At 34.0% G+C, this 54749-nt stretch overlaps 6 protein-coding genes across 8 annotated transcripts; 2 read left to right on the plus strand and 4 right to left on the minus strand.

Moving 5' to 3' along the window:
* Positions 1-1006: 1006 nt before the first annotated feature.
* Positions 1007-3093, minus strand: LOC132706471 (gustatory receptor for sugar taste 43a-like). Of its 2 annotated transcripts, none has more exons than XM_060677821.1 (9): positions 3001-3093; positions 2495-2741; positions 2250-2440; positions 1818-2196; positions 1667-1755; positions 1441-1611; positions 1321-1389; positions 1179-1268; positions 1007-1120 (listed from the first exon to the last, which is right to left on the minus strand). In XM_060677821.1, exons 2-9 carry the CDS (start codon positions 2679-2681, stop codon positions 1064-1066), a joined length of 1233 nt encoding a protein of 410 aa, XP_060533804.1. In that variant the 5' UTR covers positions 2682-2741; positions 3001-3093; the 3' UTR covers positions 1007-1063. The 2 variants fall into 2 exon arrangements, with proteins under 2 accessions (XP_060533804.1, XP_060533803.1); XM_060677820.1 differs by having other exon boundaries at positions 2495-2708; positions 3001-3091.
* Positions 3094-3426: 333 nt separating this feature from the next.
* LOC132706142 (uncharacterized) lies at positions 3427-7057 on the plus strand. 2 transcript variants are annotated; one of them, XM_060677297.1, is made up of 7 exons: positions 3427-3554; positions 3604-3901; positions 3955-4202; positions 4262-4423; positions 4476-4531; positions 4592-4995; positions 5057-7057. In XM_060677297.1, exons 1-7 carry the CDS (start codon positions 3433-3435, stop codon positions 5234-5236), a joined length of 1470 nt encoding a protein of 489 aa, XP_060533280.1. In that variant the 5' UTR covers positions 3427-3432; the 3' UTR covers positions 5237-7057. The 2 variants fall into 2 exon arrangements, with proteins under 2 accessions (XP_060533280.1, XP_060533278.1); XM_060677295.1 differs by having other exon boundaries at positions 4592-5004; positions 5057-6383.
* A 938-nt stretch (positions 7058-7995) lies between these two features.
* Positions 7996-17835, minus strand: LOC132706259 (transmembrane protein 53). Its single transcript, XM_060677486.1, has 5 exons — positions 17537-17835; positions 12531-12738; positions 11555-11707; positions 11366-11494; positions 7996-8664 (listed from the first exon to the last, which is right to left on the minus strand). The coding sequence occupies exons 1-5, from the start codon at positions 17728-17730 to the stop codon at positions 8503-8505; spliced, it is 846 nt and encodes a 281-aa protein (XP_060533469.1). The 5' UTR covers positions 17731-17835; the 3' UTR covers positions 7996-8502.
* A 3279-nt stretch (positions 17836-21114) lies between these two features.
* Positions 21115-29523, minus strand: LOC132706569 (farnesol dehydrogenase-like). The gene is made up of 5 exons (XM_060677953.1): positions 29345-29523; positions 22976-23210; positions 22700-22923; positions 21354-21491; positions 21115-21264 (listed from the first exon to the last, which is right to left on the minus strand). The coding sequence occupies exons 1-5, from the start codon at positions 29450-29452 to the stop codon at positions 21223-21225; spliced, it is 747 nt and encodes a 248-aa protein (XP_060533936.1). The 5' UTR covers positions 29453-29523; the 3' UTR covers positions 21115-21222.
* A 304-nt stretch (positions 29524-29827) lies between these two features.
* Positions 29828-37241, minus strand: LOC132706568 (farnesol dehydrogenase-like). The gene is made up of 5 exons (XM_060677952.1): positions 37033-37241; positions 36731-36968; positions 34663-34886; positions 34473-34610; positions 29828-30193 (listed from the first exon to the last, which is right to left on the minus strand). Exons 1-5 carry the CDS (start codon positions 37138-37140, stop codon positions 30152-30154), a joined length of 750 nt encoding a protein of 249 aa, XP_060533935.1. The 5' UTR covers positions 37141-37241; the 3' UTR covers positions 29828-30151.
* Positions 37242-40333: 3092 nt separating this feature from the next.
* On the plus strand, positions 40334-52881 carry LOC132706570 (platelet-activating factor acetylhydrolase IB subunit beta homolog). The gene is made up of 4 exons (XM_060677954.1): positions 40334-40813; positions 49355-49503; positions 49575-49758; positions 52528-52881. Exons 1-4 carry the CDS (start codon positions 40745-40747, stop codon positions 52807-52809), a joined length of 684 nt encoding a protein of 227 aa, XP_060533937.1. The 5' UTR covers positions 40334-40744; the 3' UTR covers positions 52810-52881.
* The last annotated feature ends 1868 nt before the right edge of the window (positions 52882-54749 follow it).

Here is a 54749-nt window from a genome sequence, read left to right on the forward strand (position 1 = left end):
ATGTTTTGCCCATTCTTTTACTACAGAATACGAAGGAGAACTTTGGCCGTACACACAATCCAGCCTTTCTTTCATAATTTTAGGTGCTAACGCTTCTTTTGTCAAAACCTTTATGACTGCCCTATACTCAATTTGCGTTATGTGCGACATTTTTTCGGACACGTCTTTTTTAAAATGCTGTCAATAAAAAACTATTTGACGCAAGACTTCAATTTTTTTTGCAGCCTACTAAGATACATATTTAAAAAAAGACAAAGTTTTATCGTGATACTGGAGCTGCATCTATGTCAGGCCGGGAAATTTTGGCGGTAACCTCGTACATACAAGGAACAACAACAAAGTAAACAGGACAATATATAAGCTCATAATTAAAAGAATTTCATCGTTATTCTCTTGATGAAGCAAACAATTGTTTGCCACATCCACACATCTGCACCTGTTGTGACTGTAATTATAAGAGAGCTTACCCCGGATATCAAACACACATTTTTTTAATGTCCAATCTGAAAGATATAGAAATTGCTATGGAACGCTCTAAAAGCTAACGAAATCTTGCACTACATAACACTATCAATTTAACCACAACTCACTGACTTGGTTTAGAACCAGTGCAACTCAGAAGTGATATCTGTGTCGATTACAGCTAGAACACTGAGACTTGAGAGTTTAGGCTTCAGGGAAATCCGCTGGTAGTCGAGTCTCACACAAGGGTGTAAAAATTCTAATTCCAAAAAAAGTAATTATATGAACGTATTTTACAGTTAATCTTGTTCGAGGTGATCTTAAGGAACGACATTTAAAGGAAAATTAAGTCTTCTTTTTGCAGTTAAAAAATATTAATAATAATAATAATCGATATGATGAAATGCACCAAATCATTAATTCCAATGACAAATAAAAAGGGTCTGTGGCTTGCAATCTCTCTTCCTGATTTCCGCTTCACATTGCGGAAACTTGCAGCATATTCTCTAACGAAAAAAGATGCAGAAAAATTGCTGCATGATTTTGGACGTCATTTATTGCTGTTTGAAAATACATGCAAGTCTACGGCGCAGTGCCTTCTTCAAGTGTTATTAAACTGAAAGAGGATGACCAAGTAAGTAGTGACAGCCCCGGCGATCTGAAATTACAATATATACGGCAAAACTGCCTCCGTTGGTTAATTCTCAGCGTATTACCGTAGTCAAAAGATTTCGACTGATAACAAAGAACCCGCAGCCTTCAAAAGTAATTTCGCATAGAGACAAGTGCGCCAGGAAGTGCTTCAGCTGCGAAATAACCAATTAGAAATTAAATTCCGATAAACACGCTAAATCTTACAGTCTTGTTAACGTCCCGATCGACGTACAGCCTCATCAGTTCACAGATCAACGATTTGGTGATAGTAATCTGAAATTTTAAGGCACCAATACCGATTTTTGCTGTCGCGAAAAATCTCACCTCGCTGAGACACCTGTGGCATGGTTCGACAATCATAAGCAGTCTACCCGTATGGGCTATCACCCATAACAAGTACAGCGTCGTAAATAAGGTGCTGCCCCTTCTTATGATTTCCAGCAGGAGAAAGTAAGGGGATACGACCAAATGGATAAGGCAACTCAGTATCAACATCTGAAAAGAGTACTTTGTGCGTAATCGTCTTTTCCCCTGAGAGAAGCTTGCTCACCACAACACCAAATGACGGACTCGTGTTGAAAATGAAAACCGACTCTCTGATTCGATCGTAAACTTTTAGCAGCTCCGCGATACGCGCGGCTGTAAAGATTCGGACAACATCTTGAATGTAGCGACGTTATAGACAGACCACCAATACTAACCTACGTCAGGACTATCCGCCCTTGATTTCTGATCGTCATTTGCTCCATTCGTAATTTTATAGGGTATTACGAATATTTTCTTGGTGCCTTGCTTCAATCTCTTCTTTTCGATATCGAGACATCGGTTCAAAGAAACGATCCGGATGTTGATGAAATAAAGAAGGTGCCAGATGAAAACGCCTTGGAAGAATATCATGAAGTAGAGTAGATAGTACGCTGTGAAATTTGTGAGGAAGCAAGTCCTACAACTTGCTTCGACCGCGTACGAAAACATGTCGTAGCAAAACAGAAGTGTCGTAGCTGCCATTGCTACCATCAGGAAAATTATGGAGCACCTGCGCGAGGTGGAGTACCCGTTCAATGGTGCCAACGCGTCAATCTTAAAACAAAATCGATAAATATGGCAAACTGCTTATTTTTTTCAAACTCTACATCGCTCCAGATGCCCACCATATGCCAGAAGTTTTTCATTCTGTACGGAATCGATACCACGCTGAATAGATCTATAAATATTACCGTGCTAAAATCGCAGGCCGTGATGTAAGTTGTCTTCCTATCTTTCATACGTACGGCGTCTGCCTCTTGTCGGCTGTCCGAAATCAGTCCGACCATCGTAAGGGACGCTAAATACTCTATCTTAGCAATTATTATATACAGATAGAGCTCGTTGAACTTACCCAATGCTACCACACTGGCATAACTGTAAATTAGAAACGCCGCTGACCATTTCAGCTTGTAAATAGTGCCAATTTTTTTAAACGTCACCGGGCAGAGGCCTAAGAGCCGACTAGTGACCACCAAAGGCTCCAAGATTCTGTAACTCTCTTCGGAGAGAGTCAAATCTTCTAAATACTTGGGAAACATTATCGGCGATGATCTCTTCGAGAGTTTCTAACAATGCAATACAACTTGGTTCATGGAAAGCTGTTTACGGAAATAGAGGTTGCACGTGCAAGAATCAAAACATGTTTGTCGATCACTATCTGCGTAATTAACGTGACCGTTGAAATTGTTTTCCGAGGTTTCATTTCGCATACAAGGCGATGACGTGATATTCATCTTCCGCCATTTTGTAAACAAATATATTTTTAGAAACCTAAATGGTTAATAATGGGTCGTTTCATAGTAACAAGTTTTGGTTTTTCGTATACAAGGAGATTGTTAAAGTTGCTTTACTACTTACCATGCAGCTAGTTGTCATATACCCAACACCTAATACATATATAAACCAAATGATAAAGTCTTTTAATTATATCCTGTTCCGATGCGTAAGAATTGTTTATACTAGAATTCGAAAAAGGGGCTACCTATGAGCCATTAATATTTTAGTTCGAGGTTTTTTACGGGGTCGGCTAATGAAATTGTCCGGTTGCGAAAGCACAACCATCGTCCAACGTCAACGAACATTTTGTCTTAATTACCGCAATCATTTCCAGCCCTGTATACGAAAAGTAAATATTATTCATGACAATCCAGACACGCCGCTCAAATTAAAATATACCATTTTAATGTGTTTATTTACCCCCCATTGATGAACGATTGTAATCACATCTCTGATTCGCAATCGATACTGGGCGTCGCTATGGTAACGTCGACCCAAACAATTATTTCAAAGATGTCAACGGTGCCGGACGACGTGTATTGTACTGAACAAATATCCATACCACCAGCTTTCCCGTACTTGCTGAGGCAGTACGCGAAAGCTGCCATTAGGACCCAGCCAGTAGATTTGCTAAGGTACTACAAGTACATTAATAGTTACTCTTTCTGATAGCCTCCGTTACAGATGGTCGAGTGCTTACTTTCGTTGTCTATCGTTGAACATACCACCTCCAGTGAAACCACGACTAGAGTACCCGGTACCTCGGGACCACCACGGCGTCACACCAGGATGGCTTAAGACCCTGAACAGTCAGATGCAAAACAATCAGACGACGACCTTCAGATACCTCTGGGACAGATGGATCGGTGCTTGCTTCGAACATAGTACCCTAGTGCAAATTCTCTGTCTCGGCGGTTTCGACGATCCCAACGCCATACCATGTCGGAGGTTTATCGCTCTCTGTGCTGCTCATTTGACAGATGTGAGTGCCCAAATTGCGTAAATTCGTAATTCCAGAATCTCATTTATCTTAAGGACCTCTCGTGCACGATGATTTTGGTATGCGAAATCCTAACCGAAGAACCGGAAGGGGGCTCTGCCGCCATATCTTTGACAACGTTCATGGATCTGTACAAGTTTTTGGCGAAAATTGACGCGTCTACCGACCAAGTTCTCAAAAACTACCACTTCAGAGACAGTCTACTAGCTCTGTGGAGGGAAAAGGTTAAGAAGCAAGAAGTTGCGGAGGAGGAAGCCCAAGAGTCGATTGTAGAGGAACCGAGGTGCTGCACTATTGATTAGTTTTACCATCTGAAGCAATATTAATGGCTTTTTTTTTCAGTGAGGAGACCAAGACGAGTACGGAAAGCCTGGATGTGAGCGTGAAACGAGACGTCAGTCAAGAAATCGTGTCATGTCCGAGTCTTTTAGACGACGATCGTAATTCGTTGGACTACATCTTGGAACCTCAAGAGGAAGAGGGCAAGTCTGAAACCGTTGTGGAGTAAGTTTTTAGCATAAGCATGTGATTACTTTTGAACTGTGTTATTTTCCAGACACGATGTATCGATAAAAGAAGATGATCCGTCAGAAAAGCAAGGTGAAGAAGTTGGTATGCTCTAAGCGCTTCTGGGTGCAAGCCCGAATATAAATCAATCCGAATACGTTATAGATACTGGCGAGGAAACTAAGTCGGAGCATACTTTGGAAAGCGCATCTTTGCAAGACGAAGACGAGCTCAAACCTAAAGAAGGACATCAGCCTGCTGATGAAGCTAGCGAAAAATCTGAGGAAAGGTCTGAACTCAGCGAACCCAAGCCGTACGAGTCAGTCGACACGATCGTAGAGGAACCCAGAACCATTGAATTTCAGTTCGAAGATGAGAAAACGTTGGAAGAAGATCTGCAAAGGCTAAGGGCCCTTCAAGAGGAAACAGCCGGGGAATCTGACCGGGAAGTGGAAAAATTTAAATCTCAATTGATAGCGGAAGTTCCGGTAGAGGTATATCCTGAATACGTGAAAGAAGAAAGTGTTGAAGAACCGGTTAGGGTTGAAAGCATCAGTGTAGAGCTAGAGGCAGAAGAGGTAAATTGTAAGGTAGATGAGCAGGGATGTTAAATAGTTGGTCGCGTTTTAGAAAGAGTACGAAGATGTGTTTGTAGCAGCTGTTCCAGGAATTGGGGCGGTAGTGTCCGACGCTTTGGTAGATGCGGTGGCTGATTATATGAAGGGTGTGGCCAGATTTCAGCATGGAATGGTCATGCCTAGAAACATAAGGCACTACAGCTGTCCTCCGCTAGACGTTACGGAGTATTAAATTCTGTGGTGCTTGTGGAAGCGAAATAAATTTGAGGTGTAGTGTCTGAGATAATTAAGAAATAAACTAGACCTTACTCCAAGTACAAAAGAATAAAACAACAACTTGAATTAATTTTATAACCTCCAAATATCTAAAGAGAATGTAATAATAAAGGAAAGAAACAATGGGCAAATAAAAATTGAAAATTTGAGTTGCAGTGAAGCAATATTGTTATTGATTATTTTTTAAAAACTTTTAATTAAAAAATGTTGGGATTTTTTGTTAAAAATATAGAAAAGAACAAGAAATAATTAATTAAAAAATAATAATAATAAAAAGAAAAGAATCATAACTCTCTGGAGCTGTATTCTGGAACTTTTTTATTGAGGCTTAGTTTTTGGGATAATAGGCGAATTTTTGGTTTTTTCTTAAGGTAAGATGAATTCGAAAAACGTACAGAGGAAAAAAAGAATGAAGCAATAACTTGACTTAAATTTACCTTTTTTTTTATATGAAAACAAAAAACAAATATGGAATGGGATGCAATAATAAAAGAAAATATATTTGGGAAATTTGTGAAGCGGTGTTTGAAAAAAAAAATGAAAAAATAAGCAAGCAAAGCAGCAAATCTCAAGAAATGAATGATAAAAAAATATTTGCGGGAATAAATCACAAATATTTATTATTTTTTAAAAACTCGTAGATAAAAAATATTGTGATTATCTGTTAACAAAGGAAAATAAAATTGGAAAATTTGTGAAGCGGTATTTGAAATAAAAAAAATGTGAAGGAATGAGCTAGCAAATTACCAAATCTAAGTAAATAAATGACTAAAAAAATATTTGCAGGAATATATCAGAAATATTTATTATTTTTTAAAAAATATTGCCATTATTTGTTAAAAATATTAAAAGGAGATGCGATAAGCAATTAAAACAAAAACATAATAATAATTAGAAAAAAAATTATAAAACAGAATCAGTCCTAAAATTCAAATGAATTCAAACAATGCAGAAAGGAAAAAAGAATAAAACAATAACTTGACGTAAATTTAACCATTTCTAAAAGATAAAAAATATATATTTGCAGGAAGGAATCAGAAATATTTATTATATTTTAAAAACTTTTAAATATAAAATATAGAAAGGAGATGCGATAAGAAATTAATACAAAAATACCTATATTAATAATTATAAAAGAAATTGATAAAAAAGAATCATAAACCTCTATAGCTGTCTTCTGAAAGTTCTAAATTGAAGAGTAGTTTTTGGAATGGTATGAGAATTTTTCTTTTTTTTTTTAAGATAAAATGAGTTCAAACAATGTTGAAAACAATAACTTGACTTAAATTTGCCTATTTCTAAAGGGTGAGAACAAAATATTAGGATTCAAATATGGAAATAAGACGCAATAAAATCGAAAAATTTATAAAGCGGTGTTTCAAATTATAAAAAAATCTGAAGGACTAAGCTAACAAAGCAGCAAGTCTAAATAAATAAATGATAAAAAAATGTTTGCAGGAATGAATCAGAAAAATTTAGTAATTATTAAAAACTTTTAAATAAAAAATATTGAGGTTTTTTATTAGAAATATAGAAACTAGATGAGATACGAAATTAATACAAAAATATAATTTTTATTTTAAGGAAAAATGAATTCAAACTACATTGAAAGGAAAATAAATAAAATAATAACTTCACTTAAATTTACTTTTTATAAAAGGTTGAAACAAAATATTTTGGTCCAAATATGGAAATAGGCGGCAATAAAAAAGAAAAATTTGTAAAGGGGTGCTCAAATAATAAAAAAAATGTAAAGGAATAACCTAGCAGCAAGTATAAATAAATGATCAAAGTGAATCAGAATTATTTATTAATTTTTTGTTATAAACATAGAAAGGAGATGAGATAATAAATTAATATAAAAATGTAATAATAATTTGAAAAGACAGAATCATACCTCTGAGGCTGTCCTGTGGAAGTTCTAAATTATAAAAAAACTTTTATCTTAATTTAAGGTAAAATAAATTCAAAAAGATAAGAACTAAAAGTTCAGATTTTCACGGAATTATATATTTTGACATGACAATTGTTTCGACAACACCGTGTCTTTATCAAATGTAATATTTACAAAATACGTGCCACTATATATAAGAAAAATTACCAAAAAACCTTAATTAATGTTGAACTTACTTGATGAAAATCCATTTATCAAAATAATAAATAAGAAGAATAAGAACACATTTGATAAATACACGGTGTTGTCGAAACAATTGTCATGTCAAAATATATAATTTCGTGAAATTCTGAACTTTTAGTTCTTATTTATTTTGATAAATGGATTTTCATCAAGTAAAAGCCTCCTCAGTTCAATTTTTAAAATAAATTCAAACAACGTAGTAAGGAAAAATTAATAAAACAAGAACTTCACTTAAATTTACTTTTTATAAAAAGTAAGAACCGAATATTTTGTTTCAATAGTAGAAGCAGGAAGGAAAATAGGGGGAAATGGGAAATATGTGAAGCGGTGTTTGAAATAATAAAAAAACGTGTAGGAATAAGCTAGCAAGACAGCAAGCCACGGCAGGAGAATATATTTTTTTAAACTTTATATCAAATATGACCACATTGAAAGATAAAAATGAAGTGCTAAATTATAGCCTAACTGCTCGGGTTCTTTTGTTTTAAAAGTAAAGAGGATTATAATAAAGAAAATGGAAAATGTTAAAATAAAAACGATTTTAAGGCAAAGATAGAACAGAAAATAAAACACACGCGCAGCATTTGAAATCGTTTAATTGAACAATCGTTTAGTACCTTATGTTTACGAACAATTCCAACAGACTAGGTCTATAAAAAATATGAATTCGTGTTAAAAGAAACATACGAAAAAATGAACCAACGTATCAATAGAAACTTTACAAAATATATCGTTAACCCTATCACAGAATAAAACATCTCGTGTGCAGTTTTCATTCTTATTTTGCGGGATTTCGGGTGCACTTTTTGTACTGGAACTCCAAAGAGAGGTTTTCGAAATATCGAACTAAATAAACCGTTTTGTGCCAAGTACGCGTCTTAGCGTAGTTAAAGAATTCCTTAAAGGTTTCCACTCCACGTCCGCATATCGAATCTGAATAAGGGAACCCGGAAAAGTGAGGAACCAAATTTAAAGTCATTAAAAAAACATTCCTTGATTCCGAAGACTTTAGAGAAGGCGCGGCAACGTCGCGATGTTAATAATTTAAAGCGTACTAGATCGGTCCTCCGTAACTTGTCTAGATACTAATTATTGCCGTTCAGGCATTTGTTGATAAAGCTGCAAACGCTGTTTACGTAACTTTCCCTGTTCTCCGGCAAATGCTTAACGTGAAGGCTACGCTCGTAGCAGATTGTTTTGACGTCGACACCGTGCTTTCTTCTGTATTCGGCGAAATACTCGATATCCTAGAAAAAAATGGTTTAAATCGTCGAAAAATCACACGACAAGACGGGATATATAATAAGGATTGATAGAAACCTATCAAGAATTTCATTGTGGTAATTTAGTAAACAGGGTTATTCATGGTGAGTGTCCTATGAGACTTTTATGGAGAACGACTTACTGTAAAAACTTGAAGTATGAAGTTACTTATGTAAGGGAATATTTTTAGCCATGCAATGTTGCCAGATATTATCGTAACGTATATCAACTATCATGTTTTAAAGGGAACACCCTGTATATTATTACATTTTTTGATTCCGCGAAACATTCTGGAACTTTTTTATGTAACATATACCATATCCATGTTCAACATTTTCGGAGATAAAAAATACCCAATTGGCAAGGTATAAAAATCCATATTATGTAGGAATTTTAAATGGAACACCGTATATTTTATATTCGCACGTAAATGAGAAATTAATTTGCCATAGAATAGAATATAATAGAATTTATTGACCACGTTTTTGTTGATACAATAAGTAGAAAAATATGTATATAAAAAACAAGACAATGAATAAATTATATAAAGAGTGTCTAAATTATATAAAACAGTGTATAATACATAAGAACAGTTTGTATAACAAAGTACGTTTATATCGATAAATAAAAGGAAGCAACATTAACAAAATTATAGAAATTGCACAGTCACACCGTTCACAGACGCTTCTTTGACTCAATCACGGTGGGACTACCCATGTATTCCCCGACCGAAGCAGTGCCTTTTAAGAAAGGTTAAGATGTTGTTTTTTAATTTTCTATTACTTACAACTTTCACGTTAGCTGGTAGTTTATTGTACAAGTTTAAGTTTAGTGAATTTTTTTGGTATATTTGAATCTTGAAGCACGAAGTAGCTTGTTATTTCTAGTATGGTATGGTTCTAGTATGGTAAGAGGAGTTCTGACTGAAGCTGTCTATGTTTTTGTATATTTTTAATAATTGATAATAAACATACAGACAAGCAAGTGGCATAACTTCCAACTTCTTAAAAATTGGTCGACAGTGCTCCAGATAACCTGCACCGGCAATCAAACGAACAACTTTTGGAGTTTAAATGCCTGGTCTGCTGTCGCAAAATTACCCCAAAGAAGTATGAGATTAGATGAGAGTGAGAAGGCAAGTTTTTTACAGATGTTAATATGAGTGGCCCAATTTAAACTACCGTCAGGCGTTACTCCCAAGAGTCTTACATTCTTGCCCTCCAGTAGATTATTATTAGTTCAGAAAACAAGACAATGTGTCTTATCTGTGTTTAGTTTAAGGTTATTGTTGGTGAACCAAAGTTCCGCCCTCCGCTCAACATTATCAACATAAGTTCATTGGAGTCTTTGTCATATGTCACAAACGATGTATCGTCCGCTTAAAGTGTACATTTATTGGGGAACAGAAAATGATACAGGTCATTGATGTAAATAGTGAACAGTAGCGGACCCAAGACGGAGCGCTGAGGCACGCCACTGCTCACAACCCTCAACTCCGATATGTTATTGTAAAAGACAACACACTGTCTTCTGTCAGTTAAATATGACTGGATAAGATCCTGAGGATGTCCACGGACGGATAAAAGTATCAAACTGTGCTGTATCCATTTTCACTGGGTTTCGAGTTATAAAAATACAAATTTTTCTTTGACAAAAAAAAGCTTAACATTTCCTTATTAGGAAATACATATGCCAACAAAAACAAAATATTCATAAAAACTGTTATTCACAAAACTAATGTTAAAGACTAACAAACGGTTTTAAATTGTTTATAATTAATTATATTATGCTTGAAGTCGCCTCCATCCATAACATTGTAAACTGTTGTATATTGAATTTTGTTTGGATCAAGTTGTTGAAAAGCCTGTCTGACATGGCGTTGCAAATCTTCTACCATCCCGTGAAAAATTTAACTCGTCCGTTCAAATAATTCTTTTCAAAAAATCTCGATCTTCCTATATTCTAATCAATATCATCTCACAGAACTCTTCGCGTAATCGTACATCACGAGGGAGAAGAGATTGTTTTTTTTTTATAAGAGCTTGACTGAAACTGTTTGCAATAGTAATGAAGGTGATAATTTGTCGTAATATAAATGATATTTATTGATAATTTTTGAGGTAATTTATTATAGAAGTGACGTCGCCGTTGTTTTAAGTATACACAGTGAGTCAAAAAATAGTAAATAGTTAAAATAGCCAAATAACGACAACTTTTTTATACTTGATATTCCTATTAACTATTTTCCATATTTCTTGACTGAAGAGCCAATGTAATTTATTATTGCTAGAGTAGTTGAGCCTTTATTAATTTTGACTGTAATTTACCAATATCCTGTATATTAGCTTTCTGTATGTAATTAAATATTTTGATATGTAATTGGCTTCACTTCACTTCATCAGCTATTTACAAAAATCAAGTTATTTTGATATATTTGACTATGTTCATTGCACGGACAAACTAATCGTTAGAGCAAAAGTAAAAAAAGCTCGTGGCATAAGTTTCAGCAAATATTACTTCCCGTTCTCCCAAAACAATTGCAAGCTAACCATGTGACTGATAACTATACAATTTGATAATGCATGCCAGACTATATCTCATTCCACTTGCCTATAAAAGAGATTTGTTTTTGGTGCCTTGTATTTACCATGTATCTACAATGTATATGTTCAATTTTTTGCTTACCGTATGCGGAATGAGGTGGTCGTTTTTGGAGTAGATGAAAAGCTGAGGGCATCTGTTGACTTCGTCCTTTAGGAATTCGAACGGGTCTGTTTGAAATACCTTTTTCGTGGAAAATGCGCTGTTCACCATCTAAAAGTTGGCAAGCAAAATTTCAAGAATGACGAAATGTTTGTTGTTTGGTAATAGTACCTCGTACAACCAGATGACGGAGAGGAACATCGTCATTACGAACGACACGGACAGGTTGTAAATGATGTTGCCCTCCAAGATGGCGGACATGGCCCGAAACAGGCTCGAAATTCTCCGCCTCCCGGGAGCCGAGTCAAATATTATGCCTTTAATCTGAAAGGAATGCTGTTGCTTCAGCAAAGGTGATAAACGTTTTAAGGCGCAAACTGAAATACGCTATAGACCTTAATTTTTCAAAGATACTACCACAGATTACTGAACTACTATCCACAAAGCTTCTGGATTCCTCCTGCGAAGGTTGCTGATGAATCGAACTTGCTGAGTTCTCGCCAATTATCCTGTTGGCTTTTAAGGGGGTGCTTTCAGACTTCTTTGAAAGGTTGTGATGAAGTGTATTTTGTAATTGGACGTTTAATATCTCCATTGTCGAAATTATTTAAGAGAAGAGGAGATGTTAGGTGCTTCAAGCAGCATATAAGCATCAGAATCTTGACGAGATCGATTCATCAATAACTCACGCAGTTATATAATTATAAGTCCGCTTTCAATCAGTAGCGGCGCAATAGGAGCTCAAAATATATTGATTTTTTTATATTAATTAAGATATTTCACCCACTTTTAAAGATATCAATTTCAAATTTGGTGTAGTTAATATTCTCTTATTCTTTATTTCTTTATTTTCTTTGTCGTACGCCTCTGACGTATTTCAGTTACCAAATTGAGTGACGCCTTCAATTAAGAGTGTTTTTTTTTTAAAACGTAATAGGTGTTTAAAATAAGTATGCGGCTCGTTTCTCGAAATAAAAAGCAAAAAAATCCTCCAAATTGAACAACCCAATTTAGTACATGCAGGGAGGGTTGTCAAATTTCAAATTTATACGTTTAAAAGTCATCGAGATATTTTAATTAATAGAAAAAATTCAGTTTGTGCCTTAAAGTCTGAATCACCTCATATGCTGTATAATTTATCAGTTACCTGTAAGGGTTTAACGTGTTTGTCCACAGCCAATGAGAAATTCTGGTAGAGGAAAGCTCCACCGTTGGAAAAACAGTGCACTATAATCGGGTGGTTATCGAAATTCAAGTCGAGGAGGAGTTTAAGTAGTTTGTCCCCGATGCTAGGCATCTGATACCTCCGCAGGAAAAGGCATTTCACCGGTGCCGTGTATCGGAGCGTTATCAAACTACAAAACGTCACCAAATAGATTTCTGATGTCTCCACTTAATCTCCACAAAGTTTTAAACCGTATATGTGCATTTCGAACTGAGCTGAACCGAACTGAATCGACATATGCTGTTTAATCTGTCACTAAGGTCTGGTGTTTTGCTTGATGCAATTATTACTTATATGATTTCACCAACCATAAGAGGAGCGTTTGATAATTCGAAGGTATTGCTTTTACTAAGGAAGTTGCAAGAATTGGGACTGCCTGAAACTCTAATGCAGCGCCAGGGTGCAAATTGTCAAAGTAAATAATTTAATTTACGCAAATGTAAGTGTACTTTCGGAGTACAGTGTTTTCATCTTTCCCTTCTAACTGTTACATTTATTTATTTTATTTATTTATTTATTTATTTATTTATTTATTTATTACAAAGGTGCACTAACATGAAGAACTAACTTCACAATTTACAAGAACACACTAACAATTATACCATTATTTAATTAACAAAGTAAAACTTATAAGCAAGTACCTACCTATATCTACGATAAGCAGAAGATAAAAAACAAAAAAAAATAATAATAACAATCAAACTTACCAAACTGAACCAAAACTAACACTGTATATTAAGTGCGTGAATTACAAAAAACAAATGTGAAAAAATAAGGAAAACAAATCAAAAATTAAAATAAATTTATAGAAAAACCCTAATTGCTTGATTTCGAAACGAATTAAGTGATAACGCAAAGATGTCAATGTGCGAAAAATAATTATTGTAATGTCTATGTAAAAGAGATATTGGGGAATTGTTACCTAAGTTTGTATTGAATCTAGGCACGTAAAATAATGAAGGAGTTCTTGTTATAACGACTCTGGCATTGAAGGAGAGTTTTTCCAACAGTAAAGGACAGTCAATCCTACTATTAATAATATTATGCAAAAATATAGCACTGGAGATAATTCTTCTAACAGATAACTTCAGTATATGGTAGAAATTAAGACTAGCTTCATACGAATGAGTTAGTAAGTTACGGTTAAATCTAAAATTTAAATGGAAAACAAACTTTTTTGTATTCTCTCGATTCTGTCTATATATTTATGATACTGAGGACTCCATATCACACCGCCATAGTCAAGGTGAGATCGAACGTAGGAATTGTATAGAATAATAAGCGATTTGTGATCCTGAAATTCCTTGCTAACTCTTAATATAAAACCTAAATTTTTATAAGCTTTTTTTACTATATTCTCAATGTGGATATCAAAACTTAATTTTACATCTATAGTTATTCCAAGATCCCTAATCTGCTCTACTTTTTTTATTTTTACACCATTGAATGTGTAGTCAAAGTTTATATCATTTATCCGCCTGCTAAAAATAGACGATTTTTTACACAGTATTCATAAAAACGATCAAGATCTTCTTGAAACTTATGACAGTCGTTAAGGCTTTTCACGGGCGCGTATGATTTCTGAACATCTGCGTATGATGCTAATTTAGCAAAGAGAAAACATTTATTGACATCTGTGATAAACAGTGAAAATAACAATGGTCCCAAATGGGACCCTTGAGGAATTCCAGATGTGATGCGGGTCGTTTGGGATTTTGCAGAATTCAATTCTACAAACTGAGTCCGAGGACTGATGTAGGATTGAAGAATTTTATAAAGACAACATAAGTGATATTGGAGATTATCCACCAAATTGTAGAATTTTAATGTATACCATATAGCAAATGCGGATAGATTTACATGGTAGTGTGATTTAAATGTTGTTAGCAAATGTACGGCTATCAGGATCTGAAATAAAATAAAACAGTCCATTTTATTTTGCTTATATAGTGGGCGATGAATACTCAGAAGAATCTGCCTATAACATTTAGTAGTGATCTAACATTTGCTTGTCACATTTATATTGTATATAATAAGGTTATGAAATACTAAGTTTCATGTTTATTCTTCTGAACTTCCAGCTGCCATTAATTTAAATACAGCTTCAAGAAGCACTAGACAAACACAGTAATTACTTATTATGGTTGTTGAGAGGTTAGTCAACTTCAAGGAGGCATTGATTTGTTCAGCGTAAGTTGAAAAAATCAAATAATAAATTGTTGATTTTATAGCCATTGTTCCTTAATTTTGCTTGGACCGAATTTTTTTTTGTCTTGTTGTTTAATCATGTTCATATTTCTGGTTATTTGTAACTAAAAAATAGCCTATTCGATTATTATTATTATTATTATTATTATTATTATTATTATTATTATTATTATTATTATTATTATTATTATTATTATTATTATTCTTGTCTTGGATTTTTATGTTTGCTTTGTTGGTGCAAAACATCAACAGATTTGATTTTTGAAGGTTTTAATGGTATGGAGTTTTGCATAATTATTTATATGCTCGCGATCACTCTCAAAGTTTTCTTGGGCCACGTCTATATTTTCCAGATTAAACTGCTTTTGTAACTGGGAGTCGTGAGCGAACTCTTTAAGACTAGTTTGCTTGATACAGTGATCGATATCAGCTACGTAAAGTAAAAGCAATAAGGAGGATAAAATAAACCAGCTACCATTATTTTCGACTTGTTTAATAAAGCCTGATTGACAATCTACGATAATTTCGTTTGAAGGAATGAAATTACCAAATTTATAATATATTTTTTTATGATTTTGGAAAGAATATAAGGATTATATCTTTAAATTCTCTAAAATATAGAATTTGCATAATGGTTTAATAATATATACTTCCCCAAAGTGTGGGAACAGTCGAAGTGTTTTCGGAGCTCCAGCATTGAAGATGTCTATGATGTGATGAAGCGGTCTTTTTTGGAACTCTGTAGGTCGGTACCGAAGTCTGTGATGGAAACTATTGTGATAGGAGATGAAACTATGGCTCTCTATCGAAAAAAGGGTGAAGCACCTCCAAAAAAATTCAGAGTCAACAAAAAAGGTGTTGGCCACGATCTTTGGGGATTGTGAAGGAATTCTTTTGATAGATTTTAAAGAAACTAATACAATGGTAAATATTACGCAACATTATTACATCAATTGCGAGACTAAAACTGCCATTTTAGAGTGTGGGTTCCAACAGGTAGATCATCCTCCCTATAGTCCAGATATGGCCCCCAGCGACTATTATTTGTTTGGATATTTGAAAAAGGACTTATGTGGACGGCGGTTTAACCAGGCAGTTGAGTTAAAAGAGGCTGTTTTAGCTCATTTTGCAGACAAACCAAAAGAATATTTCTTTAATGGGATAAAGTTGTTAATAAAGACATGTAATAAGTGTATTGAAGTTAAGGGGAATTATATTGAAAAATGATAAAAAATTGTTACTCCACTTTGTTTCTTTCATAATCAGGACGGGAAATTTTTGGCGCTGCTATCGAATATATATATATATATATATATATATATATATATATATATATATATATATATATATATATATATATATATATATATATATATATATATATATATATATATATATATATATATATATATATATATATATATATATATATATATATATATATATATATATATATATATATATATATATATATATATATATATATATATATATATATATATATATATATATATATATATATATATATATATATCTCACTGCAAGGACTGTGACAAGAGCTACATTGGCCAGACAAACAGAAGGATACAGGTACGAAGAGAGGAACACCGCAACGCTGTAACCAAAGACGAACGAATAGCCCAACATGTAAGGAATACTGGACACACAATAGACTTTGACAACACGAGGACAATTGCCAGAGAAGAACACAAATATAAAAGAATAGTCAGGGAAGCTATATATATATATATATATATATATATATATATATATATATATATATATATATATATATATATATATATATATATATATATATATATATATATATATATATATATATATATATATATATATATCGTCAGCCAAAACCGCGGGCTTAACGCGATTAATTAAATAGCTTCCAAATCAGCTGTAACATTAGTAATAATTTGCATATTACATATTAAAACAATACAAAAAATTTCTAAAAGAAAAATTAAATAAGAGTTTAAAAGGCAAAAGGTACTCTAAGAAAACAGAAAACCCCCAAAGGGGTGCAACTTAAGACAATATTAAAATGTCGTAAAATAAGGCCCATATTAAAATACAAAACATACTGTACGCGATCGTGCTGAGGTTCTTCAGGAACATTTTTTTTTAATAAAGATTTCTTAGCAGCGGTGGATAATTAAAATGTACTTACGAATTCGTTTTCACCTCCACATTTGATTCACTTTTTCTTGAAAATTCTTGATGAGAATCAATAAATTTTACCATAAATGAGGAACGTACACATAGTACTGTAATTTGTTGCGCGAAGTTGAAACTATTAATAGGATTTCAAATGTTCGCTCTTTATCTGAATTATCTTCAAGAAAAGGTATAATAGTTTATATAAATAGAATGAGGAGGAAGCCTGTAGCTAAATTTTTAAAAAAAATCATCGTATTATTAACCCCTTAATGCACATTGTTTTAATCGATTTAGGTACAAAAAAATTATTTATTATATTATATAACTAATGCATTGCGTAAAAAACTAAAATTATTAAAGAAAGAGAATACCACATCTTACAAGAATTCTCTAATGTAAAAATGTTATGCCTTTTTGACGTCATTTGGTTCCCTGTATCGCTAAGTACACATTTTTATCTTGGTTCGTGGTCTACTTTAACTAAAGGAATGCGTATCTAATCGCTTTTAAAAACCCGGCAAAAAAGAACCGGCACCGCCACTCACCCCCTTTCCTCGTAAATCTGGGAGTACTTGGCCAGATACTTGTCCTTACACCCCGCCCATCCGAACAGCAAGATGACGGGCAGTTTTTCCTCGTTGACGACAAAAACAAAGTCCGAATCTCCATTGTTCTGGTTGTAATTGAAATTGGGGCTGGGGAATTTGATGTAATATTCCAACCCGTCAGCGTTCGCCATTTTTAGCGACTGCGGGCTATTGATCCGCCCGGCGAATTAGTTCATTGCGACGTCGTCGTGCCAGCGCCGAGCGTTTTAATTGCCGCCATTTTTCGCTGTATTTATTAGCAGGATCGCGTCGAACAAGTAAATCGTTTTAAAGAAACCGCTTATTTGGTTTGACGTCACCGTGTAAAGGTGTAGCTCGTTCGTTCAAAGGTTGGATGTTGTAGACGAAGGACGTGGCATCATGTCAAGACCGCATAAACAGTGTTCGTTTGATAAACAATTAATACTTTTTACAAAACATCTGGATTAGTCCTGTGTCGGCTTTTGTTGAGTCTAATAATAACTTCCTATTCTTAGATATTCTTATCAACAGAAAATCAGACCTAACATTGGGTGTTTAAAGAAAACCTACGCACATAGACCGATACCTTCATGCATTGTCACATCACAATCAGGGCCAAAAATCATCGGTTATCAGAGCCGTAAAACTATCTCAACCAGACTCGCTAAACCCAGGATTAAAACACCTTACCTCTGCTCTTCTCTCTAACAATTTCCAAATTAAAGGTTCCATCACAAAATACACTTCACCAAAACCATCCAATAGCAATGAGGCCGAAAGCAATCCTACACTTGCCACTGTTGCCCTTCCTTACATTCAAAACATCACAGATCACATATTAACAGTTCTAAAGAAATATAACGTCAAAACCAGAGTGACCACTTTTCCACAAATCTCCCAACAATTTCGATCCGCCAAAGACAAAATTCCATTTGAGATGAGAGTTTACAGCATTCCATGCATATGCAAAGAACAAAGGACATGATAGAGCCTTAAGACTATTCGATAAAACTAACAGCGACTCAGGTCTTAACGAATATGGGAATCAGTCATCCGAGACGATGTTTACGCTCCTCATTTAGCTCCGCCCCCCTCAAACAATATATAAGCAGATACAGAGCAAAATTCTAGTCAGTTTTGGTTAAGCTCTGAAGAAGCAAACAGGATAATTGGCAAAGCAAGCGTTAGCAAGTTAGACTCAACAAAAACCGACGCTGGACGAATCTAGAAGTTTTGTAAAAAGTATTACAGTAGCCTGTGAATGTTTCTTTCGAAAATTAAGAACAATTTTTACAAATTTTTCTCTAGGTAATCCGGAATTTGGAGCCTTGAAAGATACCGGAGTTTAGGATCTAGAGAAATGCAAAATTGTTTGATCTAGGCTTTTTGTTTACTGGAACTTTTGGAGGAAAATTATTTTGAAGCCAATAATTTTCCTGTGCGATGGAAGCTTGATTAAATATAGATATACGGGTGATTGGAAAAGTTCAAAAGAAACTTCTTAAATTTGCCAGCTACACACAGGGTGTTCGGAAATTGAGTTCGACAGCTTAAAGGAAAGATTTAACGTGTTAAAATAATGGTAGTAAGTTAAATTTTATTTTTACAGCCCCGATTTAGTAAAAGTCATAGTTAGTTTCAGAAATCTATCACTAGAGGACACTTTATCTAGAACATTTTTTTTATTTTCCCTGCATTTTAGCAGAATCACAAATCCTCAAAAAATGTTACTCTTGTTTTAAGTGTTATCTTTTAGTCACAAACAAGAATAAAAATATCGAACAACGCCACATTGAGCTCGGTGTCCAAAATAAAAAAAAAATGAAAAAGGTTACATGACCTTTATCGTCAAACGCACACCTACAACTAATTACCAGTCATGACACGGTTACATCTTATAATCAATACAAAAGCTAAATAGACGTATTTAGTAACAAAAAAAACATTGTTTGCAAAATTATTACAAAATTTATTCTTGAATATTACAAACGTAATTGAAAAATTTTAATTGGCCGATTTCGGACATCTTTTCCTGATGCATTAACTTTTTATAAAAATTGTAAACAGTGATTGTTAGATTTTAAGTTAATTTTAAGGTAATTGCACCTTGTTTTTGGGTGATCACCCTGCAAGTTTTACCAATAAATAATCAAATGAAATAGAGTAATTTCCTACTATCTAGACTACAGATTGTAGAATCTGGATACTCATTTACGTTTTGTAAAATAATAACAGCGAGTCAGCTTCCAGATTCTCTCAAAAAATAAAATAACTAAATATAAACCATAAAAACAAGGAAGATACAATATTCAAAATAGTATAAGTTTAATTGTGTTATTTTAATATTCTGAAGTAGGAAAACGATTTTCTAGATTCACATTACTCACATTAAACAGGCACGAACTAGAAAAACAATAAATACACAATATTAAATAAAGTATAACTTTAATTCTAATATTTTAAGATTCTAATATAATATGCAAAATTGTAATGCTCTGTCCATATATTCTTACTTTTAGAAGTCGAAACATCAGCGCCATCGAAAAATATAACCTAGTCACAAAAAAAATCATTTATTTATTGTGAACAACAAAATTTTTAAAAATGTATTCTTCGATCCCTGATAAACCTCTATGATAATCCCTGCGGAATTTGGAATTTTGAAAAATACCATATAAAATACGTGATACTTATGTCAGCAGCATGGAGTGTTTTAACACTGCGGAACACAAGAGTCATGACTCAGTTACTACGCATCTATTTAAAATCATTAATAATTTAGCCTTTGGCAAAGCGACATTGGGTTCGGTATATTTAAGTGCCCCAAATAAACCACGTTGAAAAGACCTTTATCATCAAAAGCACACCTAGAACTAATTACCATTTGAAATCCCCAGTAATGACTGGGACCATAATCAACCAAAATAAACTAGACATACTAAGTAACACAAAAGCATTGTTTTTAAAATTATTAAAAAATTATCAGGAATATTTTAAATGTATTTTAATTATTCTAATTGACCGCATATGTTTTTAGTTAATTTTTAAGGTAATTTTAAATTACCACTGGTTGTTGGGTGATCAATAAATAAAATTATTTTTAAACCAGTCATTTTCCTGTATATCAAGATCATGGACTGTAGAATCTAGATAATAATTTACCTGCGTTTTATATAATAATTACAGCAAGGCAGCTAACAGATTCCAAAAAATAAAATATGTAACTATAAAAACATGAAGTATACAATATTGAATATAATCCGAAGATGGAAATGTTAAAAGAAAATTTTCTAATTCTCTGTCCATATTTTTTCACGTTGGAGATCGAAAAATATTTTTTTTTAAATAAATGTCCAGTTTTAAAAGATACATAAAGCTAACCAACTATTTTTTAGATATGTATCTATAAAGAGTGCTGGTGCCTGGTGAGTTTTCTGAATATTTTGATGACAACCCCGAACGTTTTTCGTGATTAAAATAAATAATAATAATAATAATAATAAGAATAACATATATAGCATAAACATAAATATATAAAAATAATTAAGCACCAATGCTGATATTTCTGTTTATTCTAATTTATAAAATATTCACAATATTAGCACCAAGGTTAACGTTATCAAAATTCGTGAGCACCTCGAAACAGGATATCTGACGGAAAATCAATAGGGCTCTTTCAACGGTCTCAAGATCACATCGGCCACCTGAAAACCAGTCAAAAAATCCATTTCCGATTCTAATAATCAACCAACAAATGTCAAAAATTAATCTTAATAATGAAAAAAAATCTCACCAACATATCCGGCGGCGTGGACAACACAAACATAACGGTGTCGGTGATATTTTCCGGTTTTAGGAACCCTTTGACCTGCACCTGGAGGTTATCTTGCGAGAAGAATTCGGTACCGCTCACCGGGCCAGGACTGACGCTCTAAAACCCAAATGTACCCTGCGTTCAAATTTATCTTTTCTAGAGATATCAAGCGCAAGCAACAAAAAGCAAAATGAAACAAACAGACAGGTAACGATGAACTGACAATCGCTTCAATATTTTTCTCTTTTTACCGGACGAAAACTCTAATGTGCCTCAACAAAATAATTATTTCTCACTACAACACCCCTCATATTCTAGCCCTGATTAAATTTAATATACGAGGTGTGTTCAAAAAGTAAGGTGACTTTGTAAACAAATCTTGTTGAATTATCGTCGAATCACTGTTAGAGAAGTGGCCAAAGACGTCTCTATTGGCTCGTACAACCTGCTTCATTTTGAATAAAAGGACCGTCGAAGGAGCATCGCTCAAGAGCTGTTAAACCATGTGAATGATGATCTTGATACGCTCAAAAAACTCATAACTAGTGACGAATCATGGATATATAGTTATAACGTCGAAACCAAAGCCCTGTCGTCCTTCCAGAATCGCCAAGACCGAAAAAAACACATCAAGTTCGATCAAGTCTCAAGGTTTTGCTTACTGTTCAAGAGTTCTTACCACAATTTCATGCGGTCAATAAAGGGAGGTTATGTGCTGTTTGCTAGAAGCAATAAAAACAATTCATGGATTTTGGATTACGATAACGCACCTGCTCACTCATCGTTGCTTGTGTCTAACTTTTTGGCCAAAAACAAAACCACAATCGTGCCTCAGCCACCATATTCACCGGAAAATCGCTGGAAGTCTATACCAGAAAGCGCTTAGCAGAAGTGCTTCGAGGATTGGCACTACATTCCTTTCGATAAATAAATAAATACTTTTTGATAAAACTTAAAAGTTACTTTTTGAACATACCTCATACCTCAAATCAAGGTAAGATCACATGAGGCAGTTTTAGTCCCATTTCGCAGAACAAACTGTTCGTAACACTAGCACTTGTGTAAAATAACTAACTCTCTAACATTTTAAAAATAGTGCTCTTTTTATTAAACTAATTATTAAATATTTTTTGGCTGTAAATCTGTTGTATTCCTAATTGCGATCAAATCAAAGGTTATTACGACAATTACCGTCAAAGGCTATTCCAAAAATATGAGATATCTAACGGTAAATAATTATATACCAATTAAGAACTACATTTTCATTTTTTGCTCTCTCTTGCTAACGGATAGACTATAACAATTTCTTTTCAACGAAATCTTACCGTCACTTTAATGCTGGAATCGATATCAAGCAATTCGAGTCTCAATGCTTCAGTGAGAGCCGTAATAGCATGTTTCGAAGCTGGATAAACATTGGCCTCAGGGATATTGTAGACGAAATGACCAAGGACGCTGTTCATGTTGATTATTTGCCCCGCCACTTTGTTCTCGGTCATATCCTTGATGGCTTCCTTGGTTACCATACACGTGCCGAGCACATTCACCTCTGGAAAAACATAACGGTTTTTCCCAACCGAGTATCGAACTAACAATGTTACCTAATATATTTTTCCACTTTTCCGGATCCCCATTGTACAGGGTAGTTTTCTGCACCAACCCAGCGTTGTTGATCAGGATATGGATCGGTCCGATTTTCTTCACCTCCCAGAAAGCTTTTTTAATGTCGCTCTCTTTGGTGACATCGCATTTTATGGCGTGAAGTTTGCCTTTTTTGCCTTTCAACTTGGCGGACAGCTCCTCTATTGGCTGAGTGCGTCTGGCTAAGCCCGCCACCTGCGGATTATTAGTAAAATATAAAGTATAAATAAAGTATGAATTACTTAGAGACTTGCGCAAATATTTTAAATATACCAATAGTAATGAAACTTTAGCAAACATAGAATTATAAAAAAGTAACATCAAAAACAACTTAAGAAAAAAAGTTTTTACAATAATCTTCTTACAACCTCTGTTAACAAATCTTAAACGGCGTGGACGATTATAATAAATGAAAGTAACCTATATAAACATAAAAAGTTTCCAGATTACTTTATTGATGATGAAAGTAGCGAGAATGTCGATTTACACACGACCTCTGAAAAATTTAACGACTTTTATGTATATTCCGTTAAATACATAATAAATAATATAAAAACAACACAAACAACTAATAAAAAATCTTCAAATCGAAATCTATTCCATAACACCTTTCACGGGTGTTGAACTTCGATGCATTATTGCGTCCCTGTTCATTAACAAAACGTGTTACAGATTTTATAGTTAAAGCTCTTACTTCTTTGATTAATCTGTCTTTTTTAGAAGGTGTATTTCTCCCAGCCTTAAAAAACTCCACTGTTGTGCCTATACACAAGAAGAACAATACCCATTTAATTTCCAATTACCGTGGAATATCACTTCTATCAGTTTTTTACAAAATATTCGAAGTGCAATTATTCTCGAATTCTCAGTTTGGCTTTCGCAATGGATTATCTACTCAAGACTGCTTAGTTTCCTTATATAATCAAATAGTCTCGAACCTGGATCAGAATAAGAAAACATTATGTATGTTCTTTCACTTCAAGCGAGCTTTTGATGTGCTTGATATTAATTTGTTGTTGAATAAGTTAAATAATTGCGATATACGGGGGAATAGTCGTGATCAAAGGGTTGTGCGTAGAAGTAATACTTCTGTGATTAGACCCTCATCTAAAGAACTCAACAGCGGTGTCCCACAGGGAAGCGTACTGGGACCTTTATTATTTATAATATTTATTAATGATATATCTGATTATTTCCCAGAGAATTATGTTTAACGTTTCCCTGTCTCTTTATATTAGATCGCATAATCTATCTAATTATTGCATGACCAGAATTGATGGAGATTATAATTTTACAGCGAATCTTAATTAAGCAAAAATTAAAGCTCATTTTGAATAAGAGCGCTTTTTATTTTATCGAAGAATACTTTGATTGTAGTAATGCCGATCTCGCAGTGTGATATACTTTGTGTGTATCTGTTTTTAAAGTATGTATTTTAGTGTTCTAATGTTTTTTTTTGTTGACATTATCCGATACTTTAGTAATAAGTCAATAGAAATAAATATTATTATTATTATTATTATTATTGTTAAGAACCTATTAGTTTTTCGTTGCTATATGTGAAACCCCGTTATGTGTGAACACGCCAGAGTCACGTGACTATCATGCATCAATCACGGTCCAAGTGCGTGCCAGACCGTTTGTGCAGCCGAAGGGATGCCGCCCAGCGCGCCAGTACCGAACTGACCACCACAAAGGAAAGTGCGTTTGACGGTACGAGAGCAAGATACAGTCCACACACGAAGGTGTATAGAGGTTCTATACAATTATTATTATTCCAACAAATAGCAAATGATTAAACCTATTGTGTGTTTAGTCCACCCCGGTGATCCCGACCATGAGGATTCACGGTTGCAATTATTCATATCAACTAGCGTTTAATATTTATAAACTCGTTTGTTGCTGTTCGCAATTATAGTGTTTGTGTAGAATTGCGAATTTATTAAGCGGCAAATGAAAAATAAAAGCCAGGTTTTATTTTATTTTATTATTACTTTAACTTGCCTCAAAATAGGGCTAAACTTCAAGCAGAACAATGTAAAACTGAATTCTCTTTATACTTACAATTTCTTTTAATTATCGCGGAAATCTTTGAAAAACATTTTGGAATTTGTTAAAATTTCTCTAGAATCCGTTCATACCATAATGCGTCATTCAGCTCTCCTGTTTCACGGAAGGTTGTGCTTGAAAGGTTAAAATAAGTTTGTCCCATTGACCGTTGTACTATTACTCACCCTGTATGAATATAAAATTTTAAAATTTCTTTACTTGTCTATCAAATTTTGATTAAGTTGTTAATGCGTCAGTTTTATTTTTCGCAATATATCGAAAATTACTATAAAAAGCAATAAATTTTGTGTCTATTTTTCCTTCCGTAATACTTAAATATTATTTCAAAGAAACTTCCACAGACTACTGTAATACTATTTACAACACTTCTAGATTCCTCCTGAAACAAAAACTGTTTTAGTTAAGCTCTGAAGAAGCCAACAGGATGATGTCAGCGAGTGTAACTCATCAATAACCGACGGAGGAGGCATCCAGAAGTTTTGCAGATAGAGCTTGAATCTTAATTCCCTGTTAAAATTGTCTGGCATTAAAGATTTGATGCTATTTTGAAGGCCTTAGCTTAGTGAATCAACAATCCGAATTTTTCCATATTACTATTTACGTATTCTCGGTAAGCGTCAAGTAATATTGGTCACAATACAAGGTTTTCTAAAAGTTTTACTTCCGAGATATGTGAAGTCCTATTACAGTTACCTTTCCAAATTGATTTCATATTATATCGATTGTCCCAACGGTGTTAAAAGTATCAAAGTTGTATTTTTTAAATTTATATTTTATAATAGCACTGTTGTATCCTGCCATCAAAACGCGTACGTATTTCAATAAGGATTTTTAAATAAAAATAGCAATTGTATGGGCAGAATTAAAAAACAAATTAAGACGCACTACAATAAACTCAAAAATGTGCGCCTATGTAGTTGATGTAATTAAGGAATGTGTTAATCATGTACTTGAAGTGTAAAAAAAATATCAAAAAGCTTGGGCAGCAAAAAACGACAAAATTTATTTAATGAGTATTTATTATTTATATAATTACAATTATAGGTATAATTTGTGTTTCAATTTGCTTACTACTACCCTGGGCCGGGTTGAGTTAATGGCCTGTAAATGCCCACGAGCAGATGGAAAAAAAAACAATTTTTATACCATTTTCGGGTTTGCCAATTATCCAAAAACACTATGGATATACAAACAATAAACAATGAACATCATTCAATAAAGTCGCCAGAAAAAATGAAGTACTTGGGAACAACCATGGATACACAATCAAAATGGACTAAACATTTACAAACAGTAGTGAACAACCTACAAATTCAAATATTTTATAAACATTTTAAATAAACAGCAAATGTCATCACTTGGTGCAAAACTGTTTTCTAAAAATAGTTTCCCAAAAAACTAGAAATTACTCGTCTCTGCAACTGTTCATGAAGTGTTTTTACTGTAGGGCAATAATTTTTTAAAACAACAATTTAAATATGTTTAAAAACAAAAGCGAACTAGAAAATGTGTCTCATTCTTACAGTACAAGAAATAGAGAAAACGAAGATGTGATAACAAAAAAGCATAAAAAAAACAAATAGGCCAAAGATCTTACACATTTCCGCAGGTGCTTTTGTAAAATTTCCTAGATGAGGATTTAAGGCAGAGATTCATAATTCAGAATTCATCTCTTATATATATATATATATATATATATATATATATATATATATATATATATATATATATATATATATATATATATATATATATATATTTTTTTTTTCACTTAGAACTCCGCACGCCAATAACTCCAAAACGAAAAGAAATATTTAATTTATGTAAAAAGTAGTCAGAGTGTGGGGTCAAGTAGATATTTCCTAAAGTTTCGAAAATTCGACGCCTGCAAAGAGCTGGGCGTTGCGACGAGTCGAAAAATTATTCGATTGCAGAGACTTTGGAAATACGCGGATACAAAAGTACATATTATTTAAAAACTTTTTTGTTATTTACTAAAACTTATTTACTTTACCCGTTTCTAAGTTATACCGATTTAAAGTAAACATTTCTTGATTAATAAAAAATGTGATTAACGCTTATTTTTACAAGTATGCCATGAATGTTAGTTACTATGACAACCATTGTTATCGCAGTTGTTTTAAGTGCAATTACAAACAATAGATTTCAACTATTTTAGTATGATTTTATTTATTATTTTTATCGATTTAGTTCTGATAACATGATAAATAAATGAAAAAACAGTAAAATACCTACAAGTTAATAACCAAAATTATTATTGCAATTAACTACATAATAAGACATTTCAAAAATTTTGTTCAAAATTATGTCCATCTGCTCGAACACAACTATCAAAAACTTTTAACAGATGAGCTTGGGTCACTTGTAGGAGAGTCCTTCTTGTGATAGCGGCACACGCTGCACTAATTTTATTAATGAGATCAGCCATATCTTCGATAGGTTCTTCATAGATAACGTTTTTTAGGTAGCCCCAAAGAAAATAATCTGGTGGTGTAATGTCCGGGGACCTCGCCGGCCACCTTACCGGTCCATTAGTGCCAAACTATCTATTGGGATATTCTCGGTTCAAATACCTCGTTACTATTTGGGCATTATGTGCAGGCGCTCCATCCTGCTGTAGCCACATATTCATTCTAGTGTTAAGAGGCACTTCTAACAGTTCCGGAAGTGTAGTTTGAAGAAATCTTAAATAGCGATCTGCATTTAAAGTTCCTTCGTAAAAGTAAGGTCCAATAAGGAATCCATTTAATATGCCGCACCAAACATTGATACTAAAAATTCGTTGGTTACCTCTTTCTGTAATCCAACGAGGATGGTTTTCGGACCAAAAACGACAGTTGTGTCTATTAACGATTCCATTATTTTGAAATCGACTTTCGTCGCTCCATAAAATTTTCGAGAGAAAATTTGCATCTTGGCTATACAAATCGGACAATGTCGCTAAGAAATACATTCTTCTAGCATAATCGCCTGGTTCTAGTTTATGAACTAGTTTACTTTTGTACGAGTGAAAAGACTTTCTATGTAGAATTCTCCACGAAGAACTTATGGTAACACCGGTATTTTCTTTTATCTCTGATAGGGATATCTTGGGGTTATTATCAACCTGCTGAATTAGAGCAGCAGTATTTTCATCATTTATAGCCGTCCTGTTCCTATCTCTTTTAGGTTTTATGAAGCTGCCACATTCTCTTAAGTTTTTACATAAACTTGAAAAGTTTTTTGCATCGGGGACTCTTCTATGCGGATAACGCCGTGCGTAAACTCTTTTTGCTTCTCTACAATTGTATCTACATTCTCCAAACACCAGTAACATGTCTACTTTTTCCTCATTGCTAAATTGCACCATTTTCACATAATAGTTCTTAGTTTTTTTTAAACCGAACAAATTTGGATATTTCTTGTGACAAAATGTGACAATTTTTTGATACAGCAATAACAACTTACGTTTGTAATTGTACTTAAAACAACTGCGATAACAATGGTTGCCATAGTAACTAACATTCATGGCATATAATAAGCGTTAATCACATTTTTTATTAATCAAGAAATGTTTACTTTAAATCGGTATAACTTAGAAACGGGTAAAGTAAATAAGTTTGAGTAAATAACAAAAAAGTTTTTAAATAATATGTACTTTTGTATGCGCGTATTTCCAAAGTCTCTGCAATCGAATAATTTTTCGACGCGTCGCGACGCCTAGCTCTTTGTAGGCGTCGAATTTTTTAAACTTTAGGAAATATCTACTTGACCCCACACTTTGACTACTTTTTACATAAATTAAATATTTCTTTTCGTTTTGGAGTTATTGGCGTGCGGAGTTTTAAGTGAAAAACCTTGTATATATATATATATATATATATATATATATATATATATATATATATATATATATATATATATATATATATATATATATATATATATATATATATATATATTTCGTGAAAATCTGAACTTTTAGTTCTTATTTAGTTGGTTATACTTTGTATTTTATATAAATTATATAACACTTCCTTTAAACAATTGTAATGTCACTCTCTGCAATATGCGGCAGGGGTAAATTAATGATACGTGATCCCGCCCAACTTAAGGATTTTAAGGAGAATTTTCATTTGGTTGGATATACAACACGTGATGCATTCTTTTTAATTTAAATTTGTCGCTGTCTACAGAATAAGCAAATTATTATTATATTATTATTATTATTAAAACTGTGGACGTAATTAGATACTCACGATGATTCCGGCCTCGACCAATTTTTCCGAAATAAGGGCGCCGATCCCCACACTGGCCCCCGTCACCACAGCCACCTTTCCGAACCACCGATCCAACGAGAGCACCATTTTGAAAATGACCAGTTACGGAAACGATCTAGTCGAACCCACAAGGCAATCATTTCCATAATGAAAGTACATGCAATCGGTATCAGGGCGATTTTTTTTTATAATTGTTTATTGTTGAGAATTTTTTCTAAGACACCCGTTTGGCCTTGACAATTCGAACGTTTACTTTTGTATTAAGTCGCTCGAGCGCTGCAAAATGTTGATAAAATGTTTCGCACATCGTCGCGCGGTTTTAATCCTCGTATTAGGACAATGCACATATTTTCATTAAACATAAAAAAAAGAAAACAGACGAAGACAGAAGACAACTTGGAAATTTGTTTTCAAATGCGTATTTAGATATAATCAGTGAAAGCAAAGTAAATAGAACACGACACAGTTGAAAAATGGTAATATATTTCTTCAATTATATCAATACGTGATGTTATTAAAAGTAATATTGGCTTGCCTGTCTAGCACTAAAATATTCGATTAACAAAGCCGGAAGTTTTGTTCAACCTCAATTTAGTGACCTTCAACAACTTACCGGGGTTTAAGAAAAGTAGACAAAATGAACCAATTTTAAAAATACAGAAAAACATAGTTTAAATATTTTGCAAAATATAAAATAATAATGTACGTGTGTCAAGAAAATAAATAACATTTCCATTAATATTGTTCAAAAATTATATTTCCTCTTCTTTTTGAAATTTGTCGTTATCAATAAGGTTCTCCGACCGGTCTTATGGTGAGCTCTTGAACCTAAAAAAAATACCGTTCTATGAGAAATTACGTCCCGTTGCGAGCACTATATTTCGTTTCTTAATGCGAGAGAGTCATAAAATGTAAATTTGCAAAGCAATTAATAGTTAAACATAATTATAAGAGCCAAAGTCGTGGGTACATTTGCGGATTCTTTTGAGTGGTAGCTAGCATAATCCATTACTATAACAGATCCAGGATGAATAAGACTTAGCATTTACTTGGAAGTAGTCTTCAAAAACGAAAGCTTCATGAAGACAATCATGATAAGCTATTATCGACAAAACCATTTTTGTTACCAATGCAAGTAATTATTAATCTTTTCCTTAGGGTGCTTTTACTAGAGTGGACAATCCTTCCATGCAATCTTGAATTAGACTTTTTAAATTTTTATCCCGCCATGTTTTACTAACAGTGTAGTTTGTTAAATTCTATAGACTTACTTAAATCATTTAAAGAATTTTATGAAAACGGATATATTTCTGCAATATTGTTAGAACAAAATGGAACAAAAATAAATTATACCATGAGACTTAAAAAAACATAATTATGATTTTGGAGAAATTATGCACGCAGAAGGACGGAAAAGCTGTTTATTCCAGATGAGATAAACGGTGAAATTCTCAAAATCTGTTCAGAAGAAAGTTCAATTATTAAACAACTAGAAGTCTTATTCAACAAGATATATATAACACGACAAATTCCCCTCAACTGGCTTAAATCGACCTTCATCCCCATACCCAAGACAACCGTTTAATAAGCCTAATGTCACACATTCTCAAAGTCTTCCTAAGAATTATACACACTAGAATATATAAAAGTTTGAAGACGATATGGATAACACACAATTCGGTTTTCGAAAAGGCTTGGGGACACGTGAAGCCTTATTTTCTCTGAATGTACTTCTCCAACGCTGCAAAGATATGTAGTAGGCTTTTGAATGCGTAAGACAAAATAAATTAATGGAGATCCTGAAATCACCTAACATAGATAAAAGATAGCATATCATAATCAAAAATCTATACTGGAACCAATTAACAGAAATAAAAATTGGACAAGATCAAAGGGAATAAAAATACCTTAGGGGGTGAGACAAGGATGTATTCGCTAGCCGCTCTTGTTCAACCTATACTCAGCCGCCATATTTAGGGAAACCTTACGCGAATCCACTGAAGGCATAGTCGTCAATGGGAACCACATAAACAACTTGCGATACGCGGACGATGCTGTTCTCATAATGGGTGTTGTTTTCGATGCATAGCACTTTATGTTGGCATTACTGTTCAAGATGGCGACCGATTTAACAGCGGTCAAGTGATTTATTCTCAGTTTGGTTTGGCAATTCATCATGAATAGACTCACGCCTGAACAACGCTTGCGAATAGTGCAATTTTATTTCGAAAATAATGGTTGTGTGCGGAATACGTATCGCGCACTACGCCCATTTTATCGTCGACAAAATCGTCCATCAGAGCAGTTATTTCGATTAACCATGGAACGTTTTCGCACCACGTTTACTCTTATTGATAACTCGCATCCCCAGAGACGCCGTACAGTGCGTACAGAAGAAGCTATTGCTGCTGTAGAGCGTAGCATTGAAGAAGACCCGAATGAGTCCATCCGCCATCGAGCACAGGAATTGGATCTGTTTCCATCCACTTTATGGAAGATTTTGCGGACGGATCTTGGTTTACGTACTTATAAAATCCAACTCGTGCAAGAACTGAAGCCAAACGATTATCAAGTAAGGCGTAGATTCATCGGATGGGCCCAAAATAAGATTGCCGTTGTTCCCGATTTTCATAAGCGAATTTAGTTTAGCGATGAAGCGCACTTCTGGTTGAATGGCTACGTCAACAAACAAAACTGCCGCGTTTGGAGCGACATCCAGAAAAACTGACTGTTTGGTGCGCTTTATGGGCTGGTGGAATCATTCGTTCGTTCTTCTTCAAAAACGATGATGGCCAGAACGTTACAGTCAATGGTGATCGGTATAGAGCTATGATTACTAACTCTTTCATTCCTGAATTGAATAACCATGATATCCAGGAGATGTGGTTTCAACAAGACGGCACAACATGTCACACAGCTCGTGCCACAATCGATTTATTGAAAGACACGTTTGGTGACCGCCTAATTTCACGTTTTGGACCTGTGAATTGGCCTCCAAGATCTTGTGCTTTAACACCGCTAGACTACTTTTGTGGGGCTATGTAAAGTCATTGGTCTATGCGGATAAGCCACAAACGCTTGACCATTTGGAAGACAACATTCGCCGTATTATTGCCGATATACGGCCACAAATGTTAGAAAAAGTCATCGAAAATTGGACGTCCAGATTGAACTACATCCGCGCCAGCCGTGGCGGTTATATGCCAGAAATCATATTTAAAATGTAATGCCACAAGATTATCTTTCGGATAAATAAAATTCATGTCAATCGAATGATCCATCGTTGTTTTATTGCAACTCAAAGTTCTATACATCGAAAAAAACACCCCTTACAAAACCTAATAGATCGAGTCGTATATTATAGTAGAGAGTCTGGATTGACACTGAATGTAAGGAAGACTTAATGGATGTTATTAACAAAAAAGGAAACTGCCACTTACGAACATCTTAAAGTTGAACACAATGTCATAGAACGGGTATCTACCTTTAAATATTTGGGTACCAACGTATATGAAAAGTGGGATCCACGGAAAGAGGTAAACTGCAGAATTAATATGGACAGATGCTTCCATAAGACAAGACTTATTCTCGAACTCAGAATGAGAATGGTGAGGGCCTATGGGTTCTCTGTGCTTTTATATGAATGTTAGTGTTGGACCCTTGATTCTTGCTCCGAAAAAAGACTCGAGGCTTTCGAAATGTATATATAGAGGCGTCTTCTTCTTATTCCCTGGGTACAGAAAGTGAGAAACACGGAAGTACTAACAAGGATGAACAAAGAAAAAAAGCTTTTAACAACTATAAAAATATGAAAAACCTTGGAGGCACCATTACAGGTCCAAAATACGAAATCCTAATTCCGAACAGCAGTTTCCGAAGCTGTATGTATCGCCAAACTTCGTCAGGAGACGGCGCGATAAGAAGAAGATTATCATGATAAAGCAAATACAAATGATCGCACGATAAAAAGAGACAAAAAAGATATTGCTAATGTATTCATCGATCACTTTGGTCTGCACATGGCTTCGAAATATAACTTATTAAAAAATTGAGACTTCCCTCAATATTCAAGAATGCCAGCGAATTTTGCAACATTATGCACCTAAAATTTTTTTATAATTGAAACACATCTCACATGAGTTAACTGCTACAGAACATTTTTCAAAAGTGCATTCTTAAAGTCATAAACCGTTGATTAATCCCACAGAATGGCAAAGATCTTACATATTAGAAAATTATTTTTTTGTCAAAATTATTCGGCACAATCTGAAAAAATAGGTCAGGGACGCTTTTCTGACTTAATAGTAAAAAAAGTGATTCAATGCTCTAGATGCTACAACGAATATACAAACAAAATAAAAGAATAAATTATTCGGCAACGAAGATTTCATATCCAGAAAAAAGTAGACTTAAAAAATAGCTATTCATATGCTTCATTTACCCAAGATAATAGAACCTGTTTCCCTTTCCAAACTTTCTAATTGCTCTCAAATATCGTCGTCGTTATCAGATAAATTCGTCTTTCTGTAATAAAAGCAATTTTCAATTTTAAGTTTTTCCGTAACGGAAATTCATTTCCTTCAAAGTTTTCCAGAATTCCTTCTTAACCATAGCTGGCTTTCATTTCAGACATTATTTCGTACACTAGCATTTTTTTTAGGTATGCATTATTCCTCTGATAGCAGTCTTTCTATCCTCATTTATTTCAGTCTCGTACCTTCATGCACAAGTCGGTATATTATTCCCTATCCAACTCTAGTTATATTCGAATACAATTCATTTATTTCTGCAGTTTCGACTGTTGAGTGGTGGCGATGAGCTTTGAATAATACTTTTTTCATTTTTAGAAAGCGCAATTTTACTAATCCGTTTCTCAGCAAACAAGAAATTCTGAAACATCAGCCATTTTCAAGAAAGAACTTCGTCAAGAACTGCCAGAAAGTTAACAATAATTCTAGTTTTAAACGCTAACTACATGGCCGTCTACCTTCCACTCTCGAAACCCTTTACAATCACCATAGGACTATGGAATACGGCTAAGGTCACTAACTTTTACAGTTCAACAATGATTTATAACTCTTTCGCATTAAGAAGCAGACTATAGTACCTGAACATGGGGTGGTGTAGACAAAATGTAAACTATAGCGTTAGCTACATCTTCGGGCCGCAGCAACTGATGCAGACTAGATTTCACTGCTTCACTCGAGCCTAACATGGGCGTATCCACTGGTCCCGGACTCAAACTCTAAAAAAAAGGAAAAATTCATCCCTTTCTTGGCCGTAGCATTACGCATTACCGTGACTTTGATTTTGGACCCCTTGGCAATCAGTTCGAGCCTCAGAGTTTCGGTGAGGGCCGTTATCGCGTACTGAGTAGCCGGGTAGACGTTCATTTTGGGAATGTCGTACACCACGTGACCGAGCACGCTGTTCATATGGATGATTTGACCGGCCATGTTGTGGGCGTTCATTGATTTTATAGCTTCTCTCGTTACTATGCATTTCGACAATACTACAGTATCTGCAAGTCGATTGGTAAGAGATGACAGTGTTCAAATAAAAATGAAAATCGTTTGTGATAAACGTCAAAAAAGGCATGGTTAAATATGGACCCAAAATGCTAATTTTTTGTTATGGAAAACTTCGGTATTAAGAAATATACAAAGATGCCGTTTGTACACCTCTGTCCGTTTTCAATCAGATTTTGACTAGCTTCTGTGTTTTGTGAGTTACGAAGGAAATTTAAAAAATGGGAATTTTTAAAAATTTGCAACAATTTTAAAGATATTTCGATTTTATTTATTTTTTACTCCCAAAAATATTATCTCTTAGACTTGATATTCTTATAATCAAATAATTATTTATTATTGTGTCAATATATTGAACAGAACAGAACGTCATAAAACTGAACTTTAATTAACTCTATCCATCACATCAAGCATCAGAATTTTGCAAAAAAAAATCAGATGAGTACTTTAGAATCTGACTCGCCCTGATACCGATGCTGAAAAGACAAAGCATCGAATTCAAATTTTAAATGAGCCATTTTATGTATGTAAAACGCAAAAAGAAAATTTTTGCAAAATGAAAATATCATTCATAAAAACTAAAGGGAATTTTTAAAATCGACCATTATTTTAGGTCCTTTACGTATACTTCAGATATTCTAAAATCATTAACTGTCTGTAAAATTCAAGCATTTGAGGACGATACACAAATTGATCTTGGATGATCTTTTGGAGGTAAAACAAAACATAAATTGCGATTTGCGAACTTTGACTAAACTCTCCAAAAGCAGTGATCATAAGCTCAACCCTACAAAATAGTACCAAAATTCTTTAAATATTTTAATTGATGGCACAGTGCTTAATTTCGGTAATAATGCTAAGAACTTGGGCATTTGTTTAGATCGCTAGCTGAGATTTAAAGAACATTTAAAAAGCATATTTCAAAGGGCATATACGGCATGAAAAATATTATACAACTTTTAGGTCAAAAGTTAAGCAAAAACTCGTCCGAGTCCCTTGTCTTATAAAATTTTAATTATTGTAATTTTATATATGGTGTTTGTTTAGATAATGAAAGTGAGTCAAGACTAATGTATGCGCTGTGTGTGTGGCTTAAGAAAATATGGTCATATATCCAATTTTTATAAACAGATTGGGCGGATTAGAATGAAGACTACATTTCTAATAAAGACTATAAACATCTTCTGATAACGCCGTAAAATATAGTAATTCAATACCTAATAACCTGGTAAATTTAAATTGTAATACGTTTAAAATCAAATATAAAATAGAATTACAGCCCCTGCAGAATTTGCTGTGGATATTATTTTCTGTTTTTTTTTTCAGTTTTTCTCATGCATTCGTTATAACCATGCATTAAAAACTCGTAGCTGGGATAGGACTTCATCCCCAATTTCTTTTTTAATATATTAATGTTAATAAGTTATGTCAATGAGCATCCAGAGCATTTTTCAAAACTAACGATACACAGTAAAGTCACTCTTTAAACGCAACCTTCAATGCGCAATTATAATTTAAAAGAAGAATAATATACTTGAGCCTGGAACGCACAAACTGATCCCCGAAAAACAATTTGAGACGATAATAATTGCTGAATTGAATTGTCGCTTTTCTTTGTTGGGGAGTGATAATCTGACAGCTCATCGACAGGAGGTGTCCTCTAAAAACATTAAAAAAAAGTCCAGATTACTTTTCGTTAAAACCAAAAATAACCAAATTGTAGGTTATGTTTGGAAAACAAATGATTACCGCAAAATTTTGAAAACTTTGCTTATTGGACATCAAAATAAACAAATATAAGTTGAAAATTGAAGGGAAAATGAATAACAAACAATACCGAAAGTTTTCCTCCATAGCTCAGCATCTCCGTCGATGAGGTCAGTCTCGAACATTACCCCAGCGTTATTGATAAGGGCGTGTATGGGACCGACTGCGCAGTTAATTTTGTCAAACACCTCGACGACATTCTTCTCGTCCGTGACGTCACACTTGAAGTAGACAAACTTGCCCTTGCGGTTTGGGTCATCCCCTTCCACGTCTTTAGCAAGAACGGTACGTCTAGATAAACCGACGACCTCCAAATTGAAAAAAGGATATTCAATTACAATCTTGAAATTAAACAATATTGGAAAAACTCACCACGAGACCTTCAGAAAGCAGCCGTTTGACTATAGCAGCGCCTATGCCCGAGCTGGCACCTGTAACGACTGCCATCTTCCCTTCCCATCCGTCAAGGGTAATGCCCATAACGTTTGCAACTGGATTTAAATATTATCAAACGTAACCTGTCGCCTTGTTGCTACCCAACCAGTTGTTTAAATTACTCCGTCGTATAGACTCGCCGCGGTAGCTATAAACAAATTGCACCGTATGTACAGGGCGTGTCAAATTTCGGAGAGTGTAAAGTGCAGAGACATTCCTGCATTTTTTATTTATCAGATAAAAAGTGTTGTTACTTTCGAAAGAATCGATCTTTTCGAAAGTATACGCGCTCCTCACTAAATTTTTGTCTGTTTGTCGGTTCTACGTTCCTGGAGTTTTTCGGTAGTAACTTCCAAACGGTTTAAACTGGAAAGTCCAAATTTTACTCCTTTTTAGCAGTCCACGGGTTAAAATGGCCGCGGTTGAACATCGGCGGCTATCTTTTTTTTTCGATTTTCGACTCTTTTTTGGAGATCGCTATGAAACACGATAAGTGTCCTAAATTTTATGCTAACGAATTAAAAGTTTGTTTTCGTATAGAGTTTAAACCTGTTGAAATTGGGACTGCTTGGTGGTCGCGAAGTATTTTTAAAAAATAGAATATTGCTTTTGCAAGGAGCCAAGAAAAAAATCAATTCTCGAAAACGGTTTATGCGTTCGAAAAAATTTTTGAACGGGAAGATCCAAGAGATCGAACTCTATTAATCTTTGTTCTTCATAATTTTGAAAAATGTACAGGGTTTGGTCGGTATTCGCAAAAACTGAAAATTGGGGTCCAATAATAATGGTGATTGAAAATAACTAGAAAGCTGCGTTTCAGAAGTCAGTTTCTTTTACATAAGCATATAGCCCGTATGGACAGCTAAAACTTTTGCGTATAAGGTTTTTGCATATTATTGAAACACGTTAAAGGTGTCTCAAATTTGCAGCTATCAATTTCAAGTTTGGAAGAGATATAAAACTCCGTATCCACATCTACACTGTAGAAACTGGACGCAATGCAATATCACCAAGTATTTTTTGAAAACTTTTTTGGGTGATTTTGGCGTCCAGAAATTTTTTTCTCAAAAACAGTTAACCTGATCGGCAAAATTCTTGAACTGTGGAAGATCTGGGACTATGACTTATTTCAGGCATATTTTCGATTATATACAGGGTGTTTTAGTTATCAACAAAAATCTAAAAGGCCTTGAAAATTGTTCTTCTTGGGAGTAAATTATTAATGATTAAATCAAAATTTGTATAAAATATGGCTAACGGATTCGTCAATTACCCACGATGCTCGAGATATTTGAAAAAATCGATATTAAAATCACGGTTCCTCGGAGACAGTCTAGAGGCGATGGCGTCATTGACTCTTATAGCGTACTTCATAGTTTTACAAAAATATAGGAATATAACTCCTATTTCCCGAATTTTTTCAATTACGTACAATCTGTGCAAAAAAGTAAAATGACCCCAAAAATTGCCGTTTTCGTAGGTAAATTATTAGCTGTTAATGAAAAACTATAAAACGGGAGAAAATAAGGTCCAAACAGTATTGTAAATTGAGTGGAGTGAGAGTTTCAGGTTTCTTCCATTATACAGGGTGCGGGAGATATTTGAAAAAATATCATTGGAAATCGTTATTATTTGTACAAATTTTTGTATTTACCATAGTTTGCCGTGACTTTGAAATTCGGCGGGACGTGAAAATCACTTTACATAGCATGCATGCGTAATAGAACTACATCGATTTTGCGAAAGCCCCGTAGTGGTCCGCAGGAGCACGATAGAAACACAATGCATCCCGCCAGCGACGATTTTTCGAAAGCAATTTTGTAGTTTTACCGTCTAAAATATGGAACCAATTCATTTAAAAATTAAACTAGGTATTGTATTTCGAGAAAAATACTCGCATACAGTGAATAGAAAAATACAGTGATTTTGTTTAACGCATTACAAAATTGATAAATAAATTATCGCCTGCGGACAAGTCGTCCAAAAACGAACAGCTTTGCGTGTATTAAAAGAAGAAAAGTATGACGCGTACAAGATTACGTTTCAACTGGAGCTGAACAAAATGTTCCACTTAAATCCATTTTTCCACCTTTCAAAGAAACGTTCACGGGCTATTGTAATACTATTTATAAATCTTTTGGACTAACCAAAAATAAATGTTTGGTTTTGAATAACAAGATTATTGGACCTTATTTCTTCGAGCAGAATCTTACTGGAGCTCGATATTTACAATTTCCTCAAAATAAAAAAATCTGGCTAATATACCAGATAGTGCGTGAATATTTAAGTACAGTATTTCCCGGACAGTGGATTGACAGAAGGGGATCCACAGAATGGCCTACAACATCTCCAGATATTACTACACATCAATATAAATTGTTTGGCATGCCATGTTTCAATAAATTTTCTTACAGTTTTACTCACCGTCGTTCTTGTAATAGTTGCATACTATACTTTTTCTAAGATCGTTAGTTTTTGGGTACATTTTCGCAAAACAACAAGAATGCACTCACGGATATGACCGTCAGAATTGACAATTGCTCCCAAACTCGGGCGGTAAAATCCCGGAATTGCCCGAAGTGGCTCGGATCCGTGGGAAACGAAACTGACGTGGTAAAGTGACGCTTTCCTCACACTAGAAATTCATGAACAAGTAGCTGGTATTTTTATCTGCTAAACTTCTTCCGAAGATTATCTAGTGTTTCTAGGAGACGTAAACGTGGCAACCTGGCAATGGTTTTGCTGCAAAGTATTCTTCCAACACCGCCAATCAATGCAAGAATCGGAAGGAAAAAGTATTGCAACGCAAATAATTACTTCTCGAAAATGCCAGAAATAGTACAACTGACGCCATCTGGAGAGCGATAGGGCGAAAGCTACCTATGAAATATGTTTTAACGTTACGTGCGATCAGTTCCGTTGGTTTAAAATGCTGATAATCACAGCGGCGGGGACATCGACTAAATTTTCGCAGCGTTGTCAGATGGTGCTTATTATCGCCTAATGGAAGTATACTTTAAGAGCGGATTAGATTGGGACCCATTATCGACAAATGATCTTCGCAATTTACTGAAAATTAAAGACCAAACTACGCTGTGAAGTTCTTTTCGCAAGATCCTGGCGGTTAATGGAGCTTAAACCAAACCAAAATTGGCAACGTTGTTCCACTATTTTCTTGAAATGTAAATCGCTGCGATCCAGTTTTCAATGGGTATTTTAAATGTAGCGCGCTTCTGAAATCTGCTACTTTTCTACGCGACACCGTTGCCAAAGATGATAAATTTTCGACCCAATTGTGAGAGCTACAACCAATTAATGTTTAAGGCAATTTTAAGCAATATTAAGATAATCCGAAATCTCGAAGGTTGCTCCAGAAGATGTCAAAACTTTCCCTTAACGTTTGACAAAAAATGTCTTTGAAAAAAAAAGGAAGGCAACGCCGCATATTCATTTTTTCTTCATTTGTGACCCAGTGCAACGCGGTAAAAAACGCTAGCACGAAGTCAAGATCACCTGGCGTGGTGCAGATTGTGTTTTGTTTTTGTTGGAGAGTGCACGGATCGGGCGATTAATTTTTTTAAAAGCGCTGATCGAAATTCGTCTTAATTTGTTTTTCTTATTTATTTTTTTGTGTCGTTAGTTTTGAAAAATGATGAACCCTTGCGTGATTGCCTCCCAACCTGAGGATCCGGCGGGGGACAAAAGGTGGATAAGCATGGTAAGTGTTTACTTTTTTCCCTTATAGAATAGAAAAAATATGGTTATTGGAGATAAAAAAAAAATTGAGCGAAAATGCATTTTATTTTAGTTTCATTTTAGTACATTGGTGGATTGATTTCGAATATTCCAGAGTTATTTTTTCAAAAAAATTGAGTGACATCATCCGCATGGAGTTTTTGCGTTGTTTGTGTTTTAAGAAATGTCTTGAACTTAATATGAAGCTATTTTTTAGTGATTTCAGTTGTTTAAAACAGTACATTTTCGCGGCTAAAATTCCAATTTTTTTGTGACTCGAATGTAAAGCCGTAAGACGGTGTCCTTTAGTCTAGAGTTTAGCAGTAAATGAAAATGACACTTATATTTCCGGTTTTTGCTTTATTTAGTTTAAAATTTTCATTTTAATCGGAAAAATGGAGTCGCTCATTTTGTTATATTGTGTTCGATACTGAACGAATGATTTTTAATTTAATTTAATTTAAAATACGGTAAATCAGTTTAATATAAAAAAATAATAATAAATGTTGGCCAATCTAAATCTGTCGGAATCAACCAACCCGACGAATTGGCCGATAAAATTATCCGCGAAATATGAGACTATCAAAAACACGTGTTTCTGTCCCTGTAAAAATATATACATATGGTCCAATAAAATGAGATATATGCGTATTTTCTGTAATAAATATGCCGTTGCTATTTTTATAAAATGTCGCTGACGGTATTAAAAAATATCGTTTGTTTATAAATAACCCAACAATATCATTAGTATAGTTTTTAATGTCGCAGGGGATATCGCGGTGCCCGTATTTTCACCTAATTTTCGATAGAAAATTTAAAATCATATACAGGGTTAGGAAGAAATTTTTTGGTATTTGGGGTTGACAACACTTGCCAAAATATGAAATTCATGTTTGTAATGTTTAGTTTTTCTATAAATCTGCTGAAAAAGAAAACCAAATTTGCCGATTTCTTTTTTTTCTGGTGTTATTTAAAGAGATATAACAAATAAAGGTCACTAAAACATAGCGTTGAGAAGTACATTTTGTTTAAAAAAATAAAGTTGGAAGAATGTTAGTTCATTACGTAAATTACTTAGAAAGGACATACCCCAAAAAAAATTATAAAGAATGTTTAAACAAGTGGCCATTATTTGAGTTCAGTTTTAAAAAATTCAGAGTATTTCTTATTGAAAGAATTGAATACTTCATACCATTGCTTTTTTTGATTTAATGTTTTTAAAGTACAAAATTTTATTTTTGCATTTGAAAATTGTTATTATAAAAACGCAAAAATACAAATAAAATATCGGCGTGTATAAAAAATTTGTATTTGTATAAAAACAGGTGAAGGTATAATAGGCTCTTCGGAATATTTTGATCTATTAAAGCAGTGGCCTTTCTCTTATCTTAATTTGAGAAATGAAAAACTCGCTCATTTATATCTATACTATCTATACTCAACATTATCTCAATTGATAGTTGATGGTTTCCTCGAAGAGTGATTTCGCAAAACTATAAAAGTTCAGTCAAAGCCTTGACCTTGACTTTGGGTTTTACTCATATAGTTAGTAGAGATATAGCTTATGAAACTATTAAAAAGGAGGTTTTAACTATGCTGCAATTTTACGGCAGTATTTTCGCAAAATATGCCTAGATCTCGTTAAACGTCCAAGAAAAACGATTAAATGCTGAACATATGTTTATATGGTTTTTACCGTAGTGACTGAATCGTTATGGTATACTTTGATGTGACGATTTTTTAAAAGAAAAACTAGGAACCTGTTTGTCGCTTTCTGTAAAAAAAAATGAAAAAACCGTTATCTTGTCCACGAATAGAAAAGGAAGGACCCATTAGTACCGTTAATAACGAGCAATTTAAAAATTTTCGAATGAGGCCCACTTAGTGCGATAATGGCGGCAATTATTTCACGGAAAATTTGTCTTCTGCGTTCAGTCGGACTCGGCGCGCTTTTCTAATTCACGTGATTTTCTAATCGAAACGATTACACAAAACTTTTATGATATACAATTGGTTTCAAATTTTCAATGGGTTTTTCACCCAAGCCGTTCATTAAACGCTTAATGACATGTTATTTAAAATGGAACGCCCCATATATTATCACATTGCGAAATTTATGCGTAATATCCTATACCTATGTCTAACCACTTTTGAAATATCTGGCCTTGAAAAAAAATTCCACCTCCGACTTTGAACATTCATATTTTTGTAATTTTTGGAAATCTGATCCACATGTTTGTGTCTTTCACGTCTCGCCGAAATTTAAAATGATGGCAAACTTTGGTAAATGTAAAATAGCAGTAATAGTGATTTACCATAATATAACGAGTGAGTTATATAGCTCGGCTATGTTGTAAGTAAAACTTCTTTCAAAAAAGGACGATCTGTGGCGAGGTGGTGTTATCAATCCTCTAAATCGAATATTTATATTATGAACGTGGGATCTAAATATAATTTTATCATGCAGATATGCCGGAGATTCAAAAAACGAAATTCGATAATAAAAACAAGCTAAATGCATCTCTCTCCTACACTCCATATTCAACCAATTGGCATCCTTAAGTTTATATGATATTCGCCCAAATTTTCGGATATCAGACGAAGACAAGAATTTTGCACTTTTGTATTTTGATTTTTGAACCGCCGTTAAACAAATGCCATCCATGATTGAATCTAGAGAACACAAGCGAGTCACACAACATATTTTTCATTTTTACTGGCGACTACTATACAAAAGCTTTAATCTTAAGTATGCGCGTTGAATACAATTTCATATATGCTCCTCAAACCTCATTGCAGAATTAAAAATAAGTCCCAGATTTCTTATATTCTCTTTAACTTCGAAGCTTCAGTCTCCTATTTTTATATTAATGCCCTTTTTTATATTAAGAACGTCATTTTTTGGACCAAAAATCATTAAACATTTCTTTGGGTTGAGAAATAGGGAATGCCTTAAAGAGATTGTTCTTAGATTTTCCAGATCACTGCTAATTGCTTGACAAGATTGGAACAGATTGTCTTTATGGAATGACAGATATACCTGCGTATCATACGCACAACAATGGAATCTACAGTGTTCGAGTACTTTGTGAATATTAGAAGTGTAAATAACAGACCACTGTGGTACGCCACACTTCATTGGTATCTCTTCCGACACGGTTTCCCAATCTTAACACGCCCTGTTCTTTTACTTAAAAAAAATTTCAAAAATTTGTATAGCCTGACCACTTGACCCAATATAGTGCAAAACTGCTAACAATGTTTTGTAATTTATTGTGTCGAACGCTTTTAAAAAATCAAATACTGCAAAAACTGTGACTTTACGTGCATCTGTAGCCCTGAAGACACTGACTGACATTTTCCAGTGCCGAGGAACATCCGTGATACCGCCTAAATCCAGATTGATTTTCAGGAAGAACCTGATTTTTCTCCACGTGTTCTGACAACTGGTTATTTATAATTTTTTCTAAAACCTTTGAAAGACATGACAGGACACTAACTGGTCTTAAATCTTTGAATTCTTGAGGATTATTAGTTTTTGGTTAGTTCTATTACCACAGCTTTTTTCCATGCGTCTGGCAAGACGGATTTTGAAATACAGAAGTTAATTACGTGAGTCAAGAATGGTAAAAGAATCGGACACCCCATTTGTATTATGGATATATTTAAACCATCAGCATGGCATTCGACTTAATTTCGTTTATTAAATTTAAAACATCGATCTCCGAAACCAATTTAAATTTTAAAATGGACGTTACTGTGCTCTTAACATTGTTTGTATAGTGTTCAATTTCATCTTGGTTCTCAGCTTGGGTTTGTGGTATTGACGATATAAAAAAGGTATTTATTTCGTCAGGGTTATTTAAAACTTCTGGAATATTTTTTTTTCTTTTGAATTCCCCCACAGTATTATTTTAATTCTTTCCAGACATTATTACTTGTCGCAAGTCGCGCATTAAGAAAAGCTTTTTTTCATTTTTGATGGTTACACTAGTTAAGTTACATAAAGTTTTATAATACTCCCTATCTGCGTTACTTTTGCTTCTTTTAAATTTACTAAGTGCTTTATCTCGGAGTTTCATTAATAATAATCATAATTATAATAATAATAATAAGTTTATTTAAAATAAACGTTAAAAAAATAAAAGAAAAGAAAAGATTATTTAGTAGGAGTGGGAGTTAAATAATTACGATTATTTGACAAATAGACCAAAATAACACCAAAGAAATACTTCTTGTCGGTGAGAATTAAACTTATAAGTCTTATATAATTATGGAAAGTAAAAAGTGTTAATGAAAGATAACGAATACCTACCTAAATTATACATGTAATTAAATATGAAAAACTCAATACTATTTGGAAAAGTCAAAAGGGTAATGAAAAATCGAACGGTAACAAATTGAATGGAAAGTAAAATGAAAATGAAACAGAAGACATAGTTTAAAAAGCTAGTGAAATAGTGTTGCAATAACAAGTTTATTTTGGAATGTAATTGGATTAAATTTATTAGCCATTGGTTTGTCATGGTCAGGTACAATTTACTCTAATTCTGGATACGTTTTCTTGGTTATGTGTTTTTCTCATTGTTGGGAATAGTTTGACGCATTGTTCTAGTGAGGTGTTGGTGTTATGATTATGCTTTATGGTTCGTAACGCGTCTTTTTTCTTATATTGTCGCATTGCTATATTTTGCACAAAAAGTTGACGAATATCTAAAATTTCACTCTTTCGGAATAACTTATTACTTGGATATAGTTTATTCTTGCCATAAATTATTTTTAATATCCACTTTTGGGTGATTTCATGCGCTCTAAGATGAGCATCCAGCGCTGCCCCCAAACTATTATTCCATAAGGTGAATGTGGTTGAACAAGTGCGAAGTATAAGGTTCTCAGGTTCTCTCAATTCTTTAAATTTTCTGATTAAAGATCTTAAGCGGTGACTTGCATGTTTTACGTGTTCACCCCACTTTAAATTCGGATCACGGATAAATATTTGATTGTGGTTTTATATTTTATGGACACAGAATGATTGGAAGCTTGGGAGAGAGTCGGAATAACATCCAAAAGGCATAACATTGGTCTTTCCGTAATTGACGGTTAAGAGATGGTTACTCAACCATTTCGGCTCTGTTTTTAAGTGCTTGCCAGGATTTATCTCTGTAGATTAGGGCAGAGTCGTTCGCAAAGCATATTAGTTCTCCAAGAGCTTTTATGTTAAATAAATTATTAATATAAAGTATAAACAATACCGGGCCCAAAACTGGTCCTTGGGGAACGCCAAACTCTAGATCTTTAACATTTTTTACCCAAGGTTGATAGTTTTTTGTGAGGTGCAATGCAATTGTAGCAGAGCGTTAAGATTTACAATAATAAAATTTATTTTATTAATGTAAAATGTAAAAGACTGCAAGTGATAATTAAACTGTTGTACGTTTATGTTGATCTTTTTTGTAATACTTAGAAAAACGCGGTGCACGCAGTACATCAAATACCAAAACTGCGGCAACAAAATCTGTGCGGCAACAAACAATGCAGAAAATAAACCCCACCTATGTCAATTTTGTCAATTGCGTAATTACTGCGTTTAAATCTTTTTATTGGTGCTTCCTCGATGTTCAAAGTCACCTATTTCTAAGCGAGTTTACAATTCGAGCTTCACATAATTCGGACCGATACCGGGAGCAAACACCACGTACCGCACGATATTACAAATAACCCGCCAAAGTAATTACCGGGAACGTTAACCGACAAAATGATGAATGAGATGGGCGTAATTAACGGCGATATGTTTCGCCGTTTTTATTTGGAAAACCTCTCTCGACGCGCGCCACGCTATTTTTAAATAAATTTTTTTAGATGTTTAGGGAGATGGGAAATTAGACCAAAGGTAATTTATGAAGATACACCCGCGAGGGATAATAGACCGGTAAACATTTATTTTATAGTCTGTTACCGTAACCCTAATAAATTTAAAATAAACACATAGTAAAATTTTTTTTTTTTAAATGTGTTGTCAATGTTCAAATTTTGAGCTGCAGCTAGTAGTTACGATATATACAGGGTAAATAGCGTTGAGTGCTCTATCCAAAATACCTGGTGGCCCCTTAAAAAAGAAATGTTCAGATTTCTTATTCGGGGGTACTTAAAACCTAACTATAATTTTATTATGAAATTTGGCATGTTAAGGTTTATTCACTTTTTCATCTAAATTTCAGTCGTGTATTTTAAAAAATGTGAACCATCAACCTGCATGACTGTGGAGATTTCTTCTTCTTCTTCTTCATCTATGTCAGGCACTTCTGGTTGTTTTACTTCAAACTAATTTTTATCACAAGTTGTCATTCCATCATTTTCGTGGTCGTCCTATACTCCTCCGACCGACAGACGATTTATCTCTTGCTATCCTGACTATCCGTTGTTCAGACATTCTATCTATATGTTGATTCTATTTTTGCTTTCTATTTCTTGTCCAGGTGTTAATGTTTTCAATTCCACATACGTGTCTTATCTTACAGTGTTTTTCCTGCTATTTTTCTCAATGTTTTCATTTCATTTGTTTCCACGCATTTCTGAGTCTTAGACTGCAGATTTATATATCTGGGATTTTGTTCCGGTTCTTCCATATCGTGTCGTTTAGGCATCCTGCTATTCTATTGTTTTGCAGTTTGTTCTCTTATTTCATCCCCTATGTTATTATCATATGACAATCTAATTCCTAAATATTTTATGTTTATTACCTGCTCTATAATTTGGTTATCAAGTTCCTGCTCACATCTAATTGGTTCTTTAAAAATTACTAGTGATTTAGTTTTTTTGGCTGATATTTTCATGTTAAATTTCTTTGCATTTATATTAAATTGATGTAGTAATCTCTGTAAATTATCTTCATTCTCAGCTACCAATACAGTATCGTAGGCGTAACACAACAGTTGTCTCCTCGCCTAATACCCGTAGTTGCGTCTAAGGGCTAATTTACCTGTCAATGTACTCTAGCTTCTATTTTCGTTGTTTTGTATATATTTTCGATTAGTTTTATTATATCAAATGGGAAATCAGACGTTTTTTAGTTATTTGGATCAGTTTTCCCTCTTTTTAAAAAGTGGTATCATTATGCTTATCCTCCAGCCCTCCTGTATTTGTCATTTTCGTATCACCTTGTTGCCTTGTACTTCAATGTACTTCAATAATTCATTCTGTATTCTATCTTTGCCAGCCGATTTTCGTTTTTTTAATTTCTCAGGCGCTTCTTCCACTTCTTCACTATTTATAGTATTTCATTTGTTACTATATCCGAGGTTTCTGGTGTTAATTTGTCCGTCGTATTATACAATTGTTTTAAGTGGTTTGTACATGTCTCTTTTTCGATATACTTTACCTCTATCCATTCTTGCATTTTTTGTCGCCGTCCACGTCCAGATCTCATTTTGCAAACCATAAAAGTCGTGTTCCATATCTTTTGAGAATTTTTTCCCAATGTTCTTGTCGTGTTGGAGGCTTTTGGTAATAAAAGAGAACTCCACTAAAAGTCCTTTATTCAATCTGCGTCATGAGGTTCAGACATAAGCGCGCGAGATACCGGGCCGAGAGTCCCACATTCTAACCTCTCAAGACCATAGAATATGAACATCACAGACCACCGAAAACCCTGATGCAACAGTTCTGTTTTCTTTTTCCTTACCAGTGTGTCTGTTTCGTAGACTTATATTTGAAATGGGCTCTTGTTTTCTGTTGACATTTTAGTTTTACCTCCTCACAAAACCAAGGTGTACTTTTTATTCTTTTTGATGTTCTGTTGGTTTTACGCTCCCAAAGGCCTTCTTTTGCTACGTTTTTTATATTTTCTCGACTCTTTCTCCAACTGTCTCCTATATCTTCTTCTTCTATTACTGAGTTTTCGTCTATTTTGTTTCCCAATCTTGTTTGATAGAGAATTTTTATTGATTCATCTTGTAGTTTTTCGACTTTGGTTTTTGTTCCCCAACCTTTAATGGTGTTTGTTTATTTTTATTCTTATTTTCCCTAAAACAAGATTGCGAACACTTCCTACGTTAGCAGAACATAAACATCTTATATCTGGTATTTGTGTGCATGTGTGTATTTCCCTATTTGTTAAGACATAGTCTATCATTCTTGTAAACATTTATGTGTGCTATTTAAAATTCGAAAGTTACTGCCATTTCCGCTTAAACCGGAAGTGACTTCATATTGTCAAAAAATGGAAGTTATTTCCGGTGAAACCGGAAACGGCCTTGAATGCTTTTTATGCTATCATGTTTACAAAATGTAACCCTATTCACATACCAAATGGCATATTTTGAAATGGACAGTAGTTTCGGCGTCACCCGGCATTTTGATATGTTAAATTTGTACCTGTTTACATTATTGAGAGGTGGTTATTGAAAATACGCTTGCTGATTATCTCCACCTTGAATTTAGACCAAATTTAGTTCTGTAATGATTAAGATTGCCATGAGGGACAGGGTGGCTCTTCGTATTATATATAAGCATTTTTCATCTCTAGCACAACAGGTTCGTACACCAAGCAAAAACGAGCGAACCGGAGGTGGTCTTTATGGGTGACAGCATCATTCAGCAACTACAATTCAGCTCCCTATGGACGGAGAAAATCAGTGCCCTCAGATGCATAAATTTCGGAATAGGGGGTGACAGGTAATGAGGGTCATAGCAATGTGCTATTATTAATCACGAAAATTTTCGCTTCGATTTTGGCGATGTTTCAGGGTCGAAAACGTCCTGTGGAGGATTAAAAACGGCGAGCTCGATTTCAACACGAAAATTAAGGCCATAGTGCTGTTCGTCGGCACGAACAACACCGATTGCACTCCCCACGAAATATACGAAGGCATTTTGGAAATTATCAAAGAAATCAAACACATCCTAGGGAACGTTGCAATTGTCCTTCCAGTGAGTCCGTTTTTTTTTAATCTCTTTGCTAATATACTAACATACAGAATATATATATATATATATATATATATATATATATATATATATATATATATATATATATATATATATATATATATATATATATATATATATATATATACAGAATATACAAAACAAACAAAAGACATTTTCGATAGGTTCGGTAGTTTTTTTAGTTTTGGCGTAGATTATTTGATAGAATATGATTCCACAGTAGCACAAACTACACAAAGTAGTATTTTATTACGTATTTCTGAAAAAATCCATCAATCAAACTAACCAAAGCGCAATAACATAGCCTTCTCTTCCGACTTGTCCTATTTATTTTGTTGAACCAGATCTAGGCACGAGATTCGGATAGAAGATACCGAGTACTCCTCACTTTTTATAATCTGTTATCACTTTAAATACAAAATCCAACATATTCGCCCAAGAAAAAATGCTGGGAATTATTTTTGAAGTTCTGAAACGGCCAGCGGAAAAAAACCGTTTTTTGAAAAATTTTCTTATATTAAAGACAATTGAGTGTTTACAGTACAAATTGAGACAAATTCAAATACTTCTTGTTAGATGCTTTCTATTCTCTCTCTAAAAACAAACTGGGGTGAGTGTTCTAACATTTCCGGAAATAACTCCTTTACCGATTTCCTAGGCTATCAAACGTGCTACGAATTAGAGAACCCTGCAGATTTTCTGAAAAAAAAAACTAAATAGAATATATATATATATATATATATATATATATATATATATATATATATATATATATATATATATATATATATATATATATATATATATATATATATATATATATATATACCTATACCTCAGGTACAATGCATAATTTAAGTTTGCGTTCAACACCTCGACTTGTGATACCTTGCTATCTTAAAGAATTGTATAAAAGATCATATGACTTTAATATAGCCAATTGCATTAACTCTATAACCAATTTTAATAGTTATCAATCTAATCCAACAACGTTTAGAAATGATCTCAAATGACAGTTGTTGTGATGGCAGTAATATTAAATTCCTGCTCTGGTGTCTCTCTGGTCAAGAAGTCTGCCCGTACAGTCTAGCGTGTACGATTTTTACCCACTAAAACGCCCTTTCTTCGCCATGCTCGATACACCCGGAACCGTCTGTGGACATAACCTCAGGTGCATCTGGCAGTCGGTCTAAGTGCTGGTTCTTCTTTGCCATTCGAGTTCGTCTCTTTTTTTTAAACTCATAATGTTACGTATCATTTTGTGCGCCACATTCCAATATCCTTTTTTAAGGTTACAGTTTCAATTATATTATCCGGCGTCATCGTGTGCCCTATTTTATCACTTGCATAGTGTGCTCTGTCGTGTCTTCCTCTGTGCAGTATATGCATCGCTCTCTAACATCCAGTCAACGCTTGTGTTAAGAAATAGTCTATATCTCGATTCACACAACCCATCCAGCTTTTAATATGCTTTATCAGCCTCTTAGTGCATTGCGCCTTTTCCGACTCTTCCAACTCTTTTTTGCGTTCTTTATATGCACTTTTCATGTGGCTGGCCTCGTTAGTGTTTGCACCGTCTCTTTTGAGTGTTCTTGTTAGTTTCCTGCTAGCTGTGAAGCATTTTCTTCTTGTCTTGTGTATTTACTCAGTCCACCAATAGAGGGAGCTTCTATGGTTATTCTGATTTCCAACACAGTTCCTATAAGGCCGTTGTATTTGTCTAATGAGGTCTTGGTGGTCATTAGATTTGCACGCTTCTTCGCTTTCTATTTGTATAACATCACTTAAAACACTCCAGTCTATCTTACATTTATGGAAGTAAAAATTGTTCTTTTTTACATTTGTAGGTCCTATCCTATAGTATTTGCCCACCTACTCCATTCATTGATATGGTTACATCTATCGACCTTCTCCTCGGATCAATGTGGATTTAAGACCAATAGATACTGTGAACTATCATATCCAAGCTGGAGATCCACTCCATCCAGTAAGCGCCCTTTTTGTCCGTCGTTGGAGACCTCCACAGCGCTGACACTCTCTAGTTATGTGTTCGTGCACACCAATCTTTATTGCCTTGACGTAAATGCCTAATTTCTGATCCAAACGCCTTGCAAACACACAAAGTACCTTAACCTCATGGCGGCCTTGCTGCTATTCGTTTGCTCCTTCGCTTACGAAAACAGCTACCAGCTAACTTAACCTCCTACATCTTCACACTACCGCACGAGCACAGACCCATCACATGCATCGACCACGAAAATTCATAACCCACCTAACAGGGGGGTCGGCTACAGGCTCAACGGCATCTAGACTTTCTAGATGGCTTCCCTTGCAAGGCATGTTGTTGATCATTATTTCAAGCATTTTTTATTTGGTTATTTAATAATATGTAATTTTGATGGTGTAACAATAAAAGTGTTATTATTATTAATATTGTTATTATTATTATCTGTGGATTTCACATAAAAAGTAATGATGCCATAAAGCCATAAAACTTTTGAACTTCTGATTTTTATAAATAATAATAACAAAAACTGACATATTTTTGAAAGTACCCGACATTTTCTAATCCAAAGATCTCGCTATAGAATAAAACACTTAAAGGAAGAACGGGACACGCACCCCAGTGAGTACTGTACACGGAATAACAATTGACGAAATAAAATAAACTCCCATACCTACAACACCCAGTCAGGATTTAAACCGCTGCAACAAAAAATTTAAAACTAAAATTAAACAAAGCAATTTTAGACGCTGTTACCAAGAGGAAAGTACTCGAACCCTTATAGGGAGAGAATGAATCACGTAAACACCTTCCTCATAGACAAGTTTTCGAACGAAGCCAACCGGGACGAGCTAACCGACAACGTCCACCTAGTGGCGATACACGAAAATATAGTTGGCAACGATCAAACCATATCGCATCACATCATGCACGATTACCTCCACCTCACCAACAGCGGCTACACCAATATATTCAGCAAAGTTTACGATAAACTCTGCCAACTGCTCAAAGTACAACCTGCGAAGTGACTCTTGCCGTAATTAGACTTTAAGGCGTGAGGCGTTTGTAAAAAAAAACTGAATTATTTTTGAATAAACTATTTTTTTACCACTTGGAGATTTTTTTTGCAATCAACAATTGTGGAGCAATCTGAGAGATTTAAACATTGTAAAGAAACAACAAAATTGATATTCCGGACGAAATTAATAATAGCTTCATTAAGAACTGCAGTACTGGATCAAAAATCAAAATACAAAAAAGTGGTTTTTCGACAGTAACTGAAAACGACGTTAAGAGACATATTCTAGAAATTAAATCTCTTGCTTGGAAATGATACTCCTGTGCCTTGATAAAATTATTATTTTTTACGAAGCGATGATATTTTTAAGAGTACCAATGAAGGAAAGGAAACATTCCTTATACTTCTAGTGATACACAGTGAAACAATCAAGAAACTGCCACCAGAGGGCGCAATTGCCATCTTGAATTTTAAAACTCGTTTTTTGCAAAATTTTATACAGTACAGTGTTTTAAACCTGAGACAAATTCAAATATTTTTAATTAGGTGCTTTTTACCTTATCTCTAAAAAGAAAGTGGAGCGAGTCTTCGAACATTTCCGCAAATAAATGTCGATAACTCCTTAATGGATATCCTAAGCAAACAAACGTGAGATGATTGCGTTTTCTAACATAATGATATGATTTTCTTAGGTTGTTCGATGGTCAAACAAGAGGCCAACATCCCAGTAAAAATGGAATCTAAATATCGTGACCCTAACCTAAAATTTGATTAAAAGAATTTAAAACTTACGGGTTGTTATTAAAATAAAAGTTCCTTAGAATTTTTTCGAATATTAGGTATTGCTTTTTTTTGATAAAACATTAGGTTTAGACTACATACATAAGTTTATTAATTACTGACGTTTTATGTAGTAAGTAGAAAACCATAAATGAAATAAAGCATCTCCTTTGACAGAAATTATTCATTACAAATTATCGAGATTGTCATGAAGCTATAGTAGAGTTAATGGCCAAATTCATTTTAACTTGCCAATTTTGTTTTGTAAATAATAATATTTTTTTCAAAAAATATTTTTTTTTGCCATCTGGTGGAATTTACATTTCGAATTTTTAGCGGCATCCGTTTACCCAATACTGTACCTCGTTGCTGGAACATCCTTTACATGGTGTTCATATTTTTTGAGAAAAGAGTCTAGACTACTTGGTTTTTCCAAAGTAACAGAAAACGACGAGACATATTCTAGAATACTCGATAAAATACTTCCCTTTATCACGAAGCGGTGATATTTTTAAGAGTAGCAATGAAGGAAAGGAAACCTACCCTATACTTCTAGTGGTACCCAGTGATACAATCAAGTAAATTAATTCATAAAATCTCTTAGTTTCATTAAAGAGGCCTAGCGATTTTTGGAATCGACTCGAAAATATTAGACTTAAATGCATCAATTTCGCGTAAAAAAACAAAACCCATGATAAAATTTTTCATCGATCTTCAATTTGAATGTACCTGCATCTAGAGGATTTTTTTTGAATCAATTTCGTACTTTCAGCAAAAAGCGTTAAAAACTGCTCATTAGAACGTGGAATCTGGCTTTGGAATGTTAGATATAGAATATTTGGATTTTTAAGGACTTTTGCTTTTCATTAGCTGTTTGAGATGGGAGTTTGTTTAGGATAAACTCGACATTTGAATTGGGATAATATGTGGGGCAAGAAGAAAGCTGGAACCTTTTGCAAGAACTGATTTTTCTGTCTGAGGAAGTTCCTGCATTTACCACAATGTTTGGTAGTTGAGAAGAGTTTGATGCTTTCAACAGTTTTTCAAATTTTTGAATGTGATTCTAAACGAGAAGAAAATTAGAGATAGCTTTCTGGTCTGTACAACATTACTAAAAAGTCGGTAAGCGTATGTAACTAAAACTCAGGTTCAATTAATACCAGGGATCAG

This window comes from Cylas formicarius, unplaced genomic scaffold (assembly GCF_029955315.1).
Source record: "Cylas formicarius isolate icCylForm1 unplaced genomic scaffold, icCylForm1.1 PGA_scaffold_8__14_contigs__length_24414737, whole genome shotgun sequence".
NCBI classification, from domain to species: domain Eukaryota; kingdom Metazoa; phylum Arthropoda; class Insecta; order Coleoptera; family Brentidae; genus Cylas; species Cylas formicarius.

Bases quoted from the DNA above. Each gene is read 5' to 3' on its own strand.
- LOC132706259 (XM_060677486.1), bottom strand. From the start codon at position 17,730: ATGGCGAACGCTGACGGGTTGGAATATTACATCAAATTCCCCAGCCCC. The intron at 11,495-11,554 runs GTACTATTACCA...GCCAACTTTTAG, and splicing joins CCGTCATCTGGTTGTACGAG to ATGGTGAACAGCGCATTTTC. The intron at 8,665-11,365 runs GTAAGCAAAAAA...ATTTTTTTCTAG, and splicing joins ACCACCTCATTCCGCATACG to GATATCGAGTATTTCGCCGA.
- LOC132706569 (XM_060677953.1), bottom strand. From the start codon at position 29,452: ATGGTGCTCTCGTTGGATCGGTGGTTCGGAAAGGTGGCTGTGGTGACG. The intron at 23,211-29,344 runs GTGAGTATCTAA...AATAATCCGCAG, and splicing joins TGGTCGAGGCCGGAATCATC to GTGGCGGGCTTAGCCAGACG. The intron at 22,924-22,975 runs GTAACATTGTTA...ATGTTTTTCCAG, and splicing joins AAAGTGGAAAAATATATTAG to AGGTGAATGTGCTCGGCACG.
- LOC132706142 (XM_060677295.1), top strand. From the start codon at position 3,433: ATGTCAACGGTGCCGGACGACGTGTATTGTACTGAACAAATATCCATA. The intron at 3,902-3,954 runs GTGAGTGCCCAA...ATTTATCTTAAG, and splicing joins GTGCTGCTCATTTGACAGAT to GACCTCTCGTGCACGATGAT. The intron at 4,424-4,475 runs GTAAGTTTTTAG...GTTATTTTCCAG, and splicing joins AAGTCTGAAACCGTTGTGGA to ACACGATGTATCGATAAAAG.
- LOC132706570 (XM_060677954.1), top strand. From the start codon at position 40,745: ATGATGAACCCTTGCGTGATTGCCTCCCAACCTGAGGATCCGGCGGGG. The intron at 40,814-49,354 runs GTAAGTGTTTAC...TTTCATCTCTAG, and splicing joins ACAAAAGGTGGATAAGCATG to CACAACAGGTTCGTACACCA. The intron at 49,759-52,527 runs GTGAGTCCGTTT...AAGCAATTTTAG, and splicing joins ACGTTGCAATTGTCCTTCCA to ACGCTGTTACCAAGAGGAAA.
- LOC132706568 (XM_060677952.1), bottom strand. From the start codon at position 37,140: ATGGGCATTACCCTTGACGGATGGGAAGGGAAGATGGCAGTCGTTACA. The intron at 34,887-36,730 runs GTATTGTTTGTT...ATCGACTTGCAG, and splicing joins GCTATGGAGGAAAACTTTCG to ATACTGTAGTATTGTCGAAA. The intron at 30,194-34,472 runs GTACTATAGTCT...TATTTTTTTTAG, and splicing joins CTACACCACCCCATGTTCAG to GTTCAAGAGCTCACCATAAG.
- LOC132706471 (XM_060677820.1), bottom strand. The intron at 1,756-1,817 runs GTTAGTATTGGT...GAATCTTTACAG, and splicing joins GGCGGATAGTCCTGACGTAG to CCGCGCGTATCGCGGAGCTG. The intron at 1,390-1,440 runs GTGAGATTTTTC...TTAAAATTTCAG, and splicing joins GCCACAGGTGTCTCAGCGAG to ATTACTATCACCAAATCGTT.